The 60,948-nt window shown below is 38.7% G+C and overlaps 1 protein-coding gene across 1 annotated transcript; it reads right to left on the bottom strand.

Annotated features, from left to right (window-relative positions):
- Positions 1 to 55,830: 55,830 nt before the first annotated feature.
- On the bottom strand, positions 55,831 to 57,656 carry LOC138909469 (uncharacterized). The gene is made up of 2 exons (XM_070200667.1): positions 57,318 to 57,656; positions 55,831 to 56,646 (listed from the first exon to the last, which is right to left on the bottom strand). Exons 1-2 carry the CDS (start codon positions 57,654 to 57,656, stop codon positions 55,831 to 55,833), a joined length of 1,155 nt encoding a protein of 384 aa, XP_070056768.1.
- Positions 57,657 to 60,948: the final 3,292 nt, after the last annotated feature.

Consider the following 60,948-nt stretch of genomic DNA (forward strand, 5'->3'; position numbering starts at 1 on the left):
AACCAAAAATTGCACAAGCAGACAACCACGTGATCCAATCGTAGACGGTGAGGCTCCCCCATTTAGCTTTATGCTACAATTACATAAACCTAGAACCCACCAAGATTCCTTCTTCTAAATTACCATGATCTCTCCCATTTAACCTGCCAAATTTCTTGTAGTTTCTTATTAAACTTTTCATGGACATCCTGAATTATCATCCATAATTGCATATTCGACCTTATATCGGGTAGTAAGTAGAACTCTTCGCAGAAACTTCATTAGAATCATGCAACCGCTAATCTGCTTACATGATATCACCCACCTGTGAAATTCCTTACTGACATCTTCCAATGACGCTGCATTGGGTACAGCTACCACGAAATTAATAAACTCTCCTGAGCCCATGCTCGTCCACCAGCTGTACAAGTCCATTCATTCCCCATTTACATCAACTAAAAGTGCGAAAACACATTCCAAACTCGAAGTCATGTTGCATCCCAACGATAATCAAGTTTTCACACCCCTCTTCATTTCAAGCAAATTCTTTTCTGCCATATTCAATGTTTCTCAATACAGTAGCTGCCAACCCAAATAAAATCCGTAGACCTAGTCACTTTTCCACCATGATTCCCAAACCGCTCTAAACTTTCTCAAGACATGCGAGTATCCTTCCATATAATCCATATGCTAATCTGCCACTCTTACTTCAGTTAAACTATCTCCTATAATTTATTCCTAATTCCATTTCCAAAATCGTGGTCAAAATCCAAAAATACCAATTTCTAGGTTTTCCAATAAAATTTCAATTTTTTACAAATTCTCATGCTTAAATCCATATATAACCATGTAGTTAACTCACAATGTGAAGAAATCACTTACCCCATAATAGATGATGAATATGGCACTCCAAAATTGCTCAAAAATTGGCTCTCATGCACGAAATAAAGTGGAATTGAGCCAATCCCCTATTTTAAAAGAATACACTGCCCAGCCCGAACATGAAGCCTCGCACTCCTCCGCTTCTGCGCAAAATCTCACAGCATGAAGCCTCGCACATGCGGAAACATTCCCCACTTCTGCGGAATCACAGGTGCGAGATTCGTCCGCTCTTGCGCCTTTACCTGCTTTTGCGCCCAGGGTTTCGCTTCTGCGCTTGCACAGATGTGGCCATAGCTCTGCACCTGCGGCCCTCCTCCTGGCCAGCTTTCTCTGCTTTCGTGACTACCCCCATCGCACATGTGTTTCCGCACCTGCGACCAAACCACCGCAGGTGTGGTGACACCAGATTTCAGCAGTTTCGAGCATTACCTCAAATCCAAATTTTAATCTGACTTCAATCTGTTTCAATCCCGAGGCCCTTGGGACCCTATCCAAACATACCAACACATCCCAAAACATGAAATCACACCAAACAAACAACATCAAAGTTGTGAATCGACGATCGAAACCTTTCTTTAAACTTTCAAACTTTGACGAACGTGTCCAATTCATATCAAAATAGTCTGAAATGACGCCAAACTTTGCGCACAAGTCATAAATCACAATATGAACCTATTCCAATGCTTAGAATCTCAAAAGGATATCGACAACACCAAAGTATACCGCAAACCAAACTTAAGAAATTCTAAAGCCTTCTAAATGCCAACTTTCCGTAATAAGCGCTGAAATGCTCTCGGGTGATCCTATACTCAACCTGAACCTATGCCCAAGTCTGAAATCGTAATACGAACCTATTGGAACCTTTAAATCATGATTCTAAAGTCGTTTACTCAAAAGTAAAACCTTAGTCAATTCTTCCAACTTAAAACTTCCGAAATTAGAATTTTCTTTCCAAATCAACTTCGAACTTCTCGAAATTCAACTCTGACCACACGTACAAGTCATAATACCTGAAGTGAAGCTACTCAAGGACTCAAACTGCTGAACGATGCGCTATAGCTCAAAATGACCGGTCTGGTCGTTACAGGACATTTTTGTAAACAACTATTTTTCTTAAAAATTATGCAATGCATTTTAATTTTTAATACATCACACCAAACAATGGATAAGAAATAATCTCTTCATAACTAATACTTTCATTACTAACCCCATGTATTACTAGTCTATACATTATTAATACACCTTATTCAGCACTATTCTTATACACCCTACCAAACGATCCCTAAAAGTCTAGACAAAGTAATACAACTTGTTGACTTGTAATAAAACTTTTTGTATGTGTTTTGTTTTTTCATAAGAAAGATAAGCTTATATTAATTATAAAAATACATTCGTACAGAGGGGTTGGTGCTGGGGATGCACCAAAGTACTAATACTACAAATACTACTAGTAGAATTGTTACTAACATCTATTATGGAGTGTTGAACCAAAGGATCATTACAAAAAGGAGAGTTTCCTATTATAGTAACTCCATGTGCAGCACTATGTTGCAGAGAGTGAATGTATATTGCCAACAAGTCCGTCGGATGTGAAGTAAAAGGTGGTGTTTGAGTGTCAAGCCTGACAGATTGCTATACTTGAGCGGGTGATACTTTTCGGAGAGTTGTAGTACCTGACCGATCTGCTCTTAGTTGTTCGATAACAAAAATAAGTGGTGAGACAAAAATAGTTGGTGATGTTCAGCACTCCATCATACAGCCTTGCTTGGCTAACCTATATGTTATACTGTTTTGTTCTTTATACACATGTATGAGATGCGGATTATGGAGCTGGTGGAGGAGGTGATATTAGGGTAGATGATATTAGTGTAGAGGAGATTTTTATTTCTTAAAATTATGATTACCTCCGAGGCGTCAATGTTTACTTCAAGTGGAACCAAATTAAACTTAATTGCTAATTGTAATCCATGGAAAATCCTGTAATTCTACTTCCGTGTTGTTTTTTTAGTGATATTACCAGAAAACCCTGTAATCCAAGTTCCCTGAGCATCCTGAATGAGCCCCCCTATGCCAGAATTTCCAGATTGAAGAGAGACTGCTCTATCAGTATTTAATTTGTAATAATTTAGTTTTGGAGGAATCCATTTGACAGTAGTTTGTGCTTTAGGAGTTTTAGCAATACACTTTGTCACACAATAAGTAAATTTTGTAGCTTGATTGATTATATGATGTGCAGGGACATTATTTTTTCTATGTTCAAAAGAATTTTTATTCCATGTAGTCGAGATGCTCCATAAACTAAAAGAGAGGAATGTATGTCACTAGTGGAGGTAGTGGCGAGAAGGTAGACGGTTATGGCTAAGGAGCCATATGAAAGACATAATTTTTGAGGTTATTGGGAGCTTTCAAATCCATTTGTATTGAGGTTGGTGAGCATTAATTGAAGGCGCGTGATTAATGAGAGAAGTGTACATGGATTGTACTGAGAATAAATCATTGTTTGTCAAAACCCAGAATGTACTATCAATGTTCTTTTTGTGTATAGGGAAGTGTTAATTTTGCATAAGGGCTTTGATATATTGATGTATTTTAAAAGAAACGTTTTGCCAATCCCAACCTGATTGAGTTCTATATGATGATATTATGAGGTTGATGTCTTCTTCTAGCAAGGGTCCAGAGATGGTAGAGCGCATGGTGGTTGCAGCTCCAACCCAAGCGTCGGTCCAGAATTTTATATGTTGGGCATTGCCTATGTGCCATTGTAAGCCTAATTGGCAGTGTGACCAGCCCAGGAGAATGTTCTTCCATGTATGTAAATGAGTTTTAGCAGAAGAATATGTAAAACAGTATTTGTGAAGTTGTGTTGTTTCCCAAAGTGCGGTTGTTGTATGGAAGAGCTGCCAGGAGAGACTAACAGTAAAACATCATTTTTAAGAGACATTTTTTGTATGCCTAATCCTCCAAATTCGCTGGGGGTGATTATTCTTTTCCATTGTATTAGACGGAGTTTCTTTTTAATGGAAGTAGTGCCCCAAAGAAAGTTTTGTTAATATTGCTCAATTTTATTTATTATGGAGTTGGGAATAGAAACGTATTGCATTCCATCATTAGGAAGGTTGTTAAGAGTGGATTTGATTAGAGTTGTTCTCCTTGCTAGGGATAGAAACTTAGTCTTCCAGCCTGCAAGGCGAGTTTTGAAATTGTCAAGGAGTAATTGAAAGTCGGATTTTTGTGGTCTCTTGACGAACATGGGAATTCCTAAGTATTTGCCGAAGGTTATCCCTTCAGACATGCTAAAGCATGAGAGCACATATGCCTTATCACCGTCGGTGCAATTCTTTGAGAAAACAATCTTTGACTTTTGAAAATTTATTTCTGACCTGAAATTCTGTTAAAGGTATTAAGTGTGTCAATTATGGCATGACAACTTTTATTAGTTATTTTAGAGAGCATAATGATATCGTCGGCAAAACAAAGATGAGAGAGTTCAGGTCCATTTCGTGAAATTTTAATATATGGGGACAGTCTACCGATATGGAGATGCTACGCGAAAGTATTTCCATGCACATAATAAAAATATAGGGGGAGAGGGGATCGCCTTGGCGAATGCCTCGAGACGGTTGAAAAACTTTTGCCCTTGTGCCATTTATCAATATGTGATCGTGATGTAGGACATGATTAGCGTAATTATTGTGGGTGGGATATTAAAAAAGAAGAGCGTACGACGAATGAAGGACCATTCTAACTTGTCGAAGGCTTTTTCTAGATCTTGTGTTTAGAAGCATATGGCTTTATATACCCCGTGTTTTGCGAAAATGTGTGAGAATTTCTTAGACAATGATCGCGTTCTCTGAAGCGCGCCTTCCTTATTAAAAACTAGATTGAGTGGGTCCTATAATTTTATGTAACAGGCGCTTGAGCCGATTGAATAATGTTTTTGTAATTAGCTTATAGATAGAGTTGCAAAGGCTAATCGGTCGAAATTGAGCAATTGAGACAGCATTTTTTATCTTGGATATGAGGCACAAATAAGTTTTATTTATTTCAGGGGGAATGGTGTTATCTGCAAAGACTCTGTGACAAAAAGCAGTAACATTTGAACCCACCTCCGACTAGTAATCTTGACAAAAATATGGGAATAAATCATCAGGTCCTGGGGATTTGAACGGTTTAAAGGAGGAGAGGGCTTGAGTAATTTCAATATTCTTGAGAGGGGAGGATAAAGTGGCTTGATCAGCATGACTTAAGCAACTGTTATAAACAGGAGAGTAGAATCTATCGAAAAAGACTTGTTCTGTAGTGAAGAGGGTATTGTAGTATCAGAGGATAGACTTTTGGATTTCTGTTGGGTCAAAGCACCATTTTCCTACACTATCTTGAAGAAAAATAATACGATTTCGTCTACGTCTTTGTAAGGTCGTCACGTGGAAGAACTTTGTGTTAGCGTCTCCGTCCATAGCTGTTCACGAAAGGCGGCATGGGACAGCCAATTTATTCTAGATTTCAACTTCCAAAAATCTTCTTCTAACCTAAGTATACTACTATATTTATTTGTGAGTTGGATCTCTATATTTTGTAAGAAACTACTCGTGGGGATAATGAATGGATGATTAGATTCTATTTAATCGAGGAAGAAGCTTTCTTTTTTAACGAATATATCTCCAAAAGTTTCTTTATTCCAAGTAAGGACATCTTGCTAGAAAACTTGGGTTGCATCTAAAAGTGAAGGATGGTTACTCCAAGTTTATTTAACTAGTGGACGGAAAGAAGGGTGAGTTGCCCAGATAGTTTCTAGACGAAAAATATTTTTACGAGGAGTACGCTTTGTTTCTAGAGATATTAGTAATGGACAATGATCAGAATGAGTTCCAGATAGGTGTTGAACCACAACTTCTAGGAAAAGTTTAAGCCATTCATAGTTTGCTAGAATGCAACCGAGTTTTTCTAGAATGGTGTAACGGTGACGACGCTTATTAGACCATGTGAAACGACTATCCTTAAAACCCAAATCTATAAGGCTATAGTAGTTAATACAGTTTACAAATGAATCTGCAATCTGCTGCTAATAGGTTTTCCCAAAATTTCTCAGCAGCCCGTAGAACTTCATTAAAGTCCCCCTTACTAGCCATGGTCCCTTATAGTTGTCATGTAAACACATTAAATTGTTCCAGAGAATATTACGAGATGTAATAGATGTGCTAGCATAAATGAAAGAAAAAATCATTTAGTAGTAAAAGGCCATACATGAACCGTGCAATGTATTTCCTGCTCAAACATGCGAAGTTCATCCACATTAACTAAATCGCGATGCCACAGAATAACTATACCTCCAAAGAGCCCATTGGCCGAGACTTGAGACATATTAGTGGACTGGAAGTCATCCCTAAGATTAGTGTGGTCTTGCATGTGTGTTTCTAATAGTACTACAAGGACTGGCCTATGGTTATCTAGAAGAGAGCGATATTGACGCCTGAATTCCGCATTTTGCGAGCCTCTACAATTCCAGACTATCGGACTCATGATAGGTTGGTTAGGGTGTTCATTAGTAATTTGATTAGAAATCACTTCCAAAGGAGAAGGAGGTGTTGCATTCATCTGATCGACTGGTGGTTGAGTCTGTCAAATCATCGAAATTATGACCATGGCATATTTTCTCGCTTTCTGGGTTTGTTGTGGTCCTGAAGTTCATGCTACATGTTGCTAGTTTGGGAGGGCATTTGAGTATGAATTTTTTTGCGTACTGCTCTTTGAGGCTGTAGAGCTGGATACCCTTTAGCCATAGGAATTCTGCTTCGAATGAAAATTGTTTCAAGCTCTACATTCCGTTAGCATCACTATAAGGTAAATCTGAATTGAATTTAAACTTGTAATTAGTAGGACTTCCTACGTACAGATTTAATAATCAAAATTTAGTTGATTTTGAATTCCTATGTATTAGAAATTATTAAGTTTCTCTTTCTAAATATTATAAAATGATTAAATTATGATTTTGTTCTGCTATGAAATTTATTTTTAAAGGATATAAAAGACAAACGATATTTCGCTAAAAGTCTTGTGTGTTTTTTATATAAATATAGTCAGATATAGATAAAAGAGAGGAAGTGACAAAACTAGTCCCTTATGTTTAGGGATAGGTTCAAGATAGTCCCATAAATATAATCTTGAGTAGTTTTTGGCCATTTAAGTTTATTAAAAATAAGCACTTTTAGTTTTCGTCAAATATTTAGTAAACTATGTATGTAGACTTGACCAAAACTTCGAAAGAAAAAAATAATTTAGCGAAAACTCATATTTGGAGGTATAGTTTTTGCTGTATTGATCTATTTTCACGGAACTATGCAGCTTTTTGAAGTGTAATTTTTATTACTTTTTGTGTCTTACGCAGTTTTTTGTTGTTGCAATTTTTAGGATTTGATGAACTTTCTTGTATTTCTAGTTAAATCTTTTTCACATCAAATCTAATAGACGAAGTTTGTTAAATATTTGACGAAAACAAAAAATGCTTGCCTGATCTTTTTTTTTTTTTTTAATATTCTTCTTTCTTCATCAAATTTCTAACAATTCCTTCAACAATAATAGTAGTAGTGATTATGTCGACGTCAATTCAAGAACAAGAAAGAAAAAAAGATCATGTGAGTGGTTTTAATAATTGCACATCTCCTCCACCCTAACCCATTCCATGTGAAACCCCGACAACAACGACCAACCTCTTCCCCTCCCAAATAAAGTGGAAACACATAAACAAAAACAAGCATTAAGTGGCATCATAATTAAAGTGTCGAAGCTTCCACTCTTAATTTGTGGTATCCAATTTGAGTTCCGAAAATGAAAAACATTTCTAGGAAAAGGCACTTTTTCATTTAGTACATGTTACGTGGGCAAATTCAAATTAGTCCGAAAATGAAAAACATTTCTAGGAAAAGGCACTTTTTCATTTAGTACATGTTACGTGGGCAAATTCAAATTAGTCCGAACTTCAATACAAATATTGGACACTGAATAAAAAATTAAAAGAAAATAAAGCGTCAAAGAGCCGAATAATTCAAGTTCTTAATTATTTGCCACAAACAAGAAGAAATAAAAATTGGTGGTTAAGGAATCCACGTCGAGCGACTGCATGAATTGGAAGGTCAACCATTGGTATTTTAACAGTTTAAGTTTGCTAGATTGAGGAAGTTTCTAAACATTGCACACAAGAGAATCAAAATGTCAAATAAAAAATAAAAGAAGAAGAAGAAGAAGAAACAAAAAATCCCGACTAATAATAGCTAGTATACAAAGTTGGCGGACATATATGCACTACAAGTTTACAAATGGAAGACAAACTTATAAATAAAGCAAAATATTTTCTTGTTAACTCTACTTGTTTTAAAGGGTCTTAATTATTTAAACAATGAGTTAAGCAATACCAATCCTAGCATAGAGTTTCTTTTAATCAAATTTCTAGTAGAACGTTAGGCTTAACTATCAATTTTATCTTACTTACAACCCAAGAAAAGAGAGAATACAAATAGACGACCTTACAATTTAACTATTTGGAAACAAAAATTTAAGAAGCATGAACATTTAGAGGTGACAGGCTCTTTTTCTCAAGTCTCAATATGGCTTCTTCACACGTGTTTTTTTCTTTTCAAACCTACTTGTACAAGGCAGGGGTAAAGTCTGCGCACACAATAACTTCCTCAGACGCCATATTGTAGGAATATATTTAGTATATTGTTGTTGTTGTAGGTTTTATTTTTCAAAAAGAATCCCAAAAAGTAAATGTGTCATTTTTTAGAAGTTTTGTTTCTAGAATTCGTCCTTCAAGAATTGAAACACTAACCTTATAATTTCAAGATTAGGGTAACCTCCAACTATACAAAGAAAGCTCTTTTAAGTAAATCAAATACTATTAAACGCTACAAATGGAGGTGTACACTAACAAGAAAATTCAAATGCAATTCCAACAACTTTTTAAGGGTACAATGGACATTACAAGGAGTTGAATTTTTATTTGTTTTGGAAATTATACTAACATGAATGGGGACTCCACAACCCCACCAAGATATGGTTTGGTTTTGTGGTCCATTCCTTCTGGAAGCTATCATAAAACTTGGATTTGGTCTCATACATGTTGAACTGTAGAATTTTTCTAGTTTATTATACTATTGAGTTTATGAAAGGTTTGATTTGTATTTGCTTCTTTTTCTTAAATAGAAAATTTCAAATAAACGTACACTTATTACAATGATCTTTGAGCTAAACGAGAAAAAAGTTTTAAGCAAACCAGTTTCTTATACATTAAGCAAATTTATTGGCTATTGCAGGTTATTATTTTATTTTATTGGGTTATCATATTATGTTTGATTTGCAAAATTAACTAGCTTAACCTGCTAATATATAAAAATAGACAAATTACACTACATACACCTTAAACATAAAGAGAAAAAAGGAGTTCAAATTCCAATAGAGACCAATAATATTAAGTGATTTTTTTATTTGTCTGGATTTTGGTGGGAAGAGTTGTTATAATTCTGTATTGCTGTAATAAACAATTAAACTTTCTGGAAAAATAAAACAGAAAGTTAGTAATACTTGTTTAACGAAATAAATTCTGGAAAAATAGTATAGGAATAAATCGAGCCCACTGAATACACAGTGTGTCCTTAAGGAAATTATTCCCCTCAAGTACCCGAGGTGCTGGAATATATCCTCCCAGGATAGAACGATTTAACTCACCAGTGTATTGGTACCAAAAACTCTGATGAACTGCGAACCACTCAATGGTCGTAAAACACACTGAAAAATATTGTGCAGAAGAAGAAGAAGAAGCTCAGAAAATTTCGTAAGGAAAGATTCTGGGATTCAAACTCTATTTATAGAGTTGCTGGCATTGTTTCTGAAAAGGTTTGCAACCTTTCAGAAACAGCCATGGCTGTTGGAAAAGGGTTGTTTGAAATATTGCGGGAAAAATAATCCGGGAAAGAAAACGGGCCTGACCGAACCGGGTCGCGAGTCATGGGTTATTCCGGATTGAATTTTTCGTTAATTATTGAACCAAATCCGAAGCCGAAGCCGAACCGAGCGAGCGACGACGACGACGGCGCGAGGCTTGCCTTTTTCTTAACTCTTTAAGAATTAGAAGAAGAGCAATTATATATATACCCATCAAAAGTCTTTTCTTCCTCCGATATGGGACAATGTCCCTTTGCCAAGGGAAACTCAAATATTTTATTTTTCCTCCATTTCTCATTCACCCTCTTTAAGCTACACAAGCTTAAAATCCCAACAATCTCCCACATGAATGGGGAATGGCTATAAAATAAAGGAATGCACAGACGCGTGTGTGTTTTACATGCAAGAATTAATTGCATCTGGATAAGTAGATTTTCCTTTGAACTTTTCGTAGTGAAATTATATCGGATATACTCGGTCAATCGGTAGATTTGATATCTTTGAACCGTCGAGCTTTGTTGTATACCTAGACAACATAAGTCAGACAATCAATCCTTAACCATCTATGGTTCTCACGGTTGTGTTCGTTTCAGCCATGAACACCGCCTAGTTTCATGAGTGCTTAGAGAATGGGCATTTACTTTCATTCCCCTTGAAGCGGCTTACACTTCACACTCACATAGGTGATTTCTAAACGTGTAATCATGTAGACACACTATCTGTTCATATCCTGCCAGACTTAGCAAATCATTAAAAAACCTTTAAGCTTTGATGACTCATCAAAAAGCCTTAATGTTTTACCTCAATTTCTTAACATTGTCTTCATCACGAGAATGGGTTGAGTTATTTGACAATGTTGAACCATCATTCATAACTTTGTTTGATCTCTTTGAACCTAGCTCGTGGGATCTCCAGTCTGCTAGGTAGAGTTACCGTCATGATGACTTGTCCTAGACCTTAACCCCATTCCCTTTGATGATCTTTCAACTGCCTCTCTAGATAGGCCTTTTGTAAGTGGATCCGACACGTTATCTCTTGACTTTATGTAGTCAATTGTGATAACACCACTAGAGAGTAGTTGTCTAACGGTATTGTGTCTCCGTCGTATATGACGAGATTTTTCGTTATACATAACGCTCCCCGCCCTGCCTATTGCCGCTTGACTATCACAATGTATACAAATAGGTGCCAAAGGTTTGGGCCAAAATGGAATATCTTTCAAGAAATTCTGGAGCCATTCAGCTTCTTCACCGGCCTTATCTAAAGCTATGAATTCAGATTCCATTGTAGAACGGGCGATGCACGTTTGTTTGGATAATTTCCAAGACAGTGCTCCACCCCCAATTGTGAAAACATATCCACTCGTGGATTTAACTTCAGATGATCCAGTAATCCAATTTGCATCACTATATCCCTCGATCACGGAGGGATATTTGTTATAATGCAAAGCATAATTTTGGGTATGTTTGAGATACCCCAAAACTCATTTCATTGCCATCCAATGTATGTGATTGGGATTACTTGTAAACCGATTCAGTTTACTAATAGCATATGCTATATCTGGTCGTGTACAATTCATGATATACATCAAACTTCCCAATACTCTTGCATAATCCAGTTGTGAGTCACTTTCACCTTCATTCTTTTGAAGTGCATAACTCACGTCAATTAGAGTCTTGGCAATTTTGAAATCCAAATACTTGAACTTGTCAAGTACCTTTTCAATGTAGTGAGACTGTAATAATGCTAGACCTTGTGGAGTCTTGTGAATTCTGATTCCTAAGATCACATCAGCAACTCCTAAGTCTTTCATATCGAATTTGCTAGCCAACATGCGCTTAGTAGCATTTATATCTGCCATATTTTTGCTCATTATCAACATGTCATCAACATATAAACAAACAATGACTTCATGACCTGGAGAGTTTTTAATGTAAACACATTTGTCGCACTCGTTAATTTTAAACCCACTTGCCAACATTGTTTGATCAAATTTGACATGCCATTGTTTGGGTGCTTGTTTAAGTCCATAAAGTGACTTAACAAGTTTGCACACTTTCTTTTTTTTACCAGTTACCACAAACCATCAGGTTGTTCCATGTAAATCTATTCCTCTAATTCTCCATTTAAGAAAGTTGTTTTAACATCCATTTGATGGATTTCAAGACCATACACGGCCGCTAGTGCCACTAACACCCTAATAGATGTTATCCTCATTACTGGAAAGTAAGTGTCAAAGTAATCAAGGCCTTCCTTTTGTCTATAATCTTTGACAACAAGTCTTGCCTTATATTTGTCAATAGTGCCATCAGCTTTCACTTTCCGTTTAAAGATCATTTCGAACCTAAAGGCTTATTTTCCGGAGGAAGATATACCAATTCCCATGTATGGTTATCCAAAATTGATTGAATCTCACTATTGACTGCCTCTTTCCAAAATGCTGAATCAGAAGATGACATAGCTGATTTAAAAGTTTGAGGCTCATTTTCAAGCAAGAATGTCACAAAATCTGGTCCAAAGGAAGTAGATATTCTTTGACGTTTGCTACGCCTTGGATCTTCTATACTTGGAGTATTTTCCTTTGGTTCTTCCCGAGGTCGTTTAGGTCTTTCACTTAACGACTCACATTTAGTTTTATACGGATAGATACTTTCAAAGAATTCAGCATTATCTGATTCCATTACCGTATTAATGTGAATTTCGGGATTATCGAATTTATGAACCAAAAACCGATATGCTTTACTGTTTGTAGCATATCCAATGAAAACGCAATCAATAATTTTTGGTCCGATTTTAACCCTTTTAGGTAAAGGAACTTATACCTTTGCTAGACGCCCCCACACTTTGAAATATTTCAAGTTGGATTTTTTTTCTTTCCATTTTTCATATGGAATAGATTGCGTTTTGCTGTGGGGTACTCTGTTGAGTATTCGGTTAGCTGTAAGGATAGCTTCGCCCCACAAACTCTGCGGCAATCCGGAACTTATTAATAAAGAATTCATCATTTTCTTTAATGTCCGATTTTTCCTTTCAGCAATTCCATTGGATTGAGGTGTGTAAGGTGCAGTAGTTTGATGGATAATTCCATATTCCGAACATATTTCTGCAAATGGAAATTCATATTCTCCACCCCTATCACTTCTAATCATTTTGATCTTTTTATTCAATTGATTTTCCACTTCATTCTTGTATTGCTTAAATGCTTCAATTATTTCATCCTTACTATTAAGCAATTAAACATAACAATATCGAGTGCAGTCGTCAATAAAAGTAATAAAATACTTTTTCCCACGTCGAGATGGTGTCGACTTCATATCACAAATGTCAGTATGAATTAAGTCTAAATGATTTGAATTATTTGACATTGTCTGAACATTGTCTTCATCACGAGAATGGGTTGAGTTATTTGATAATGTTGAACCGTCATTCATAACTTTGTTTGATCTCTTTGAACCTAGCTCGTGGGATCTCCAGTCTGCTAGGTAGAGTTACCGTCATGATGACTTGTCCTAAACCTTAATCCCATTCCCTTTGATGATCTTTCAACTGCCTCTCTAGATAGGCCTTTTGTAAGTGGATCTGACACGTTATCTCTTGACTTTATGTAGTCAATTGTGATAACACCACTAGAGAGTAGTTGTCTAATGGTATTGTGTCTCCGTCGTATATGAAGAGATTTTCCGTTATACATAATGCTCCCTGCCCTGCCTATTGACGCTTGACTATCACAATGTATACAAATAGGTGCCAAAGGTTTGGGCCAAAATAGAATATCTTCCAAGAAATTTCGGAGCCATTCAGCTTCTTCACCGGCCTTATCTAAAGCTATGAATTCAGATTCCATTGTAGAACGGGCGATGCACGTTTGTTTGGATGATTTCCAAGACACTGCTCCACCCCCAATTGTGAAAACATATCCACTCATGGATTTAACTTCAGATGATCTAGTGATCCAGTTTGCATCACTATATCCCTCGATCACGGAGGGATATATAGGAATAAATCGAGCCCACTGAATACACAGTGTGTCCTTAAGAAAATTATTCCCCTCAAGTACCCGAGGTGCTGGAATATATCCTCCCAGGATAGAACGATTTAACTCACCAGTGTATTGGTACCAAAAACTCTGATGAACTGCGAACCACTCAATGGTCGTAAAACACACTGAAAAATATTGTGCAGAAGAAGAAGAAGAAGCTCAGAAAATTTCGTAAGGAAAGATTCTGGAATTAAAACTCTATTTATAGAGTTGCTGGCATTGTTTCTGAAAAGGTTTGCAACCTTTCAGAAACAGCCATGGCTGTTGCAAAAGGGTTGTTTGAAATATTGCGGGAAAAATAATCCGGGAAAGAAAACGGGCCTGACCGAACCGGGTCGCGGGTCATGGGTTATTCCGGATTGAATTTTTCGTTAATTATTTAACCAAATCTGAAGCCGAAGCCGAACCGAGCGAGCGATGACGACAACGGCGCGAGGCTTGCCTTTTTCTTAACTCTTTAAGAGCTAGAAGAAGAGCAATTATATATACCCATCAAAAGCCTTTTCTTCCTCCGATATGGGACAATGTCCCTTTGCCAGGGGAAACTCAAATATTTCATTTTTTCTCCATTTCTCATTCACCCTCGTTAAGCTACACAAGCTTAAAATCCCAACAAGAGTCACTTCGTGAATGTGCGGGTAAGAGGTAACATGCACTTAATAATAATAATAATTATTATTATTATTATTATTATTATTATTAAAAAAAGTATCTCGATGCACAAGGTATCACATATTTACGTATGTCATGGGAAGGACACACTCCAATAGATATAATATAGATAGCTTACCATAATACAAGCATTAATGATTATTTTTATGAGCCGATTATCAATAAAATAAAATAAAAGAAAATAGACTGAGACCTCCTCCACAAAACAAAGAACCAAAACTAATCATCACGTGGAAGGTGGGCGGGCGTGTTTATTGAGTGAGAATTCTACATCATCACCAACAACTTTATCTTACGAGACTTTCCCTTTAATTTCGTCTTTCTGTCTTTTATGTAAACTTAATTTCCGGGGCACTCAAAATAATTTTAACAAATGACATTTGCAACATTTAATATAACTAAATCAACGACAGATCAATATGATACATTACAGGTAGCACTTGCATAACATATTAACATTGCCGGCATCTCATTAATATTCTTATGTGCATTAGGAAATAGGAAAACCGTCAATTTCAATATTTCAATATGAAATAATCAATTAATTGAAAAACAAAAGTGATAAATTTTCTATCACAAAGTCAATTTATATTTTAATTTTCTAAGATTAATAATTTTTACAATTTACTTTTATTTTTGGCCTGAGATAAATTTAATTGAATAAACATTGTCCGTCGGAATTTTATTGATCTATACAGGAAAACATAATACAAATTCCAAGAACAAAGAAGTGAGCTGGCCATCACAATGAATACTCAATAGATGCTTAAGTTTTAAGCCTTAACCTGTTTAATAATATATATAGCAATTTGAATCGTCAGTTGTCACTTTCTTTCTTGGCCATTCCACTACAGAAGGTGCCCAAAATGATAGTGTATTAATATATAGGAGATCTGTGCCGCGGCGGAATCACATGTATTTAAGGGTATCAACTAACATCTTTGTTGTTGGAAAAATTATATTGTGTGGTTAGGTAATTTATATATAAATATATATTGATAACTCTTTGTTTTTTCATGAGTTTATTTTTTTGTATTTTGACCCGTGAGTAAAAATTCTGGCTCAGTCATTGGAGTGCTCACACCATATGTTTATACTCTCTTCATTTCAATTTATGTGAACATGTTTGACTGGGCACGGAGTTTAAGAAAAAATGAAGACTTTTGGAATTTGTGGTCCTAAACAATTCAAAAAGGGGGCCGAGTATTTGTTTGGTTATAAAAGCTTCTTATTAAGGGTAGAATTATAAGTTTAAACAAAATTGTTTCCAAATTTAGAGAGGGGTCATTATTTTTGAAACGGATAAAAAAAGAAATAAGTTCACATAAACCGAAACGGAGAGAGTATTAAATAACACTAATTTACCATGTTAAGCAATGAATTGAGGTGATAGTATACGGACGGTAATTGATCATTGTTAAGTGATAAAAGTGTATGTGAAGTTGTACTTTAATGCAAATATCGAAAAAGAATGCTAAGTTTTTCGGGTCAATTGGTTCTGTGGACCGGTATAAACTTGTATTTAGTTTTATGACTCTATCTCTTGTTTTATATATGAAAGATTTGTTTTTACACATAAGAAATCTTTTTTTTATACGTAAGATATCTAAAAAAGATATTTTTCTTAAATTTAATATTGTAAAAGGCCACGAAGGCCTAAAACTTCAAGTTTTTCCGGTATTTCATGATTTCAAATGAAAATATTCTACCATTCCAATATCTTCTAAGATTGTCCTAAGTTGTCTGTTCGTACAGTTCTTAATGTTTTTGTCTTTAAAAGGAGCCTTTCATACCTAAATTCTCGTACGCGTTGCGTTTAAATTTGGAGTTTGGTCTATATCTTGCCGGATTAGGCTAGAAAGAATAATACCAAAGAATTTATTAGCTGTCTTGTACCTCACTTTTCCCCACGATTTTATGCAGATATTCCTTTTTAGATTGGAAATTCCTTAAGTATTTTACTTTTATGTTCTTTAGGGATGGTTGCTTTATCAAATAGCCTTGACTAAATGAAGAAACACTCTTTCCACTTTTCGTAATCTGGTTTACTATTTCCATCTCTTTCTGTAAGAGTGGAATGCACGAAGATTAAATTAAACGTAATCTTTTATTAGAATAATAAAGTACTCCATCTTTTATTTGTTACACATATTACAATGAATAGTTATAAAATTAGATCTTAGAGCTAAGGTAGCATTTGGAAAATATAATCTAGTGATCGAACAAACAACCGCACTAGACTTAGGCTAAGAGGATTATACATGAATATTATAAAAAATTGGACAAATCTAATTCAACGTGATATATATTTTAAGTTCTGGAATGAAACCTAACTTTTTGTCAACAACCGTAATTATATTAGTAAGAGATGAATGAATTTGCATGACTTTAAGAAATGTTTTTAGGCATGGCTCGCATCGAAACAGTCAGCCCTGTTAGGTAAGAAACAGACCTAAGGAGTACTTCAACCCAAAGAAAAGAAAATGAATTGTAACTATTAAAATACAATAATGGTTCAGATGACATCGACGAACCAAATTTAAGATAAACCTTTGAATCTACCATGGTATCAACCGGGGTGGAGCAACATCATATATAAAATATTATATTGTGTAAATAATAAAAGAAAAAACAAATAAGGAGTATTTTCGTATATATACAAACAGTTGAATCTCATTGATATAATTTTAGTGTAGCGATAAAAGTGGCTCTAACTTCTTTTAAGTCATTGTATAGGATAAAGTCGATTTATATTAAATGCTCGAATGATAGCGTGATACGTATCGTAGGCAGACGAAAGATGAAGCGAGTCAAAACCAAGACCGAGGACAACAACTTCAGTTGGCACGGGGTAGATTCCGATGGAACATAATCAAAGGAAACAAACAAGTAATTGTCACCGGATGACATTTAATGAAAAATATTCTTCAATATTAAATACACAGACGTTGCGGAGAATTTTGGCATTTATGATCTGTCGTTACATATTTATCAATGACCCCCATTATTGTCATTTAAGAGAGGCTTGATCCTAGGACCTTATTCCCTAGGTATAGCTATAAATAGTGACTTTAACAACCAATACAGGACATAAAAAATCTCTCGCAAACTTATGCTATACATTATTCCCAAGCTAAATAATAATTTACTGTCTGTCTAACATTATTCTTATATCATTTTTCGCATCAAATCGGTTCGCTTTGTCTATAAACCACGTAATAAATTCAACTGTACCAATATTACAGATAAACAATTTTGCGCCCACCGTGGGGCTTAAACAGCTGCGTAATTGAGTTGATCCTTGTATCTATTACTAACTTGTTTGATTCTTTTTTCATAGCAAAAATCGTAAAAAATGGCAGCTAATGATGTCAACATCACATACAACGTTAAGGCACAAGAAAATCTGCCTCAACACGAGGATTCGACCAGTGACACCCACAACGAGGAGGATGTAGCAACTCCGGTCCATGGTGGGCGATATCTCCGACATGTGTGGGAGACAACTCATGATGATGATGAGGACGACCACGTTGCGGAAATAGTAAGGATCTTGAAAGAGCATTAAAAGATCATCATGGACCATCTCTCAAGGCAAGACCAGACAATGACAGAACTGAAGCAGGCGTTGTCAGGTGCTTCCAACAATACGAATGGAAGAGGAATTGTTCCTCTCGGCGCTCCCGCAAATCAAACAGCACAAAGAGTTGAGAACAACTGGGTGAGCTCGGCTTCGAGGAGCCAGGGAAATCGCCAATGGATCCGATAACGACAACAGCAATGATCCCTTCAAAACTGAGCTCATGCGGTTCATGAAGGAAATGAACGAGCAGATGAATCAGAACGCGAAAGAGTTCCACGCTCGGATGGACCAGATTCCGGGTGCACCACCAGTGCTGAAGGGCCCGGACTCGAAGAAGTACACCCAATTGTCGTTCAAATAGAGCGCAACTCTATAATTGATTCCGAAACGGTTTAAAATGCCGGACATACCAAAGTATGATGGGACTTCGGACCCTCGGGTGCACATCACAACCTATACAACGGTGGTGAAAGGAAACGACTTGGATCAACATGAAATTGAGTCTGCCCTGCTGAACAAATTCGGAGAAATCCTCACGATGGGGCCTTGACATGGTAACCCGAACACTCAATAGATTCCTTTGAGATGCTCGCGGATTCTTTCATCAAGGCCCGTGTCGAGGCTAGGAAGGTCCAGGCCCGGAAGGAGGATATATTCAAAATTTCGCAAGGAGAATCTGAATTGCTGCACGACTTCGTTATCCGGTTCCAAAAAAAAAGAAAGGATGTTGTTACCGGTCATGCCACATGAATGGGCAGATGAGGCATTTACTAAGGGATTGAACCCGAAGAGCCCCGACGCTTCCCGAAAGCTGAAAGAAAGCTTGCTCGAGTTCAAAAGCAACCACATGGGTGGATGTCCATAACTGCTACGAATCAAAGGTAAAGATAGAAGATGATCAGCTCGGGTTTCCGGCATCAACCAAAGGTTGGGATCGAGAAAAGAACAGGGATGAATCAAAAGATGAATTTGATGCAGATCGGCGGTCTTCTAAGGGTCATTTCTTTCCCTACGAGAGGGTCGAAGGATTCCATAGCAAGGGGTTTCGGTCGGTGGATAGGTTCGCCCCCGATAGAAGGGTTGACCGCGGCCAGAATAACAGGTCATTGCAGGATAAAGAGGTATCGAGTTCCTAAGATTCCACTTATCCCAGGTTGTCCGAATATAATTTCAATGTCAGCATAGTGGAGCTGGTATGGGTGATGAGGAACATAAAGGAAGCATGATTCCCAAGGCGATGAGATCTGATCCCAGCCAGAGGGATCCTAATTTATGATGTGAATATCATGGGACTAATAGCCACCGAACTGGGGACTGCCGACATCTGCGCGAGGAGGTAGCAACACTGTTGAAAAATCGCCATCTTCAGGTAATTCTTAAGCGACCGGGCTAAGAAAAATTACGGCTGCAATCGAGACAACGCAAAGCCCTCAAAGATAGGGAAAGACCCTCCTCGACTAAATATCAACATAATTTTTTTTTTTTGGGGGGAGGGGGAGGGGGGACGAGATCAACGGTGTAACCTTCTCGACAGTGAAAAAGACAAAGGCAAGAGACTCTAGGAAGTCGCCGAAGACGAAATCACCTTCACAGAAGAAAACACCGATGAACTGCTTCTGCCGCACAACGACGCCCTGGTAATTTCTTTTAAAGATTTATATTTCAAGATTAAACGTGTTTTGGTTGACCCATGAAGTTCAGCCAACATCATTCAATGGAGAGTGCTGGAATAAGCCAAGTTAACCGGAAGCATCATTTCGACAACAAAACTCCTCGACGAATTCTACTTAGCAAGTGTGACGACTCGGAGGAAGGCGAATAATTGCTAATATACTTTGCGGTTTCAAAGGTAGCGGTAAGTGTCATTCTAGTCCAGGAGGATGAACGTACACAATCTCCTATCTATTATGCTAGAAAATTTTTTACGGGAGCGAAAACTCGTCATCCGCACCTCGAAAAATTAGCCTTAGCTCTCGTAGTTGCCTCTCAAAAGCTTAGGCCTTATTTTCAATGCCACCCTAAAGCCGTGGTGGCAACCTTTCCCCTGCGGAATGTCCTTCACAAACCTGAGTTGTCAGGTAGGCTGGCCAAATGGGTAGTTGAAATTAGTGAATTTGATATTGAGTATAAGCCTAGGACTACGATCAAATCACAAATTTTGGCTGATTTCATGGTCGATTTTAGTCCTGGGCTACTGCGTTCATCAGCAAAATAAGTGGTGATGATGTCAGAAACGACATCAGGAGTTTGGACTCTGTTCACAGATGGAGCTTCCAATGTGAAAGGGTCCGGGCTCGGGGTAGTCGTAATCACGCCTTCGGGAGAAACCCTGAGGCAAGCCATAAAAATTGTTCCTTTGAGTAACAATGAAGGCGAGTATGAGGCATTGATTGTAGGACTCGAATTCGCCCGAGGACTAGATTCCGAGGTCATTGAAATCAAATGTGATTCCGAACTAGTAGTGAATCAGGTGTATGGAATCTTGGTCACAAAGGAGGAACGCATGCAACAATATATGATTAAAGTTCAAACTTTGCTCTCACGATTCAGGAAGTGGTCAATTACCCACATCCCGAGAGAAGAAAACGTAGAAGCAGATGCATTGGCCAATCTGGGATCTTCCACAAATATGAAGGGGATGGATTCTGGTACCGTTGTTCAACATATGTATTCGGTACTAGATGCGGACAGTTATTTTGAAGTAAATATAACTAACCTAGTTTGGTACTGGAGGAATGAGATCATCGATTACCTTGAGCACGACAAGCTTCCCGAAGACCCGAAGGCATCCCGGGCACTCCGCACCAAAGCAGCTCGTTACAGCTTCTGGGGAGGGCAGTTATATAGAAGGTTGTTCCAAGTCCCGTTGGCCTGGTGTTTAGGAGCCTCTAAGACTGACTAAGAGAGAGGTTCATGAAGGAATTTGCGGGAACCATTCCCGTGCAGACTTTGGTCCTAAAATTAGTTATCGTAGAATACTACTGGCCCCAGATGGAGCAAGATGTGAAGGCATTCGTTCCGAAATGCGACAAGTGTCAGCGCCATGCACAGTTGGTGCACCAACCGGCAGAACTCTTACATTCGGTACTATCCCCTTGGCCATTCATGAAATGGGGGATGGATATAGTTGGGCCGCTGCCACCAGGGCCCGGAAAGGTAAGATTTCTTCTAATTTTAACTGATTATTTTATTAAATTGGTTGAAGTGGGTCCTTACCAAAAAATTGGTGAGCGTGAAGTGGTCGATTTCCTATGGGAAAGCATAACTTGCCGGTTTGGAATACCAAAGAAAATTGCCAGCGACAACGGGCCACAGTAAGGCTCCAAGGTCGCAAAATTTCTTGAAGACCTGAAAATTAAAAGAATCACATCTTCGTCGTACCATCCAAGCGCAAATAGGCAGGCGGAATCAACCAATAAGATGAATATTCAAAAGCTCAAAAAGAGGTTGGATGCAGCCAAAGGCAAGTGGCCCGAAGTGTTATCGGGAGTGTTGTGGGCATATCGGGTGATGGCCAAGTCGAGCACGAAAGAGACACCTTTCTCCCTCGTTTACGGTGCAGAAGCTCTGATCCCGGTGGAAATAGGAGAACCGACCTTGTAGTACTTCCGGGCAGACGAAGAAGTAAATAATGAAGCATTGCTGGTCAAATTAGTGCTGCTTGATGAATGCAGGGACTTGGCGCACATAAGGATGGTGGCCCAGAAACAAAGAATGGAAAGGCACTATAATCGGAGGGCCAATCTCCGCTATTTTAAAGTGGGAGACTTGGTTTTGAGAAAAGTAACTTAGAACACCAGGAAGCTCAACGCGAGAAAGCTGGGATCGACGTGGGAAGGCCCTTATCGAGTTTCAACAGTCACCGGAAAAGGGTCATATGAATTAGAGAACCAAGACGGAGTCAAATTGCCGAGTAACTAGAACGTGACTCACCTCAAAAGTCATTATTATTGATAGGCACCACTAGTACGGAAATTATGTGTTGCATGCACTCTTTATCCCTTCGCCCAGTTTTTGTCCCAATTGAATTTTTCTATCAAAGTTTTAATGAGGCAGCAACAGAAATCATACTACGAAGGAAACATAATCAGTAGAGATAAGACATTTAAATGACAAGGCATTGAAACAACAAACCACTTAGGGGTGGTTAAATAGTCTTTGGCTCAATGGCAAGTTCCTAATGGGAAGCAAAACTTGACATCAGATCAAAGGCTATTCACCCGTTCATAGGTATTTTTTTTCCCTACAAGCCACTAGGGGGTATTTAGATAATCTTTTGCTCGATGGCAAAGTTCCTAATAGGAAATGAAGCTTGCCATCGACCAATGATTATCCAACAATTCATTAATGTTTTTCCTCAAAGGAGCAAGACTTCCAGTATTCTAATTCGCATTCTTCACATTCGAACACTAGGGGGAATAGTATAAGGATATGACAAACTAATTGCCACAAAAACCAGGACTGCGAGACCCGGGAACAATAAAGTCTCATCGGGACCGGGGACTGCACACATAGCCCCTTAGAAACAAGTCGTATAGAATAACTATATGTATTGGCAATTTCTTTTCTTTCAGCACTCGGATGCTTATGTACTTTTGAAAATAGAAAGAATAAAATGAAGTCCTTTTATTTTTATCTTGTTTCTTGTCCAAATGATGAATTGATTTTATCATTTGAAAGTTAACTAAGTACTTCAAATGCTAGTGCCGAAATGAACAAGAGACGTCCTCTTCAAGAGCACCGTAAACATGAGAGGACCCTCTCTCATAAAACCCTCACAGTAAAGGGTTGGTTCCGAAAGAGTTTAAAGCAAAAAATCTAAACTACGTCACCACTAGAACTCGGGGGAAGAGAAACATCTACACCCCAGGAGATCTGCCGCCGGCGCAAGATCTTGGCCCTCATCATCATTCTCTTTAAGTTCCTCTTCAGTTCTTGAGGACTTGGAACCCGAACTAGAAGAATCGGTTGTATCAGGATGAGCCGGGAGGCATTCTCGGGTAGCTAACTCCAGCGTTCGGGTCTTGGAAATCTCATCGTCGATATCAATAATGCCCGATTTGGCCTCTTTCAAGGTTTTTCACCTCATGCGGTACATAGAATGTGTCTTTTCAATAATGAGGGAATCCCTTTGGTGATGAAGTTTTGCTTTAAGCCTATCAACCACGATCAAAAAGCTATCCCGCTCGGATCTCATGGCGCTAAGGCTAGGATCGAGATCACGGATCGTGGTTATATGAACCTTATTGTGATCCATGATCTTCTTATACCTATCCTTCATATGGACATACTTCTCCTCGACAGCAACAACCTCTTCAGCTTTGGAATTCAAGGCTGCCTCCAAGTTATTCACTCGTTCAATGGAGGCAGACTCGCGATCGGCAGCAGCAAGCATGACATCTTGAACTTCAGACCACTTAGCCTTAGCTTCTTGGAATTGAGCATTTAATTGAGAAGCTTCTTGACTAAGGGCCACTACCTCCTGCTCGCTAAGCTGTAACCGGGCCTCAAGATCACTCGCCTCAGCGACTTTCGCTTCTAATACCGGGAGGCGCATGACAAGTTGATTCCTATTGGCCAACAGTTGATCCCGCTTAGACTTAAGTCCCTCTTTGTCGAGGATCAATTTCTGAAGTCCCTCGGAAGCAAGGAAGTTGGCATGTGAAGCAAATACCAAAGATAAAAACCCTGTCATAACAAGTCAAGAAGAACCAAGCAGTAAAAAGAACAAGTACAATATCGCGGCTGCATTGTGCATGACGTTATTTATCATGCACTCCCCCGAAAGAGAGTGTATTTTCTTCTTATCTTTCTTTGAAGCCAGCAGCTTCAGATAATTGGCAAGTTCCACCAACCTTGACAACATATGGCACTCACTAGACACCAAGAGAGAGACACTCCTCCTCCCCTGGGATCTACGAAAGGGGGCGAATAGTTGTGCCCCAAATTCTCGTGGTCAAGGACTGGGGAGTAAGGACAACCTTTTCTCGGTCGTCTGCGGCCGGTGGGGGAGATGTAGCAGTTGTTGGTGATGAAGGTATGGCCGGCGTGGAGGGAGATGAAGTTGATGGTGTTGAAGGTCAAGAAATAGTTGCGGCGGGGGCAGTGCTGTTTGTTGGTTGCTCATCAACCGAAGGCAGAAGAGACCCAGTATCCGGGCTCATAGAGCCGGAAGCAGCAATTGGGACCGGAAAGAGAGAATCATCATTCTCCACCAAATCCATTTCTTCAAAGAGCTCGCCCTCAGTTGGGGTTCTAAACTCTCCAAATTGAGCATTCTGTTGAGTTGATGAAGATCATTGTCTCCTTTGTAGGGAAGCCCCTTCATCACTGGCTTCCCTATCAACTTCAATAACCGCAGTGACTGTGGCCGGCTTGGGTGTTGCTTTCTTCACTTTATTATTTTTACCCTCGATCGAGGAAGAACATCGCCTTTTTGGTTGCTGTTCTCTGGCTGGGGACTCCGAGAAGATGCACTTGCACCGGAAGCAAACACGAGGGCACCTGTCCGGGTGAGATCCTCCATCAACAATCTCGTAACCTCTGCGGAATCGACCAAAACATCCTCCTTAGGAATGGAAACAGAACCTTGCGGGAGACCTAAATCCAACAAAAAGGTAGGGTTAGCTAATCTTCTTATGTACAAAGATAGAATGAAGGCAGAATCAGTTTACCGTGGTTCTTGGCCCTCCACCTATATTTGGGGGCCAACTCCTTCCACTGGCAGGTCTCTGGTGTGGTGATGTCCAGAATCTTATGAACCCACCAGTCAAGGCCTTCAACCCTTGGCGGTGTCCACCGAGTTGCTAAAAATAATGAAAGAAGATGGGTTAGCAATGACATGAAACGTCATATTTTCTGAGAAAGAAATAAACTTTAAACTTACGTGAACAATTCCAGGATTCGGGGAAAGATGGAGTTGTGGTCGGGATGATAACCCTAGTAGCAATGATGACAAGCCGCTTCATCCATCCATGGTCATTGTCGTCATCCATGCTGGTAAGCAAAGCATGGTGGCCATGCTTGCTGAAATTTATTACTCCCCCACAAAAGATTTTGGGGGAGTAGAGGTTCATCATATAAGTCAAGGTGAAAGGCTCCTTCATTTCCAAGCACAGCCGCGCCAGGCAAGCTACCGTTCGCCACATAGAGGGGCCTACCTGAGCCAAACAGACCTGGTACCGGTGGCACAATTCCAAAATCACGGGGTTAAGTCCCCCGCTCAAAGAAAATGGACCCAAAGTGAAGGGGTATGTATAAACGTACATAAAGCCCTTCTTAGTGAAGGTTACTTGCTCCACCAGATCAGGAGCAATGATGTTTAGGGTGTGGCAGTCACAGTACTCCTTCACAACAGAAATACTGAAAGGGCGAATAGAAGAAGGATATTTACCAACAGCCCAATTGTAAGGGTTTGAAGTGGGGAGCTTCTCTTCGAAGTCCTTTGCTGTGTTGAGATGTTTGGGGATGATGGTGCTCACCGTAAGAGGATCAACATCAACATTGACCTCTTTGTCTTTGCTCCTCTTCTGGCCCCCACCGAAAAAAAGACCAGAGTTCTTGGAAGAATCAGTATAAAAAGCCATAATGAGGTGGAGATAATAGAGTTTTTTTAAAGAAGAACAATGAGAGATGAAAGCAGAAGGGAGTTTAATGCAAAGAAATTGAGAAGAGTTTATGAAACTGTTAGAAATGAAAGAAGAAGAATGAGGCGTATAAGTAAAGATATAGGCGGCTAAAATCGTGACCATGATTACCTCGAGAACCGACAAAAAATTTGCTAAATCATGGAGTAACACGTGTTTGGGGTATTAAATACGAGGAGAAATACGTCTTATCAAGTGTCAGAAACATTTCAGAAGGGTTCAGAAAATTTTTCCGCCAAGAAAGGAATCTTCACCAACTTCTCGGTGACACAAAGATGTGCCATCGGAAAGTAGGGGGACTATCTGTATAGGGTTTGGTTTATATTAAATGCCTGAATGATAGCGTGACACATAGAACCGTAGGCAGATGGAAGATGAAGCGAGTGAATACCAAGACCGAGGACAACAACTTTAGTTGGCAATGGGTAGATCCCGAAGGGAATAGAATCAACGGATGCAAACGAGTAATTGTCACCAGGTGACATTTAATGAAGAATATTCTTCAGTATTAAATAAGCAGCCGTTGCGGAGAATTTTGGCATTAATGGTCTGCCGTTACATATTCATCAATGACCCCCGTTATTGTCATTTAAGAGGGGCTTGATCCTAAGACCTTGTTCCCTAGGTATAGTTATAAATAGTGACTTCAATAACCATTATAGGAAACGGAAAATTTCTCACAAACTTATGCTATACATTATTCCCAAGGTAAATAATATTTTATTTTCTGTCTAACATTATTCTTATGGTTGAAATTCTCACAAACTTATGCTATACATTATTCCCAAGGTAAATAATATTTTATTTTCTGTCTAACATTATTCTTATGGTTGCCTTCGGAAGCCTTGGTCCCGGAACCAGGCTATCTATCATTTATCTCAATTTCAGCGCTAAGTTTTATATTTTTATTTAATTTATTTATTATTTTTTGTATCAAATCAGTTCGTTTGTCTATAAACCACGTAACAAATTCAACTATACCGTTTTACGGATAAATAGTTGTAAGTGTAAATTCCAAGTTGGCATTCTTGCATTTCTTTGAATTTTTTTATTAGAATATCTCCACAAGATAGAGGTAAGGTCTGCGTAAACATTATCCTTACCAGACCTCATTAAGTGGGATTATGCTGAGTATATTATTGTTGTTATTTTTTATTAGAATATCTGACTCTACCAGTAATTATCAAACTACCTAAAAAATCTAAAATAAGAGGTAACAAATTGAGCTTGAGATTACAAAAAACAGAGGCGGATCCATGATTTAAATTTGATGGATTCAATTTTTATGGTTTTCAACATTATAAACCATTATACTATTAAAATTATAGATATAATATTTATTGGGATTTTAACAAATTTTTATATATCTATATTATGCCGAAAGTTATGGGTTCAGATGAAACCGTAGCTAAAGCTACATCCACCCCTAACCAAAAATGGTGATGGTTGTTAGGTTTTACCAAAGGAGAGTTGGTAAAATAATTGACTGAAACTTCAAATGTGAACTTTCACTTTAATACATAGTTACCGACAGACCTACCCTGGTCATTAAATTTTTCATGTATTTTTACCAAATAACATCAAATCCAGTTTACACTCATATCAAAGATGATTTATAATTTAGAGTGTTAAAGAGAGAGTGCATCTTTGCTGTTGAACTTGATGGCCATGGGCCCAAAACTTAAATGACTCCCTAATTTTTCTTGGTGGTGAGATACATTAAATTCTAATCTATGTCTTCAAGGGAAATGCAAACCAAATAAAGGAAAATAATTCAAAGAGGAAACTTCTTGAGTAATATATGCAACCAAAAACATGAATGGAATTGCTCGAAAGAGAATATGTGTGTCCCCATCCAAATAACAACACCGGTGCTTCAATCCAAACAAGTTTAAGGTCAGCCGTGTGAATTTCCATTATCCATGACACTATTTAAGCACGTTGCAAAAATATCAGTAACAATAATAATAACATTAACAATAATAAAAAAATTGTTTTCTTTTATATATTTTAATTTGACTGGACATTAAATTTAACGATGTAAAAAAAAACTAATGAATCTACTGATCTTAAACTAACATGGTATAATAATATATTTAAAATACTCTTTAAATCTTGTGATCCTATTCGTATCATGTCATTTCATAAGGGAGTGCTATTAAAGATAAAATAAAATATTGATATTAAAAACTTACCAAACAACTACTAAAACGAAGACCCGAAACTACAACAATAACCAAACAGCAGCGAGAGAGGGGCGTGGTGATGTGGGGGGGGGGGGGGGTGTGGTTAATTGACTATATCCCAGGTAGACCTACGACCCATCCCGCACTCCAAATCTGAAATCAAAACCAACTAATCACGGAATATTATATTCTCAATCAAATCCACCACTTTAGAAAATCTTCAAAAACACAGTATGAACACGTTTAAACATAACATTTCAATATTTAAATTTAAAATTAAAAAGAAAACGAAAATCCAAAAAAGACCATAATTGCCTCACAATTATTCCCACCCACGCGCCAACGTCATACTATTACTCTCTCTCTCACACTCACTTCTTGACTTTCTCTCTCCTCCTTGTCTCCACTATATAAACCTTCCCCCTTCTCTTCCCTCTCTCCTCACCCCGCTTTGAAAAGCTTAAGCACGTGTATTACACGCATTCTATAATCTCTTTTCAAAAATTTATATGGAGCAGCTGATTAGAAAGAAGCGAGTCCGAGTTGACTCGGACGCGTCCGAATTTAACTCACCGGAGGTAAAGAGACTCAGAGAGGATCTCTTAGACGATCTCGACGACTCCGAGTTTTGCACCGCAACTCAGGATTTCGACTCATTCATGAAGAGTTTCGAAGAAGAAATGACAGCTTCGCCGGCACCGCCGGCAGCGGCAACGGTGACGGAAGTTGTGGATTTGACGGCGGACTCCGATGAGTCTCAGCCGGAGTTTGGGTATCTTCTGGAAGCTTCCGACGACGAGCTCGGCCTTCCTCCACCGGCGGCGTCGGAGATTGATTTGATCAGTAATGAGTTATGGCAACTGGAAGAGCGATTTCCAAATTACGACTCGTTCGAGTTGGGAATCGCTGATTTGGTGGACTATAATAATGCTAATAATGTTTGTGAATACGTAGCGTTAGATGAATTGTTTGATCACTCGGATCTTACTTTCGGGTCACCCGATTTTCTATGGAGACCCGAGACGTTACCGGCAAAATATAACTTGTAGAAAATGTAAATCTCTTTTTTTTTTCCTTTTTTTTTCTTTTATTTATTATTGTTTAATTTAAAAGATAAAAAGAAGGAACAAGGTACTACACAAATTTTATGAGCTGGGCTTCATAAGATCTGGATATAAATTTTTAGCAAAATAGTAGTCAGCAATATTTTGGAAGATTTGGTTTTGCCTAATATTTATCATGTTGAAAAAGTGTATTTGAAAGTTTTGAAAAAATTATTTCAAGTTGAACTCGAAAATTATGTTTTGAATTAGAAATCATTGATTTATCTTCAAAATTAATTGCAAAAATGAGTAACTGTGGATACGACTTCCCAGATATTTTAACATTTTGCTCTTGAGAATTACAAATGCGAAGCCAATACTCCAATTTCCATATTATCTTTTTGCTTTTCTTCATTCGTGTTTAGAGCTCGTTTGGCCCAAAAATTACTTATTTTTAAAAGTATTTTTATCCAAAAGTACTATTGCAAAAAATAGTTTGTGCTTGGTCAATTCACTTGAGAAGTACTTTTTGCAATATTGAATAAATAAATTGTGTTTGACCGATTTTTCTAAAAAGTGTTTTTGAGTGTCAAATTATCAAAAAGGATAGTACGAAGGTCTTATAATTATTTTAAAGAGAAAAATGAATATTTATCGTAAGAGACTTTTATTATTATTTTTAATTAAAATATAAAACATAAAGTAAACATACATAGTAAAAATTTAAATCAATAGCATATATGGTTATACGAAGCATATAATATTATCTAGTATAATTACTTATTATTTACATGATAATTTGAGTAATCAAAATACCTCATTTAGTATGAATTAAAAATTTATTCCATAAATTACTATATATTAATAATACACCATGAAATAATAAACAAAGTCACTCACACATGATAACATTTCTCAATAATTTCATCTCTTCTATCACACAACGCCTCCATATTAGTAGAAGGCTTGCCTTACATTTCTAAAAGAATACCAGAAGGCCCATCTTCTTCCTCAACCTCTGCAGTAATGTCTTCATTAGCATAATAGTTGAATTCCTTATTGGCAGAAGGATGTCGTCGGATATAGCTATGGTAGTTGTACCAAGATGATTGTGAGTGTCAAACTTGAAAGATGGCATTAAGCGCAAAATCGAAATAATTTTAAATATATAAAAATTATTATTTTCATAAAAAGAATAGTTAATTATTTTTAAATTTAAATTAAAAAAGAATAACTACTTATTAACAATACATAATGCATAATTTATTTATTTTTAAAATTTAAATTCAAAAAAAATTTAATTATTATGAAACCTAATTAATTTTGTCCTAAATTGGCAAGTGGCCTACTGTAAGGCTACCACTTGACTTAATGTGGAGGCTTTTTCTTCTTCTTTTATTAATATATAGATAGATTATGCGATGCAATTATAAACTTATTACCTATTTGTAGGTAACTTTTCACAAATTAGATTTGATAACTGTTTTAAAGATTCGGGAGTTAATAGTTTATAAGAGAAGAAATTATAAATGATTATTTGTAAGAAGAGAATTGATAATCTAAAGAAGGTGTAGATAATTTGCTTTAGTGTGGAAAAAGAAGAAGATAATTTGGAAAGTTACAAGACATTACACAAAGAAAAATCAAAAACAAGAAAAGGCAATAAAGAATTTGAAAAGTTACATTATGATTCATGTATATGATATCTTTAAATTTAAAAGAATAGTAAAAACTAGAAACAAAAAGGGAAAAAGAACTCAAATCAGTAGGGATAATTTAAATAATATAAATTTTTAGTAAGGATCATTTTGTATTGAATAAATTAATTTTCTACTTCTGTTTTTTGGAAGAAGTTAGAATTTTCTGTTTATTCCCAAAAGTAGAAAAACTACTTCTGCTGCTGGCCAAAAGTACTTCTTCATCTTGGCCTAACAGCTTAAATTTTTAAAAAAGTACTTTTTGGGGGAAAAAAATATTTTTGGCTTCCCAAAAGCTTGGTCAAATAGGTTATATGGTGCAAAGTTTCTCATGACAAATGTTCACCTGCTTGTAGATATGGTGCAAACTTTCTTAAAACTAGTTCTCACGTGTATTCTATATCAATTAGTTAATAATTTTAAATATTACACAATCTCTATATATATAAAATAGGGAATGAAAAAGCAGACGTGACACATCTCTTTGGCTTTCATTCACATTTATCTTTTTTATTTTTTGGTTTTCCACCTTATTTTAATATAATTATTTAATTACTCAATATGAGTTATAGCCTTATTGATAGCCCCAATAATTTCTATCATAAATGAAATAAGGAAAAGGAAAGAGATCATTTGATACGTTACTTATTTTTGCAATTCCTCAATATTTACCACCCTCACTAGTACCTATCATAATTATAACTTTTAAGACCATAATCTTCATTTTAGTAAATATGGCACCCAAGAGTCAGTCCCCTTCAAATAGTCCTTCTGTTCTCAACTAAATTTTTCATTCCTTTTAGTATCAGGTCAATCCATTTGGAATCTTTTTTTTTTCCTGTTCTTTATTTTTTTATTTTTTTATTTTTTGTAATATTTTGTCCTAGAACATTATTACATTGGATGTAACCACTATTTACCTTACTTTTGTTTTTCGGAAATCGTTGATGTATTGATTTCCTGATAATAATTGTTTCAAATGTTATTTATTCTTTTCAAAGTTTCTGTAACAACCCGACCGGACATTTTGAGGATTAACATCCCGTTCGGTGGATTAAGGTCTCGAGCAGCTTCGTATTATGTATTATGATATGCGTGCGTGGTTGAGTTCGGATTTCGGATGATTCAGGATTGATTTGGAAGAAGGATTCTTATTTTAGAAGCTAAAGCGGTAAGAGTTGACCGGAGTTTGACTTTTATATAGGCGACTCCGAAATGACATTTTCATGGTTCCAATAGCTCCGTATGGTGATTTTGGTCTTAGGAGCGTGTCCGGATGTTAATTTGGAGATCCGTAGGTCGTTTTGGAATGAATTGGCAAAAGTTGGAAAAATTGGAAGATTTTGGAAAGTTAGATCGGGAGTTGACTCTATTGATGTCGGGGCCGGATCCCAGTTCCGGAAGTTAGAATATGTATGTACTATCATTTATGACTTGTGTGTAAAATTTAAAATCTATCGGAGTTGGTTTGGTATGAATCGATATTAGTTTTGGAATTCGAAAGTTCATAAGTTTCTTAGGCTTGAATCGATGCGCGATTCGTGATTCTAATATTGTTAGTGAAAATTTGAGGCTTCGAGCAAGTTCGTATCATATTTTGGGACTTGTTAGTATACTTGGTTGGAGTCCCATGGGGCTCGGTGAGTTTCAGATAGGTTTGGATTGTGCCGCGCTCTTATTTGATATTTCGGCGTCATTTCTTTTGGTATAAAGGATACCACATTATGCAAATGACCTTTGATTTGTGATTCGATTGAACTATCAGATCCGTATCGTAATTACAGAACCATAGCAACAAGAATCGTTGCATTCCGAGGTCGTATGAGAGAGTTATGCCCATTTTCGTGTTGGGAAAGACTCTATTTTTCTGGTATTTATGGGAACAGAGGCAAATCGCAGTTGTTAAATGCGATTTATAAGTTTCAGGTTTCAAATGCAATTTATAAATATTAAGTATCAAATGCGACTTGCCTGGAGAGGTTTCTAAAAACGGGGGTTTCACCATTTTTATCATATTTTGAGTTGTAGACTTCAGATTTGAGCGATTTTGAGGGGTTCTTCACGTGTTCGATTGGGATAAGTGTTTCATATCTGAAATTGATTACATTTCATGATTTCATACTTATTTATATCATTAAATTAGTGAATTGAATGGAAAAAAATGAGAAATTTTGTAAATATCTTTCAAAATATAAAATGAGGATTTGAAGGGCGATTCGATGTCGGAAATTGATAATATTGGTATGGTTGAACTCGTATCGGAATGGGTGTACGGATTTTGTAAATTTTGTCGGGTTCCGAGGTGCGAGCCCGGGGTTGACTTCTTAGTTTTTGTTAAAGATTGAAGCTTTATTATCCGGAATCGTTTCCTATGAGTTTTATTTATGATTTGAAGTTATTTTGGCTAGATTTGAGCCGTCCCGAAGTTTTTTCACTCGAGAAGGTCATTTTAGAGTAACAGTCTAGCTTCTTTGAGATAAGTATCTTGCCTAACTTTGTGGGGAGGGGGGAGGAAACTACCCCTTAGTATTTGAGTCATTTGTGCTAATTGTGTCATGTGAAAGTCGTGTACGCGAGGTGACGAGTACGTACTCGAACTTATTTATGAAAATTTGACCATTTAGGGCTCTTAAGTTCTTGTGTTCATTAGATGTGAAGTTGTTTTAGCATGTTAACTCCTCTATTTACTAAATTTACCCTTACGTGTCTTATTTAGAATTGATTGATTCATGTTCTACCCTTGTTGCCAATTAAACTCTTATGTGCCTTAATTGAAGTTGTTGCCTCTTTATTGCCTTGTTGTCTTTCCCGTAGTTGCTTAACATTAATTGAAGTTATTATTATTTTTTCAGTAATTGTTTAACCTTAATTGGAGTTATTATTATTTCTTCCGTAATTCCTTAGCCTTAATTAATGTTTTCTTATCCTTTTCATTATTGACATATTCTTACTTGGGGTCATTGATTCATGCTATCTCTCTTATCGTCGAATTACACTCATGTGGAATCATTGTTACAAATTATCTCTCCCTGTTGTGCTATTCTTGTTTAGACCATTATTCCCTATTGTGTCTTTCTGTGTGAGCTCATTCTTTCATTTTTTTTGTGTTCTGAAGTTCTTGTGTTGATTTACTTGCTGTACTCTTGTGTTATCGTTGTTGTTATTGTACTCAGTGTTGTTGAGGCGAGGGCTATGCGTGGCTGTGGTATTAAAACTGTTTTGAGGAAATGTTCTGGCATATAGGCACATGTTGTGAAAGTCATTTTATTGTGTTGTTATGTTTTTGGCAAACGTGGTATTGTTGAGAGGATTGCCAGGGTGTTCGCACGTGAGTTGTCTGTGCCGTTGTTATTATTGATATTTGCACATGCGGCATAACAAGACGGGCTATATATGTGGGTTTGCGCATGTGGCGAGACAAGGTGGGAATATTATTATGCGCGTGCGGCGAGACAAGGCGGGCATTTACCTTATTATTGCGCACGCGGCGAAACAAGATAGGCTATGTCGGGGAATGATTTGTGATGACTTGTGATGGCCTGGGGGCATTGTTATTGTTGATATTTGTGTAGTGGTGTGCCTACCTTGTGTGAGTTATACCTTGTACATTTTGTGGTGTTCGTTTCTTATGTGCCATTCATTGTCTCTACTCTTACTTGTTGACTTGAATTGGGATAGAACACTTGCACAAGTATACACATAATTAATCACCCATATCGCTTTAAGAAGATGAATACTGATGTTATTGACCATTTACATGTACTCCCGTTTACTTGCCTTATGTGTGAGAGTTGTTCTATTGGCACGTGAGTTGTCCGTATGGTCATGAATCATTATTATTGTTGGCACGTGAGTTATTTGTGCAGATATTTGATATTGTCACTCCCTTGGCACGTGCGTCGTCTGTGCAGTTATGAATTGTAATATGGCACGAAATTCCAAGTGATTAGGGTTCATGAGTTGGGACCCGTGAAATGTGACTATGAGGTGGAGTACCTCGGGAAAGTCCTTAAACAAATCATGTGAAAAGTGGTTGCTCTTATTGAGTGTTGCTTGTTTTTCCTTACTTGGTTTCATCGGACTTAAACTGTATCCAGCTTACTTCACACGTTATTATATGTTGTGTCTCGTTGCTAATTGCTGCTTTTAGTTTCCTATTACCAGCATTGTTTCATTATTGTTATCATGCTTAGCTTTAGGTTAATATTGTTCCCTGTTAGTTTCACATTCATACTTGTACATGTTATTAAGTTTAGTAGGTGTTTTGACTGTCCCTCGTCACTACTCTACCGAGGTTAGTCTTGATACTTATTGGGTACCGCCGTGGTGTACTCATGCTATGCTTTCTCTATATTTTTGTGCAGATCCAGGTATTACGGAGTTAGTTGATCATTGGCTAGCTGTTCGAACTTTGCTGTGGAGACTCAAGGTATACCTACCGTCGTGTTCGAATGCCTCGGAGTCACCTTTTGATATTGTACTTGTACATTTTATTTCTATTATGAAGAATTGTACTTAGAAGACTTTCTAGTAAAATCAGTAGAGCTTATGACTTGTACTACCAGTTTTGGGATTGTAAGCTTTGTATAGAAAATATTTGTTCATGTTTAATAGTTGTTGGTTGAGTTTGCCAGTAATTCAGTATGTGTTAGGCTTAGGTATCCCTAAGACTAGGTTCCATCACGATATCTTACGGAGGAAAATTGGGGTCGTGACAAGTTGGTATCAGAGCTCTAGGTTCATAGGTGCTACGAGTCATAAGCCAGTTTAGTAGAGTCTTACGGATCGGTACGGAGACGTTTGTACTTATCTTCGAGAGGCTACAGAACTATTAGGATAGTTTCACTTCTTTTATTCCTATCGTGCGAATTTATTGATCTCAGTGTTTGAGCCTTTGTCATTATATTCTCTCACTGATGGTGAGGACACGAGCTGTAGTTACTAATGGCGCTGCCCCCCGAACCGGTGTTGCTGGGGGCCGGGGTAGAGGCAAGGGACGAGGAGGAGAATGTGCTACAGCTAGTGAGGAGCCGTCAGTAGCTCATGTTGAGGGACAGGCACCGGAGGCGCCCGTGGTTGCCCCCGGACTTCAAGAGACCTTAACACAGTTCCTAAGCATGTTTGGTACTTTAACTCAGGCGGGGTTAATTCCATTTGCACCAGCTACTTCACAGACTGGGGGAGGAGCTCAGACTCTCGCCGCCCGTACTCCAGAGCAGCGAGTCCATGTTGGTCAGGTTCCAGGTGTCATACCAACACAGCCTGTTGTTCTAGTTTAGCCCATGGTTAGGGCAGCAGCATCTGAGGAGGAACAACTTAGACTTGCGAGGTTCAAGAAGTATTACCCTCCTACCTTCAGTGGTTTGGATTCAGAGGATGCATACGATTTCCTAGAGGAGTGCCATTGTATTCTCCGCACTATGGGTATTGTAGAGACGAGTGGGGTTGCTTTTACTATGTTCCAGCTTAAGGGAGTGGTATATCAATGGTGGCGAACGTACGAGTTGGGTAGCCTGGCCAATGCAGCTTCACTTTCATGGACTCAATTCTCAGAGATATTCTTGGGAGAGTTTGTTCCCCAGACTCTTAGGGATGCCTGGCGCACAGAGTTTGAGCAGCTACGCCAGGGCACTATGTCGGTGTCAGAGTATGCTGTTAGATTCAGTGATTTGTCCAAACATGCACCTGCTTTGATTAATACAGTTAGAGAGCGAGTCCACAGATTCATTGAGGGGCTCAATCATGATATCCGGTTCAGCAAGGCTCGGGAGTTGGAGACGGATGTTCCATTTCAGCAGGTGGAGGAGATCGCTCGCCAATTAGAGGGCATGCGAGACCAGGTGAAGGGGACATGCAGGGTCAAGAGAGAGAAGACAGGGAGGCTAAGAAGCCTCATGGACTGGGAGGATCTACTAGTCCCTATTTTGGAGGCAGGGTACGCCATGGTAGAGGTTTTGTGGGTTAGCCAGTTTAGTTTGCACTTCAGGCTTCGCGCGATGCTTCAGATATCCATGAGTCTCAGAGTGCCCGTGCCGGATAGCTTGCACAGCCATGCCAATGGTGAGGTTGCTTTGAGTGTGGAGATACCAGCCATATGGTGAGATAGTATCGCAGACTCTGGACAGATGTGTCACAGCGGGGTATTCAGGATATGAGTTCTACTCCAGTTGCTGATATCCCTGCACCACCAGCTTGGGGTGCAGGCCAGGCGAGTAAAGGGCGCCCAAGAGGGGGAGGCCCGACCCATTGATGTACTTTCACGGTAAGTTAAGGCCGTTGCACCAGGTGGTGTTGTTACAGGTATGGTTTTGATTATTATAGAGGAGAATTATTCTTATTTTGACTTGGTTCTGCTTATCGGGGTGACTCCTCTTACCTTGCTTCATATATGGGTGAGTTTAGTGATTTGGTACTCTGCTTATGTGTTTGCCCATGTTGGGAGATTATATAGTGGTAGCTCGTGTCTATCGTATTGTTTTAATTCATTATTGAGAGCTATGAGACTAGAAGTGACTTCCTATTACCTAGTACGGTAGTTTTTGATGTGATCTCGGGATGGTTGGTTATAATTTGTGATTTAGATGCTCTACCGGTATGGGGGTTCAGTATGTGTTGTGAGATCGATAGTGGAATTGAATTAGTGGAAGGTTTCAGTTGGTATGATGTGTATACTACTTGTGATTCAGAGCTGAGGATGGGGTCCTAGTGTTTCCATGAGGTTTGTTATGTTTGGACTGGGCTGCGAGCCACGAAGAAGTTATATTAGGATGAGATCCTTGTGATTTGTTTGTATACTTTGATTCTCCCTTGTGGAATTAATTCGTAGTATACTACTGATAGGGAGTTGTGCGTGTCGGGCTTGTTTAATAGTTCTTTCATGTGTTTCCTTGTATATCCAGTCATATTCGTGTTGTACTTATTGGGCTTTAGCTTGCGAGGTGTATGCATAGGGGGCGTTAGATATGACTTGTTGTTTCGGGTGAATAGTTATGAGGTCTTCATTTTGCATCGTTGTCATTGTTGTGAAGGTTTGGAACAGGGTTATAGCGGATATGAGGTTAATTGGAGGTGTTGGATTTGATTATGGGCAACTATTGTGATCATAGATGTTATTATAGGCATATGTGTGATGTTTTACGTCGTGTGGTTGTACCTGGTGGGTGTAGGCATGAGTTATTGCAGCTGGTTGAGGCTGATAACGTGTGTCGATATGAGAATCGGGTCTCTTGGAAATGATCGGAAGGTGAGAAATTTAGCTCTAAGGTTATCAGTGTGGGTGGAAGAAGTAATTTTCAATTGGGATGGTATCGTCGGGCCTATGTGGATTGGGGTAACATGGGTTCACTGATGACGTCCACAACATACCTCGATAAGAGATATGATACGGCCATATGAAATATAAATTACCCTACTATGAGTCGGGGTCGAATCCACATGGAGTTATAAGGGGTGTTAGGAGTATATACTTGAAGAAAGCGAATGGATTAACTAAATTTGCACTTCCACAATGAGTTTTGATTTCTACTTCTACTATTACTCTATCAATTGTAAGCTAAGTAAAAGAAACTAGAAATGAACGATTGTTTTTTGTGTTTTTTCAAATAGTTTAAAAGCCTAAGGATGTGACCATAACCTAGGTGTTCGTCTAATGGGTTAAATACGTTAATACTTGTTTTGTTGATTGGGGTGTATTATAGCTCTCAACTCTACATTACCCACTCAATACCTCTCGGTCAGAGAGTGATTTTTCCCAGTTTGGCTTTCTCAAATTCAAATGGGTATCAAACAAAATAGTTGATGTGAGCTCAAGTCGGGTTCTTACTATCTCTAGTTTGAACCCTTTAATTAGGCCAATCAAACTCTCAATTAGCCCAATTCATTGTTAGCCAAGTTATCCTAGACTAGGTCCTTCTTTCTCATGTAGAGACTAAGTCAAAAAGGCATGAATCAATATTTGCAACCATTAATTCTAAAATTGAAGCATGAACTAAGCTAGATAATCAACACCCAATCATAAAAAAAATATTAAATTAAATACTCATAAGGTTTACACACTAGGGTTGGGTCACAACCCTAGTAAGAATCTAGCTACTCATTATGAGAATTGAAGAAAATAAAGAACATAAGCTAATTAAACTCATAATCAAAGATTAAAATGATAAAATATAATGATTAAACACTAAGATAATCACAAACTTCCTAAAATGGAAAAAGGTAACGGCTACAACAGCTTTTTACTTCAAAACTTGACCTAAAATTCTTCTATTTATATTGGGCCAAAATTTGCTGACAAAAATGTCCCTCAGGAGGTTCTGCGGCCGCATAATTCCATGTGCGGTCTACAGATTTCTTCAATTGGCAGGAGATGAGATTATGCAGCCACATATTTCTAGATTGCAGCTGCTAAGCAACTTCTGCGGCCGCACAATTCTTGTGCGGTCCGCACTTCAGCAAGGTTTTAGGACTTGCTCTTTTGCACACTCTCTGAACTTGGAATCATTTGTCAGTGCATACCCTATTTTGCGGCCGTATAATTCATGTGTAGTATGCACATTGGTCAAAATCCTGTTGGGTTCTTTCGCTTGGTTTGTGGCCGCAGATGGAATTCTGCGGTCAGCAATTACTTCTGCGAACCGCACTTCTTTGCTTTTGCGCCTTTTATTGCCTTGTTCTTCGGAACACTCCTTTTTGAGTCGGATTTCATCGTAGGAGACCAAACTTTCAACATTCCTGCAATTTGCACAATTTCATTAGTTTCGGGAATATAAATCAATACTTTTGGACTAAAACAAAAGCAAAAAGGTGCTAATAAGTAGTCAAAATCCCCACTTATCAAATCCTCCAAACTTAAGTCTTTGCTTGTCCTCAAGCAATTAAATTAGTTCTCACCTCCTAAGTTAAGAGTCATTTCAGTGAGTCAAAGGTGAGCCATTCACACATTAGTTGGGACCAACAATTTTTCACACTACTCATGTATTATCGACAAGGCGACAAGTCAAATATTCAAGCACATATAGTTCCAATGTGATATTTGAGCTTCAAGAATTGACTTTACTCATCAAGGACTCTTGTTCTATCATGTAGGCCATGGTGGACTCCAAACTCTTCCTCCTCTACTTTTCATTTGCCAAGCTCACTTAAGAAATTAGCACTCAATCTGAAGATTTATGAGAGGTTCACTCATCTCTCACAAGAGAATGTCACAAGTATGGCTTCAAGTACCATAGGTTTGCCCCTCATGTAGATCGCCACTAATGTAAACTCACTTAGTTTGAAATCAAGTAGGACTTCATTCGGGATGTAATGAAGGCTTTTGGGTTAGGGTAGGATACCGTATGGGTAAGTTGTTACACCTTTCCTTAAGCACTCCATATTTCATTTCTCGGCTCACAATTTCCCATTCTTAGAGGCACTTTCTTTTCATTGGGGACTAGAGAGACTTAATATCACTCTTTCTTGTTCATTTCATTCTTTTTCTCCCTTTTGATTTGTCAATGTTTGGGAATTATCCATCAACTCTTCCACTTTCGCGTTTTGCATTTTTCTTTTTTCTTTTTTTGTTATTTTCTTTTCTTGCCTTCTCTTTCATAGAGATCATTTCTTTTCTCTTTTTGAGACTTAATACCTTTTTTAAATTTCTCATCTATCCCCCAAACTTATGTTTTAAGCCATTTATTTCACAAGAGTATTTAGGAAAGTCCGGGTACCAAGAGAGGGTCACGACAAAACGGGTAAAGGCTTATACACGGTTATCAAATGAGAAAGACTAGAGGCTCAAAGGGGTTTACTAGGGATAACTACATTGGTTGGCAATAGAAAGCTCAAACGGTCCAAGGAAAGCCTACAATCACTTCTCAAACCAAACAAAACTTCGCCTTGAAACACATTCAGGGCAAGTTCTAGACCCTTCGCACAGATACTTGGACTAGAAACAATTCATCTCACCCCTCATGCAACTAGATTGTAAAAGAGGATAGAGTTGAGGGCCCACAACGACCACATTCAAGTTTAAAGATCACTATGGTCCAATTAAATTACTCGATGATTGCTAAAGTCAACTCAAGAGTCACAAAATCACTAACTAGAGCTATTTCTTTCAAAAACCTTATCTCTAACCATAAGCACATAGTTAAGTGTATTGGTACCAATTGAAGTATGGTTGACTCTTCGAGCATGACTTAATTAGGTCTTTTTATTCATTACTACTACTGTTATTACCTAAACACAAAAACGGATCCATTCCCTTAAGAAGGTTGTCACGTCATCCATCGTTAGTACGAGTCACTCGGTTCACACAACAACTACCATTGGAAAGAACCGTGGCATTAAGAAAACTAAAGGCTTATTATCAACTAAAGCATAAAAAGAAGCTACTTAACAAAACAAAAACTAATATGGAAAAAATAAAGAAGCTAATAAGCAAAACTACCAAAGATAGAATGAATATGCATAGTAAGAGAGAGGGAAGATAGATAAATACAAATAAGAAAAAGAATAAGTATCATCAAATTATTACAGGCCAAATGTTCAAAGTGTACCAAATATGTCAACAACACTCCCCCCCCCCCGAATAAAAGTAAGCATTGTCCCCAATGCTTAGCAAAATAAGAGTAAAGGAGGAAAGGATGAAGAAAACTCCCTATGGCTCCTTGGACATCTCTATGTCCCCAGCAATGTCATCGCCCTCCGGATCAACCAACTGGATCTCATCATCCTCGACTCTAGGTGAGGCTGGGTTGGCGAACATCTCACACACTACCTCAGCAGTGTCAGTAGCAAGGTCTGGCTCTTCAGACTGGCCAGCTGGTGATACCGGTGCAGATGGGGCTGAAGGATATGGGGAAGACTAGTGTGGGTCAAGCAGCATGTCAAAGGGAAGGTCTCCGGCTGTAGAAATTTTGTTCACCTCTCTCCAGAGCTTATCCACTGACTTCTTCCTGGCCTGGGACTTCCTCATCTTCTTTACTTCCTTTCCCAGCTCTTCAATCACCGACCCGTGATGTACCAAGATGCTCATGATTGTCTTCTGGATCTCCAAAATCTTCTTTAGTGTATCATCAATGGTAGAAGGAGCCCGAGGTTCCTGAGAAGTGGACTATTCTACAACAGTACTGGACAAGTCAGACAGCTTTGCAGTAGTTGTCTGCATCTAGTTGTTGAGACTCGCCAATGTCTGGGAGACTCGTAGTGCATATAGTGGTGCAGTGGGCATGGGCATGGGCACTGGCCTTAGAGCTGTGGTAGGACTTGTAGATGATAGTGAAGGCATAGATGCGACACTGGGGGAAGGCTCAGCCGATGTGGATGGCATATCAACTATCTCAGAAACTATCACGAATGGCTCATCAGACTGGCCTATGGTGGTAGGAGACTGAACTTTCTTCTTCGGGTTGCTCGCATCCATAAGTGAGTACCAATCAAAAGGCTTTTTCGGCTTCACCTTTGTGTCAAAATCCCTTAGCTCTACCTTTGCATTGGTAAGATATTCTTCAATAGTGTTGGGATACGGGTGTGACGAGCTATCATGTCGTGCTATCACTGAGATGCTGGCCGACATCACAACACCCACATTGATTGGGTAACCGACCATGATGGAAGCCACAAGCACTACTCGAGGGATGGGAAGGTGAGTCTTGTTCTGGCATGGCTCCAACCTGCTGCAAACAAATGTCTGCCACCCCTTTGCCTCAAAATTCAAAGTGTTCCGCTGAATGGGAACCCCGGCGGCAATCCATGGTAGTGGTGGCCCTGGTGGTGATAGAATCTCATCTAACCAAGGTCGTATCTCCTCCCCCAGTGCACACTTCTCCAAATACTCCTTCGGCTCAACATCTTCAAATCCCAAGTATGCGTTTAGCGTATGCTGATCAAACCTCACCTTAAGGTTGTGTACTTTGGTCACCTTCATCCCTTTCTTTATGTGAGCCACATTGGCATAGAATTTTCGAACAATATGGAAACTGGTGAAGGCGGCCAGGCTAACAAAACGGTCCTCTCAAGCCTCTTTCTTCTTTGATCTTTCAAGGCCGGCAGCTGTAGCATCTCCCCCTCTGCCATCATCGGGGATATCATGAATTGGTGCAGAAACCTATGCCTCATGGACTGGTGTAGCCGATGGCTCAGAAGCCTGACTAGCACTCTCCGATCTCTCAAATATGCTGTGAGATGAAGATGACTTATCCCTGAGCTGGTATCGCCCCTATGGCCTTGACTGTGTGACCGACTGCTCCTGAACAGAGGCTGAGTTGCCCTCTGACACTTCCCTAGATGGGACATATGAGCTAGACTCAGAGAGATCTACATCTCTTCCTCTGCCTGCTGGTGCTTTCTTTCTTATCGTCTTTTGCTGGCCAAGGGGGCACTTTTGCCCCGGCCCCGAGAAGGTTCACCTCTCCATTTGGAAGTGTCGCCTCATCCTCTAGATCGAACCATTGTCTGTATCACGCAGAAAATATTGTTAGTTGTAATTCGATATTCAAAAAGAGAATCCAGAAGATACAGTAGGGGTGTACATTTGAATCATGCTTGCAGGGAAAGTGATTTGTGGTCCGCATAATTTCACTTGCGGTCACATATGGGGACTTGCGGACCACACATTTTTGTTGTGCGGCCGCAGAAGTGAAGTGCGGTATGCACAATTTGACTTGAGGTCGCACCTCTAAATCCCAAAAATGCCAACTCTCTGATGATAGGGAATTGTTCAATGGGCGGTCGCAAAAGGAATTTTTCGGTCCGCACAAGTAGACCTGCGGCCGCAAATTGGAATCTCAAAGTGAGGACTCTCTAATGATAGTAAGTGTGTTGATCTGTGGCCGCAAAGGGAATTCTGTGTTCTGCACATTTTAATTTGTGCCCGCAAATTCCTTCTTTACTTAATTTCCCCCAATTCAACACATGCGGACCGCACAAATTAAAATACGGCCACATATTTCAATAAATTACGTACAGATCAAATTTGTTGTTACATCCCACATTTTCGTATGTTAAAGTTTCGTCGTAATTTAATCGACGTACGTTCGGGAATGGGATTATTTTGAGATTATAAATATCATGCTATTTAAAACATATGATGAGTAAATTCGTGAAGGTGAGAGGGGAAGCAAGTCAAAGAAAATGAATTTCCGTCCAAGTTTGACATATTGGGATAAAATGCGGGCCGAGCAATAATACCCGATATTTATGGATTAGTACCATACAAGGTACCATATGACCATGATAGTAGAATGTATAAAGGGTATTAAAAATAAGTAAAATTTTAAGTAATTTGAGACAATTCTTAATTATGCGGGTAATTGGTTAATTATCGGGTAGCGGGATATTACCTAACTAGTTAATTAATTATTGGATAAGAATAACCCCCCACCCCATGTGGCACAAGCCACCACCCAAACCAAATGACTCATTAGTCATGTTGGGTTAGGTGGCAACTAGCTAAAGTAAAACCTTGAAATTCAATAAAACGCTACATAACCTTTAGCTAATTAAAAGGTTTCATATATCTAACATTTTGAGGGATTAGGAAAGAGCTCTCTAGGAGACTCTCTGAAGCCAACATAATCGCTACTTGAAGCCAACGTGAAGGCAAATTGAAGCTAACATAGAAGGGTACAAGTCTTTAATAGATCGGACAAAGATTTTGCAATTTTAAGAGAGTACGGTGTAAACCTTATCAAAAATATCACACGGATTTTTTTCTACTCTAGGTATGTTAAGGCTAAGCCCTTCCTTCATTTTGGCATGATCTCGTAATTACACAAGTTTGATATCGAGGCATAAAAAGAAATTCATATTCCGGAATTTACGTATATTTTTCTAGTCTTGTAAGTTACAATATTCTCCTTATCGGGACTTCATATTCAATTGAGTATTTCCGTTTTTCAGTCAAGAGAGCAGAGAATCTATATATAAAGTATTACAGTATTTTTATTACCATCGAGCTATAATCGATGGGCAGGCCCCTATTAGGAAACCTCTGATCAGATGGTAAGTTATATACCGAGCCTACTATGGCCGAGCACCTATGAGCGAGCCCAGTTGGTCGAGATACAGATCCTAGTACGGCAGAGCGAGCCCAGTTGGTCGAGACACTTGGTCGAGTGCCTATGAGCGGGCCTACTATGGCAGAGCAGTTATATATATATATATATATATATATATATATGAGCGAGCCTACTGCGGCATAGCAGTTATATATATATATATATATATACCGAGCCTTATAGGGCCGGATAACTATTTTACTTACTATATTGAGAGAGTTGAGTCAGTATCAGCAGGTAAGCATACCTTAAGATTATCTTTGACTCCCAGTTGCTTTCAGTTATTATATTACCAGTTCAGTTTCATCTTTCAGTATATTGCCTTACATACTCGGTACATTATTTCGTACTGACGTCCCTTTTCTGGGAGCGTTGCATTTCATGCGTGCAGGTTCAGACAGACAGACGGGTAGACCTCCTCAGTAAGTGTTGCCTGAGTTCAGCTTGATCGGTAAGCTCCATGCCTTTCGGAGTTGCCGGGTCTAGAACCTTATGTATATCTTATATATATATATTTGTATATATGTTATGAGTAGGTCGGGGAGCTGTTCCAATCACAGTATATCCATCAGTAGAGGCTTGTAGACATATCCTGTCAGTTAGTGCAGTATGTTGGGCTTGCAGGCCTTGTATGTATATTTGGTTGGTTTGTCAGCTGTAATAATTATGACGGCCTTGTCGGCCCAGTTTTATATTGATCTCTAGCCAGCATTTGCAATTGTCTTGCAATGTGGCCCATGGCCAAAGTATGATATCATATGTTCAGAGTCCCTTAGTTGCAAACTGGTATGAAAGGATAGGTGAGGCACTGGGTGTCGGTCTTGCCTCCAGGTTTGGGGCGCGACAAAAGTGGTATCAAAGCAGTTCTGTCCTAGGGAGTCTACAAGCCGTGTCTAGTAGAGTCTTGTTTATGGGTATGTTGTGCACAACACTTATAAACAGGAGGCTACAGGGCATTTAGGACTGTCACTCTTCCTTCTTACTCTAGATAGTGTGGTAGAGTGCACTTGTAAGAACTCAATTTCCTAAACTCTATCTTATTCATAATACGACGATGCCTACATCCAGAAAGACAGGTGGTAAGAGATATAGTTGTGAAAGAGTTGAGTTAGAAAAACTCGATTTTTGCATCATGTTATGATGGATAAATATGAGATATTTAGCAGATCATGTGTGTACTAAGACATGTGAGCTTTTGGAAAAAGAGCCTTAAGGCAAGAATATCTATCCACCTTTATGGTGAACGACAATGAGAGATTCAGAAGATAAATACAAATTTCAACAAGTAAAGGAAGCAAGGTGAAAGAGGGTACGAGGTACCCAGCTAATAAAGATTATCCTTATTTACCATTCAGGAAGAGAGATATAAGTATTTTGAGTTACCTTCAACAGTAACAAAGGTATGTATAATTGGCCACACCAATCTAAGTTATGCTCTATGGGAGCTAACAAATATGGTTTAAGAGAAGGATATAATATCACGATCCAGCTAGGGTTAGAGTGACCCAAAATAGTGGATGAATTGTTCGCGTTAGTTGACATTGCCGAAGGATATTGCAAATGTGCTAATAGATTTCCTTGTAAGACACCCAGATGGTGCACTCTAAAATAGTACAGCTAGATATGAGTACTACAAAGATAGGAACTGGAAACCTTAAAGGGATACATAATACCTTAGTATGGCTCCCATCCCTAGTAGAGGGAGAATGTTAGGCAGCCCGAAGAACCAGTAGATGGAGCAAGGGGAGGTAAAAGTGAAAGAATATCTTGTTAAAGTTTTCAGAATAAAGTGATAAATAGAAATGATAGTAGGGAAGTACGAAAAGGGATAATGAAGCAGTATGAGTGAGATGTGATACATGGATGGAAACGGTAGAGTGTTACAGAATCTATAGTCAAATGAAGAAAGAGACGAGAGGTGATGGACCTTAAGACAACAAAAGAGTATAGGCCATACAGTCACATCCTCATTTCGTAAAATAAGTTCGCGACTCTAACGTGATTAACAGAAGGAAAAGTTAGACCCCAGAGTAATAGAAATTAGTATGGACTGGTAAACAAGATAAACTAAACATGAATTAGGAACTGAGTGAATTGATAATAGTCAGCATCATGAGAATTTCATATTACGTTCCGACAGTAATAGAATGGACAATAAAAGAAGATCCATGATGAATTCAGAGAAGGGTCATTCAGGAAAACGCTTCCCTAAAGCAAGCAATGTGAGCAAAGTTAAGCTTAAGGGACTATATGTACCAGTTACACTAAGTGTCACCATTACGAGTGAGGAATTTTGCTATCCTTGGTACAGAAGGATTACTGCAAGGCTAGTAAGGGTCATTGATGATGCGAAAGGACGCCAAAGATGGAGAGGAAAACATCTATAGGCAGGTCGTCGTAGCTCTAAGTCTTAGTACTCCCCTAAAGGGGGGAATATGAAATAATAAAGGAACAATGCGATAAAAATGAGAAAGGGATGAGATTGCACTTATCTAAATGTTACAGATATGCTATGATTCCAGAACGTTATGTAAGCACGATGTCAAGAAAAGGAAGTAAGGGTTCCTGCCCGGGATGTTATTGATAGATAAAGAGCCAGTACGTGAGGTAAGTTAAGATAAGGAAATAACCCAAGAAAGATTACGCGAAATATGGATATGAGAATGGGCCGATGAGTAGTAGTAGTTGATTTAGGAAGAGCCTAGCCATGACTAGACAATAGGTTACAGACAAATCAGCAGATCATGCAAGATAAATGTAATAAACCCCAACATGGGGAATTCAGCCCCGCAGTAATGTCATTATAATACTTGAGATATATTCAAATAGGAGTCAGGTTAGTTAAAGGTACTGTATGAGTGTTATGGGGATAAAAGAAAGTGCTACTGGGAAGACAGTCCAAATATCAGTTCAGGAGCAACCCTACAAGCACAAGGGCATGGAGGTAAGCAACTACGAATGATTATAAGCAAGGAAGGACATCAAAAGGCCTGTAATAAGCTCACAACTTTACAAGAGTCAAGGGTTCTCCCTAAGTACTACAACGAAAGACTAGCTGAGGAAATAAGGAAGAAGGCTGCAACCTAAGCACCATAACCTAAAGAGGAAATAATCGTGTAACAACAATCTCACAACAACATTGTAAGCACTCCAAAGGAAAGTGGCACCTACCACGGCTAAGGAATGTGAAGTAAAATTAAAGGTAATATTCGAGATCATATGAGTTGCACGAAACCTCCGGCATGCGTGGGAACTAAGATAAGATAAGTATGCACGCAACAAGGGGGTAGAAAGACCAACAAAAGTAATAGTTTACGTTAAATAAAGCTAAGATGGAACAAAAGAAATTATTCGATCAATGATCCAGAGTGGGTTACGTTATGAACTCACTTAAGGGTTCGGAGTTTTATACGGGCAACATAAACAGCCGTAGAAGATTCTGGTATACGTTAAAAGAAAGAATTGAGCCCAGGTCATAAACAAAGGATTAAATTATTAAAGGATTATATCATGCAAATTCCTCAGCGCCCATGAAAGGCTAAACAGAATAACTAATACCATGAACCATGGATCGGGAGATAACTTAGGCCGATATAAAGGCTGATCAGAAGAAGGAGGAAACTAAAAATTTACATCAACGAAGTAAATCAGGAATCCGATTATTGAACCTAGAAGTTATAGGAATCATGATTGAGAACATAGCAGGATCACTCTTAATATTAGAGGTGCAAGAGAGATAGTACAACAACCATATTCTATAATGACTCTACGACAAAGCTAGTTAGAAAAATACTAGCCTCATAAGAATTCAGTATGGAGCTCCCACCGGATTGTATAGGCACCAGAGGTGCAAGTATTATTATAGAGCTTCAAATGGTGGATGTGATTTATACCTATGTGGGAGGGAGGTTATGAAAGAGAGATAGAAGAATGTGAGGTGATATTTTAAAGTAAGTAAGGTAAAGATGATCAACGTAAGAAATACTCAAGTATAGAAGGATGAGAGTGGTCCATACTTCAGGTAAAAGACTAGAGGCGCTGGGATTCAGTATCTAGGAATGATAGCAGCGTACGTCAGTGGCATATCTTCTAGCCTATGGTTTCTAGGAATTGAGAGGTCTATTTAAGATAATAAAGAAGAATTAGAGACGATGCGATGTCTTGCTTGATGTTCCAGAAAATCATAATGGAATCGATCACAAGCTAAAGTATGATAGAATGACAAGGTTGTAGGAAGACAAGAGTAAAGATAAGAAAGGGCAAATGAGAAGGTGACAAGAATGGATAAGCCCTCGGGATTAAGCCCACGAAAATGAGAGAGAGCTGATGGATTCTATAAATTATATAAAGCTCAGTATAGCCTGAATGAGCTCAAAGGAGTCTAAGACTAGTAGCATTTAGAAGAAATGGAATGCTGACCTGGTAATAAAATGAGGTTGTAATTGTGACAAATAAAGGATGACGTTTCGGCCTTCACTTCAGTAACAATTTGGAGGAGAAAAAAAGGGGGGGAGGATTTCATGAACTGTAAGGGACTAAAATACCCATATAAGGTGAGTCACACTGGGATGCTATAAAGTACGGTTATGGAAGAATAGTATCACCCCTAGGTGGATCAATATAATTACTCCAGATGTCCCTGATGAGATGCAAGCCTAGCGATGGTGTTACATAAGAGATCAAGTTATCAGTGGTAGATGATGAATCAACATTAAGGTGAATCAACAATAGATGGATAAAATTTCAACAGTATGAGATGAGATTAGACCATCAGTCTTAACGACAAGCAACGAGAGTAACCTGGATTTGGTTGCAGACCTCAGTAACGATAAATCGAAGTAATAATTATGGTATAGTATGACCTGCGTAGATGTAGTAAAGTCATGTGAATGGATAACCAGGTATATGAAATAAGATATAACCATAATCGCAAGTTCTACAAAGTACCGAGCGAAGAACTTCAGTACATCTATAGATGCCCAGAGAGGCATCCTATTAAGCCTTGTATATGTTTACAAAGTAAGGTCTAGAGATTGGCTAAAAGCTGGAGGAAAAAGGAGAGAAGAGTCACATAGGCACACTTACAATGTCAGTATCGTACAGGTTGCATGATAGGAGGTAGCAACAGTTACGAGATTAGAAAGATCCCGATCACAAGTCGTGGTATGAGAAAGAGGCCTGGGGGGGGGGGATGCCCTAGCCTTTGGACTTATTCACAGAACAATTGCCTAGATGGCAATAGGAGCACTAAAGTATTCGTAAGAGCTATGGGTTATGAGAATGATAAGTGCATCAGTCAACATTCGAGGATGAATGTTCCAAAGGGGGGAATGATGTTACATCCTGCATTTTCGTATGTTAAAGTTTCGTCGTAAGTTAATCGACGTAAATTCGGGAATGGGATTATTTTGAGATTATAAGCATCATGCTATTTCAAACAAGTGATGAGTAAATTCATGAAGGTGAGAGGGGAAGCAAGTCAAAGAAAATGAATTTTCCTCCAAGTTTGACATATTGGGATAAAATGCGGGGCGAGCGATAATACCCGATATTTATGGATTAGTACCATACAAGATACTATATGACCATGATAGTAGAATGTATAAAGGGTATTAAAAATAAGTAGAATTTTAAGTAATTTGAGACAATTCTTAATTATGCGGGTAATTGGTTAATTACCGGGTAGCGGGATATTACCTAATTAGTTAATTGAATATTGGATAAGAATAACCCCCCCCCCCAACCCACCCCATATGGCATCAAGCCACCACCCAAACCAAATGAATCATTAGTCATGTTGGGTTAGGTGGCAACTAGCTAAAGTAAAACCTTGAAATTCAATAAAAAGCTACATAACCTTTAGCTAATTAAAAGGCTTCATATATCTAACATTTTGAGGGATTAGGAAAGAGATCTCCATGAGACTCTCTGAAGCCAATAGAAATACTACTTTAAGCCAACGTGAAGGCAAATTGAAGCTAACATAGAAGGGTACGGGTCTTTAATAAATCGGACAGAGATTTTGCAATTTTAAGGGAGTACGGTGTAAACCTTCTCAAAAATATCACACAGATTTTTCCCTACTCCAGGTATGTTAAGGCTAAGCCCTTCCTTCATTTTGGCATGATCTCATAATTACACGAGTTTGATAATGAGGCATAAAGAGAAATTCATATTCTGAAATTTACGTATATTTTCCTAGTCTTGTAAGGTACAATATTCTCCTTATCAGGAATTCATATTCAATTGAGTATTTCCTTTTTCCAGTCAAGAGAGCAGAGAATCTATATATATAGTATTACAGTATTTTCATTACCATTGAGCTATAATCGATGGGCAGGCCCCTATTGGGCAACCTCTGATCAGATGGTAAGTTATATACGGAGCCTACTGTGGCCGAGCGCCTATGAGCGAGCCCAATTGGTCGAGATACAGAGCCTAGTATGGCCGAGCGCTTATGAGCGAGCCTACTACGGCAAAGCAGTTATATATATACTGAGCCTTATAGGGCTGGATAACTATTTTGCGTACCATATTGAGAGTTGAGTCAGTATCAGCAGGTAAACATACCTTCAAATTATCTTTGACTCCTAGTTACTTTCAGTTATTATATTATCAGTTCAGTTTCAGCTTTCAGTATATTGCCTTACATACTCGGTACATTATTTCATACCGACGTCCCTTTTCTGGGGGCGCTGCATTTCATGCGTGCAGGTTTAGATAGACAGATGGGTAGACCTCCTCAGTAAGTGTTGCCCGAGTTCAGCTTGATCGGTAAGCTCCATGCCTTTCGGAGTTGTCGGGTCTAGAACCTTATGTATATCTTGTATATATATGTATATATGTTATGAGTAGGTCGGGGAGCTGCTCCGATCACAGTATATCCATCAGTAGAGGCTTGTAGACATATCCTGTCAGTTAGTGCAGTATGTTGGGCTTGTAGGCCTTGTATGTATATTTGGTTGGTTTGTCAGCTGTAATAATTATGACGGCCTTGTCGGCCCAGTTTTATATTGATATCTAGCCAACATTCACAGTTGTCTTGCAATGTGGCCCATGGCCAAAGTATGATATCATACGTTCAAAGTCCCTTAATTGCAAGCTGGTATACAAGGATAGGTGAGGCACTGGGTGTCGGTCTTGCCCCCCAGGTTGGGGGCGTGACATTTGTCTAGTTAGGTTTTTTCAAATTCTCGCACAATTAGACATGGAAACATTATAAAAACATGAAATTTCATGAACTCAGTCCCCATAGAGCATGTATCAAGTTAACCCAGTTTTCAGATTTACCCCACATGGACACACAATTAATCTCGAATAACAAATGGCCTAATATGAACTAAAAATCTACACATTAAACTAACTAAAACGATTAGCGTGAAATTGAAGCATACCAGATAGAGTGACTGTAATGAGTGAATGATCAAAGTGGATGTGTGTGTGGACAGATGAAATCTCCAAAAAAATTCAACATAGCATAATTTTTAGTTCGGATTTCCGAGTCAACTCTCTAAAGTATACTAATGGTTTGTTAAGGGGAAGAAGGATGAGTATGGCCACACATTTTCATATGCGATCTGCACTCTATTACCTGGTACCTCATCTCAGATTTTCATCTGCGGTCCGTACATTTTCAGGTGTGACCGCAGATTTCTCGTGCGATCGCAGATCGACCTCTACACTGACAGGCTTAAACTTCATAGGGTTGTTATTTTTGACATCTCAATTGTGCGGTCCACAAGAGGAATGTGCGACCGCAATTCTCTTCTGCTATAGCACATAGAAATGTGCGGTCCGCACAATTCTTGAATACTTAGCTATATTTTGTCCACAATTCTTACAAGTCACACTCATCCCTGTAGCACACTTCAAATCAAGTTAGAACAAAAATAACACCTAACTACAAAAGAAAAAGGAAAAGAAACATGGGTTGCCTCCCAGAAGCGCCTGATTTAACGTCGTGGCACGACACAGAATACCCTCAAGTGAAATGAATGGCCGCCACGACGTTGCCATCTCCAACTTTTCCCAAGTAGTGCTTCACCCGGTGTCCATTGACTCGGAATACTTCATTGTTTTTATTATTCAAGTCTAATGCACCAAAAGGTGTCATACCCACAATTTCAAAAGGACCATTCCATTTGGATTTTAGCTTTCCGGGAAACATTCTCAACCTTGAATTAAACAATTATACAAGATCATCCACCTTGAACTTTTTGTTCCAAATGTATTTGTCATGAAGATATTTCATCTTTTCTTTGTACAAGGACGAACTTGCATAAGCATGGTACCGAAACTCATCCATTTCATTCAAATGTGAAACCATCAAGTTAGCAGCTACATCCCAATCAAGATTCAACTTCTTTAGAGCCCACATGGCATTGTGCTCTAGCTCCACTAGAAGATGGCAAGATTTCCCGAATACCAACCGGTATGGTGACATTCCGATAGGTATTTTGTAAGCCGTCCGATAAGACCATAATGCATCATCAAGCTTCTTGTACCAATGCATCCGAATAGCATTCACCATTTTGGAAAAATTAATTTTTATCTCCCGGTTGGAGACATCCACTTGCCCACTAGCTTGTGGGTGATAGGGAGTCGTGACTTTGTGAGTAACACCATACTTACTAAGTAAAGTGTCGAAAGCCTTGTTGCAAAATTGTGACCCCCCATCGCTTATAATTGGGCGCGGAGTACCAAACCTTGTGAAAATTATCTTTTTTTTAAGAAGCCACCACACTTCTCGCCTCATTGTTTGGAAAAGCAACGGCCTCGACCCATTTGGACACATACTCCACCGTGACCAAGATGTAGGTGTTTCCACAAGAACTCACAAAAGGGCCCATGAAGTCAATACCCCATACATCAAAAATATCAATCTCAAAAATAGTTGTGAGAGGCATTTCATTCTTCTTTGAGATTCCACCATCCCTTTGACTTCATCACATCTTTTCACTAACTCACTTTCATCCTTGTAAAGAGTGGGCCAATAGAAACCGCAACTAAGCACTTTGGACGCGGTTCTTGATCCATCATGATGACCACCATATGGCGAAGAATGACAAACCCCAATAATTTTACCTTGCTCTTCTTCTGGTACACATCTTCTAATAACCCCATCCGTACAAATCCGAAAAAGGTATGGTTCATCCCAATAATAATCTTGACAATCCCGTTTGAGCTTCTTCCTTTGGCTTGAATAAAACTCATCCGGAATGATTCCACTCACAAGGAAATTTGGTAGATTAGCGAACCACAACACCTTTTTCATTGAAATTGCCAAGAGTTGCTCATCAAGGAAGGAGTCATTGATTTCTGGGCCATCATTCGGCCTCCCCTCCTCCTCCAAACGAGACAAGTGGTCCGCCACTTGGTTTTCACAACCTTTCCCATCTTGGATGTCAATATCAAATTCTTGCAAGAGGAGCACCCATATCATCAACCGAGCTTTGGAGTCCTTTTTGCTCATAAGATAACAAAGCGCCTCATGATCCGTGAGGACAATGACTTTTGCACCCATCAAGTACTGGCGGAACTTCTCAATTGCAAACACAATAGAAAGGAGCTCTTTCTCCATAACGGTATAGTTGACTTGGGAACTATTCATAGTCTTACTAGCATAGCAGACCGTATGAAAAATTTGGTTGATGCGTTTCCCCAAAACAGCCCCAACCGCTACGTCACTTGCATCACCCATGAGTTCAAAAGGTACACTCCAATTTGGAGCGGTGATGATGGGAGTAGTTGTCAACTTGAGCTTCAACAATTCAAAAGCTCTCATGCAATCATCATTTAATTTAAACTTAGCATCGTTCTCAAGAAGCTTTCACAACGGGTTCACCACCTTAGAGAATTATTTGATGAAGCACCGGTAAAAACCCGTGTGGCCTAAGAAACTCCGCACACCCTTCACCGAAGTTGGAGGTGGACGTTTAGAAATCACCTCAATCTTTGCCTTGTCAACTTCAATTCCATTCTTTGAGATTTTATGGCCAAGGAAAATACCTTCCACGACTATGAAATGGCATTTCTCCCAATTGAGCACCAAATTGGTTTCTTCACATCTAGCCAACACATTGTCCAAATTTGCAAGACAATCATCAAAAGAATCTCCAACCACCGAGAATTCATCCATGAAAACTTTAAGGTAGTCCTCCACCATGTCTGTGAAAATAGCCATCATACACCTTTGAAAAGTCATCGGTGCATTACACATACCAAATAGCATCCGCTTGAAAGCAAAAGTACCATTGGGACATGTAAAGGTTATTTTCTCTTGATCTTCCGGAGCAATGAGAATTTGGTTGTAGCCCGATTACCCATCAAGAAAGCAATAGAAAGCATGTACAGCCAATATATCAAGCATTTGATTTAAGAAAGGAAGTGGAAAGTGATCCTTCTTTGTGACTTTGTTGAGCTTGCGATAGTCCATACACACCCTCCATCTGGTCACCGTTCTTATAGGAATCAACTCATTCTTGTCATTGGTGATTACCGTCATGCCCCCTTCTTTGAGACATTGAACCGGAGAGGTCCACGAACTATCAAATATGGGATACACAACCCCGGCATCCAACCACTTGATAGTTTCCTTTTTGACAACTTCTTGCATAGCCTAATTGAGTCTCCTTTGATGTTCAATAGATGGTTTGGCACCTTCCTCCAACTTTATATTATACATGCAAAATGCGTGGCTTATCCCTTGAATATCCGCTAAGGTTCATCCAATAGCTTTCTTCCTCTTTTGAAGCACCGCCAATGTGGAATCTACCTGCACGTTAGCTAAACCAGAGGAAAGAATAACCGGTAAAATAGAACAACGACCAAGAAATTCATACCGAAGGTGTGGAGGCAATGGCTTCAACTCCAAGGTAGGAGGCTCTTCAATTGAAGGCTTTGTAGGAGGAGTTGTCCTATTTTCAAGATCCAAGGATAATTTCCGGGGTGCATAGTTATACGACCCCATTCCTTGCAAAGAGTTCACACATTTCATGAAGCTGTCCATCTCGTCATCATCAAAGTTGAGAAAGACGGCCTCCAACATATCACCAACATTAATTGTATCACTTGTTTCATCAACAATAATATCGGTCACCAAGTCCACAAAAAGAGCACACATCATTGCTATTTGGTTGCCGGATGGATACACACATAGAATACCACTTTTTCGTCACCAACCCGGAAGGTAAGTTCTCTGGCTTCAACATCACAAAGATCCTTCCCCGTAGCAAGTAAAGATCTCCCAAGAATAATCATCATCTCATAATTGACTTCACAATCTAGAATGACAAAATCTACCGGAAGAATGAATTTATCAACACAAACCAAGACATCTTCAATCACACCCAAAGACCTCTTCATGGTACGGTCGGTCATTTGTAATCTCATAGAGGTGGGTCTTGGTTGCCCAATTCCCAAAGTCTTGAAAACTGAATAGGTCATCAAAATGATACTTGCCCCAAGATCACAAAGAGCTTTAGAAAATTCGTCACTTCCAATTGTACAAGGAATCGTGAAAGCATCAGGATCCTCTAACTTAGGAGCCATTGAATGCACAATTTCACTCACTTGATGGGTGACTTTGATGGTTTCAAAATTCATTGACTGCTTCTTTGTCATCAGGTCCTTCATAAACTTTGCATAACCGGGCATTTGTTCCAAAGCTTCAACTAATGGCATATTGATTGAGATACTCTTCATCATTTGAATGAACTTCTTGAATTGATTCTCACCATTTTTCTTGGCAAGTCTCTGAGGGTATAGAGGTGGAGGTGGAGGATTAGGCAGTGGTGCCTTAGACTTTTGCACTACCAGCTCCAGTATGTTAATAATGTGTTCCCTAGACGGGTTCACCTCCTCTTGAGTCTCTTCCACACTATCATCAATATCAATTTGGACTTCCTCATTAGGTTGTACCACATTGTTTTGAGATCTCCTCTCCTTGCATCACTTGATCATCATCAACAAGTTGCCTTTGACTTGAGGTGGGTGCATTCCCAGCTCTTCCACTTCTTGTGATAACCGCCATGGCATGGCCCGTGTTGTTTTCACCCTTTGGGTTTACTACCATGTCACGTGGTAGTGCCCCCTTAGGACGAGAATTTAGAGATTGAGAGATTTGCCCCATTTGAACTTCTACGTTGCGGATTGATGTGTTATGTGAGGCAAGTTGGGCATCCGAATCAGCATTCTTTTCCATTATTTGCTTGAACATATTTTCAATATGCCCCATCTCATTGTTTGAAGAACTTGGACCATGGAAAGGATAAGGAGGCTGGTTGCTCGATTGTTGGTACATCGGGGCCTTTGAACACCCAACCCCCGGTTGCCTTGGTTGTTGTTTCATCCGCCTTGATTGTTACCCCCCATCCCCCAATTTCCTTGATTATTTCCATTCCAATTTCATTGATTGTTGTTGTTTTTCCAATTCCCTTAATTGTTATCTCCACTCCAATTTTCTTGATTGTTAGAATTTCAATTGCCTTGATTATTTTGAGGTCGCCATTGTTGTTGGTTTGGGCCTTGGAAGTTGTTTCTTTGCCTTTGAGAATTGTTCACATATTGCACTTCCTCTTCTTGTTCATTATAGGAATCATCTTGATCAAAACTACCATCTCTTGCACATAGTTCTCCACTTGATTTTGCACTTGTGGACCCTTGGTCCTCCTCTTGTTCACCATCATGTTCATTCCTTCCATGGCATTGACTTGTTTGGGATTTTGCACTTGATTTAGTTGGGCATTTGCTAATTGAGTCATGGTGGTTGTCAATTTGTCAATGGCTTGCCCATGGTCTTGCAATTCTTTGTGAAGGTGGATCATATTTGGATCACCTGGTGGACTATTGAACCGGGATAGCCAAGCCGATGACGTTTCCGCCATCTCATCCAAAATCTCACATGCCTCCGCATAAGGCGTAGTCATGAAGTTCCCTCCGGCAAGTTGATTCATTACACATTGGTTGGTAGTGTTAATCCCATGATATAAGGTTTATTGAATCATGTTTTTCATCATATCGTTGTTGGGACATTCCTTGACCATAGTTCTATAGCGTTCCCATATCTCATGTAGTGGTTCATTCGGCTTTTTCTTGAATGCTAATATCTCATCTCGAAGTGTAGCCATGTGCCCAGGAGAGAAGAACTTAGAAATAAACTTTTTCGCCAACTCATCCCAAGTGTGAATGGAATGGTTCGGTAATCGCTCCAACTAATCTAAAGCTTTCCCCCATAGAGAGAAGGGAAAAAGCCTTATCCTCAATGCATCCTCAAAGTACAACAAGTATCCACAAACCCCTTCAAATGTTTTTACACATTTTTATTTGAAGCACCGGTGAAGAAACCACGCTGCTCAAGCAAAGTGAACATCACATTGGTGATTTGGAAGTTGCCCGCCCTAATACAGGGAGGGACTATTGCACTAGCATATCCTTCATTGTGTAATATCTGGTATGGAACTGCTCGTGGTGGAGATAGGGGTAGAGCGGGTACATTGTCTTGAGGCACCCGACCACTTCGATTGGCTTGAGGTTCAAGAGGTACCTCCTCAACTTGCTCATCCTCGGAGTCCACATCCCCCAAAGGTATATTTCCGAGATCATTGTTTGTCGCCGTGATTGTACCTAAAATTGTTTCACACAAGTTAGTAACACGGAAGAAAAAGAAGATATTCCAAAAACAAACCTAAATATATAGCTAACACCGTTTTAACTCCCCGACAACGGCGCCAAAAATCGATGACGTCCACAACACACCTCGATAAGAGATACGATACGGTCATATGTAATATAAATTACCTAACTGTGAGCCGGGGTCGAATCCACGGGGAGTTATAAAGGGTGTTAGGAGTATATACTTGAAGAAAGTGAATGGATTAACTAAATTTCCACTTCCACAATGAGTTTTGATTTCTACTTCTACTATTACTCTAACAATTGTAAGCTAAGTAAAAGAAACTAGAAATGAAAGATTCTTTTTGGTATTTTTCCAAATAGTTTAAAAGCCTAGGGATGTGACCATAACATAGGTGTTCTCCTAATGGGTTAAATACGTTAATAATTATTTTGTTGATTGGGGTGTATTATAGCTCTCAACTCAACATTACCCACTCAATACCTCTCCGTCAGAGAGTGTTTTTGCCCAATTTGGCTTTCTGAAGTCCAAATGGGTATCAAATAAAATAGTTGATATGAGCTCAAGTCAGGTTCTTACTATCTCTTATTTGAACCCTTTAATTATGCCAATGAAACTCTCAATTAGCCCAATTCCTTGTTAGCCAAGTTATCCTATACTAGGTCCCTCTTTCTCAAGTAGAGACATAAATCAAAAGGCATGAATCAATGTTTGCAATCATTAATTCTAAAATTGAAGCATGAACTAAGCTAAATAATCAACACCCAATCATAAACAAGCATTAAATTAAATACCCATAAGGTTTACACACTAGGGTTGGGTCATAACCCTAGTAAGAATCTAGCTACTCATAATACGAATTGAAGAAAATAAAGAAAAAAGCTAATTAAACTCATAATCAAAGATTAAAATGATAAAATATAATGTTTAAATAATAAAATAATCACAAACTTCCTAAAATGGAAAAAGGTAACGACTAAAACAACTTTTTACTTCAAACCGTGACCTAAAATTGTGAAACTCGTCTATTTATAGTGGGCTAATGTTCGTCTCACGCCCCAAAACCGAGGAGCGCGACCGGCGCTCAACCGAGTGAACCCGACCAAGCAAGCCGATAGATTTCATTCTACCCAAACACATCCACGAAGGGAGATAATACATATTTTCATTAATGAGACAAAATGGTGTTCACGTCTACAATACCAATTCATTTCCAATAGCTTCATCATTTTTAATGTCTCGAATGGACAAGTAATACAACTACAACATAACATATTTTATCTTTTCCAGCACCAATACACAACCCACACTATGTCTACGGAGCCTCTATGGATAAAGAAGAGTACAATGATAATGCCGGCAACAAGGCCCCGGCTATACCTTAAACGGAATACACAAGGTACAAAAGATATATGACCCCAGAATGAAGTGGGGCTCACCAAGTCAGTTGGGAAGAAGGTGCACTGCTATTATTTATCAATGTCTCCTGTTGTGGAACCACCCGCATCCATTGAAAGATGCAGTGCCCCCGGCAAAAGGGATGTTAGTATTGTCGAATAGCACTAGTATGTACATCTAAACACCCTCTTAATAGAATGACAAATAATACAACAAGATTATCATGATATCAAAGAATCTTTAATCAATATCAAACCTTAATTTAGGATCAAGACACTGTTCAAATAGATTTCCATATCTCACATTGGGAGATTTTTAATATCAATATACCATTGTCCACAATACCATTATTCACAATAGCATTATTCACAATACCATTATTCACAAAACCAGTACCCCCGTACTCTTAGCACGGAGTCTGATCACGACCCGATCGGCTAGGCTATCTCATTAGAGACATCAACCACAATTTCTCTCAATATCAATACCACCGTCTTTAACACGACGTCCGATCATGACCCGATCGGCTAGGCTATCTATTAGGGACATTAACCACAATTACCATCAATACTAATACCACCTTAAATTTAGTACGGAGTCCGATCATGACTCGATCGGCTAGGCTTTCTTATTTGAAGACATCAACCAAAATCTCAATTTCAATTACAATTTCCAGCACAATCACCACCATGTGTGCGGCATGATGTCCGATCACGACCCGATCGGCTAGACTGTCTTATTCGAGACATCAACCCTTTTATATCAATCAATCTTATCCCAATTAAGAAGAATAATTTTATCACATCAATCTCATCCCAAATAAGGGGAATAATTCTCAAAAATAACATAGGTACAAATGTATTTACCTCATCATCTTCCACATTGTATAAATCTCCACTAGTATTTTCAACCAATAATAACAATAATATTTCCTTGGCTCTTTTGTCCATTCACAAGATTTTTTATTCAAGGCGCGGTGGCCATATTTGTTATTCCACACTTTTATTTCTTCTCTTTCATATATCATCATCATCATAAATATCAATATACATATAATATTCCGGAAATCATAACTTTAAGGTCATTTGAAATGACCAATTTAAGCACTATAGATTTCTTTCCGAGAAGTGGAGTAAAACGATTGGCAATTGATGCACAAGTTTAAATCATCAGCAAATAACACACCATTTATTCTTGACATATTTTCTCCTACA

The sequence above is a fragment of the Nicotiana tomentosiformis genome, chromosome 4 (assembly GCF_000390325.3).
Source record: "Nicotiana tomentosiformis chromosome 4, ASM39032v3, whole genome shotgun sequence".
Classification (NCBI taxonomy): domain Eukaryota; kingdom Viridiplantae; phylum Streptophyta; class Magnoliopsida; order Solanales; family Solanaceae; genus Nicotiana; species Nicotiana tomentosiformis.

Bases quoted from the DNA above. Each gene is read 5' to 3' on its own strand.
- LOC138909469 (XM_070200667.1), bottom strand. From the start codon at position 57,656: ATGAATCAACTTGCCGGAGGGAACTTCATGACTACGCCTTATGCGGAG. The intron at 56,647-57,317 runs GTAGTTTTGATC...AAGTGATGCAAG, and splicing joins AGAACTATGTGCAAGAGATG to GAGAGGAGATCTCAAAACAA.